Source organism: Vicia villosa, unplaced genomic scaffold (genome assembly GCF_029867415.1).
Source record: "Vicia villosa cultivar HV-30 ecotype Madison, WI unplaced genomic scaffold, Vvil1.0 ctg.003107F_1_1, whole genome shotgun sequence".
Taxonomy (NCBI): domain Eukaryota; kingdom Viridiplantae; phylum Streptophyta; class Magnoliopsida; order Fabales; family Fabaceae; genus Vicia; species Vicia villosa.
Genome location: NW_026706115.1, coordinates 137,853 through 209,941, shown reverse-complemented (window position 1 = coordinate 209,941; position 72,089 = coordinate 137,853). Strand labels below are relative to the sequence as shown.

The window sequence follows — 72,089 nt, the reverse complement described above, 5'->3', positions numbered from 1 at the left end:
AACTCCATGTAGTTGCCAGCCATATAGAATTAATCTTCATCTTCATATTTACATTCTTCACCTTCTCTTGAATAGATGCTAAGTCCAGTAACTCACCAAACGGGAGCTCAAAGTCTTCACCCAGCCACACAAAAATCCTCTCCCAAACTGCTCTTGAAACAAAACATTGGAAAAATAAATGGTCCAAGCTTTCCTGAGACAAATTGCAAAGCATACAGTTACTATTGTTCTGCAAATCAGGGACGCCTCTCAAGAGCAAAAGATCTTTCACTGGTATCCGATTTATGATAAGCCTCCAAGCAAAAATTCTTATTTTAGGGGGACACCTCATCTTCCACACTGCTTCCAACAACTTCACCTTTGGTGCAGACCAAGCAATTGGTTGATAAGAAGAAACCAACTCAGCCACACTGCTCACCGAGAAATCCCCGTTATCATTCAATCTCCACAAGAACTCATCTATACCATGCTGACTCGGTCTCGCCGTGACAAGCAACTCCTTCAACTCTCTCCACTGCTCACGGACCATAACCGTGTTCAGATCAGATTCTGCACTGAACTCGCCCCCAACAAGTGCTTCCAGATTCCAAAAATAAACTTTACAAAATAATTTACAGTTATAAACACAAAGAAAACTTTACAAAATTTTGATTTTTTTTTTGCTGTTATTTTTTATTTGTAAAAATAATTTCATATTACTTTACTACTCTCTCATTCACACATGTTATTATTTTATAATAAATTTAAATTATTGAAATTGTTTGTTATAGATGTGGCAGACTAAAAATACATCCATTGTTTACTTTTATATTTATAAAACACAAATTTACCTTTAAAAGAAAAACGTAAATTTGATTTTTCCAACAAACATAACAACGTAAATTTAAGCTTTAGAACAAAATAAAAATGTAAGTTTTAGATATTTATAAACCTTAAAATTAAAATTAAAATAATAATTGCTAATGATTTAATTATCTTAAAATATAATTATATTTTACGACACTGACCGTTGAATATATATTTTTATATTATTGAATATATTTTTTTCTATTATTGTTTTTACTAATCAAAATATTTTCATATTACTTTATTAATCTCTTATTCGCATTTGTTATTAATTAAAAATAATATTAAATTATTAGAATTATTTGTTATAGATGTGACAAACTTTTTTTTAATAGGCAATGATTCTATTAATGGGAGCAAAAGGGCGCTCCACCCAAATTCAAACGGAAAACTCCGACTACTCAAAACACTTGAGCGGAAGGATATTCCACATATAGAAATTACAATTTTCAACTAGCTTATAATAAGAAGCTATCCACCTCCAAGAGATAGAAATAATCTCCGTCATATATTCGGTAAAGCTAAAAGTCTCTCCTTTGAATATAACGGCATTACGCTTAAGCCAAATACTCCAAACCATTGCTAGCCAAATGACCGTAATAATATGCCTCAAAGATAAACGCTTCACCTTATCACAATGCTCGACAAACTCCTCAAACTCCTTCAAAGTAATCTCCTACAAGGTTCCCATCCACCGATAGACTTACCTCCAAACCTCCGTTATAACCCCGCATCTTGTAAGAATGTGACTAAGAGATTCTTCTTCCTCCGCACAAAACACACAAGATAAATCGTTTAGAATCGCCACTATACCCCTTTTAAGAATTTGATCCTTAGTTGCAATCCTATTGAGAATAACCCTCCATCCGAAAAATAGAATTTTAGACGGAACTTTTATCCTCCAAAGATGATTTAAGGCCATAACAGTATTTGAATATAATGGCGGCGACGAGAACTTCTCCTTGAACCTATCGTAACAAGACCTCACCGGAAAAATATTGTCCACTGTGAGCTTCCAATTGAAAGAATCTTGAACATTCTGCACAGGTGGGAAAGAGCGCAGCGCTTCCAGCAGCTGCAATACCAAAAAATTAGTCGCTGTTGTGCCTGGTAGAAAAATGTCATCGGTTTTCCACTGCCAGCCTGAAACAGTAAAGCTGCCAGCAGCTGCCACAAAAATGAGATGATCTTTAGACAACATAAATAGCTCCGGGTACGCCTCCGTTAACGTTTGATCGCCAACCCAACACGGAGACCAGAACGGGACACTCTCACCATCCCCTACATTACACGAAATAACCCTTGCATAGTGATTCCCCTCCAAATTTGCATAATTATCGGATATCAACAAATCCCTCCACCAAATTGAATCATGTTTGTCAATGACACTATTATCTCCAACAAAAATTTAAGAGCCGGATTTCCATACCGATGATTGATAATACTACACCATACCGCTTCCTTCTCCGAAAATATCCTCCACTTCCATTTACTCAACAAAGTCGCGTTCAATATTTCCACATTTTTCACACCTAGGCCTCCTTGCGCATGCGATTTGCACACGGTGTCCCAACCTAACCAATGAATCGATTTCTTCTCATCTCTTATATTCCAAAGAAAATTTCTTTGTATACTCCGAATTTCATTTAACACTTTTGAAGGTGCTTTGTAAAAAGATAATGAGTATATAGGTATCGCATTTAGAACCGCATTAATGAACACCACTTTTCCCGCTATGTTAAGGTGGATCCCCCTCCAAACGGCCAATCTTTTTCTCAAGTGGATGGTAAGGTCCTTCCACAAGGATACCTTCCTAGGACTACCTCCAACTTTAACACCTAGAAATTTGAAAGGGAAAGAACCTATCTTGCAAGAGAGAAATTCCGACGCCGCATTGTGAAACCAATCTCCAACATTAACGCCATAAATATTACTCTTATAGAAGTTAACTCTTAATCCGGACATCAATTCAAAGCCCTTAAGAATAGCCTCATGCTCCATAGGTTTTCGATGTCTCCCTCCGCCATAATAATGGTATCCAGTGTTTTAAAAACCGGACCGAACCAGCCGGTCGGACCGGACGAACCGGGAACCCGTCAGGTAACCGGTCTAGTTCAATTGTTGGATCGGATATGTCGTTAAACCGGTATGAACCGGTGTAAACCGGTAAAACCGGAAAAACCGGCGGATTTCCTGAACCGGTGTTTTAAATGCATTTTTTATTTTTTTATTTTTTTTTTATTTTCAAAAATTTAAAAGATGTAGTTTTGATTATTTTATTGAAAAGTAAAAATATAAAATAAAATAAAAAATAAAAGTAAAGATGTTTCAGATACGGTTGAATTTGTTGCAGATGATTTTGATTTTGAAGAAGGAAATTCCAACATTGAAAAAAATTTCTTCCTTAAAATTAAATTTAGTAGACAATTAAGTTATTTTATTATAAATTATTCAATTAGATTATGTTGCGATTAAATTTTGTTTGCAAATATACTTTGTAATTCTGTACTATGTATGATACCTATGTTAAAAATTTGAATTTAAATTATGAACTTGTGAATTTATTAATGAAATGATATTTTTTAAAATTTAAGTGTCAGTTATATTTTGTAGAGACTCAATCATTATGTTCGACATGTTTTATACCTAAATAATTTTGTTATAACGACTGGTCTATTCAACCGAGTTATCCGGTTTAGTCATGCGGTTCGACCAGTCACACAGTGGTTCGACCAGTAAACCAGTGACCCAGTACTCTTATCGGTTTGATGTTTGGTCCGGTTTTTAAAACACTGATGGTATCATCCGCAAACTGCAACATCTTGACCTCCTCGATATCGTTGATCTTGAAACCCCTGAACTCCCCGATTTCACAAGCCTTCCTCATAAGCATCTATTTCACAAGCCTTCCTCATAAGCATAGATGCGACAAACTAAGAACACTTTTATTTGTTTAACTTTAAATTTTCAAATTTTATCATCAATGTCGCCCATTTTGAATTTTTATAAACCTAATGATTAAAATAAGGGTTAATACCTATTTTCCCCCTGCCATATAGGCGACATTTGAAAAACCCCCCTGCAAAAAAAAAAGTTGCAAGAATTCCCCTAACATTTGAAGATTCTCTCATTTTAAACCTTCGTCAGATCCAGTCATCCAAAATGCTTACGTGGCATGTATTTTTTTGATTTTTTTAATTTTTTTCGTTGACTGGATAGCCCAGGTGGTTTTTTTATTTTATTTATTTATTAATCTTAATTCCATGTGGCAATTATTATTATTATTTTATTGTCAAGTTGTTAAAATGCTAAATATTAAAGCTAAAAAACATAGTCTCAATGGGAGTTGAACCCATGACACCAAACTTACTAGAAGCACAACGTTACCACTCAGCTGCAGCTTTGTTCTTGTCATTTAGTTGCCTTTGCTAATACTTAATAGATTCTGAAAACGTTATTATAAACCAAAGAATCATAGTTAATTGCTATTTAAAACGTTATTATAAACCAAAGAATCATAATTAATAATAGATACTTTTATATGGTTCAGTTAGTATAAACTAAATTATTAATTATTATATAAAACATAAAAATATTTTTATATGGTTTAGTTAGTATAAACTAAATTAATTATATTAATTAATTTAAAACTAGTTTAATTAATCTAGTTAAATTAAAACTAGTTAAAATATAAATGCAGTATGCTATTTAATTAGTTATAAATATAATAATGTTTTAAATATAATATAACTGCACTATGCTATATAATATAAATGCAGTATGCTATTTAATAACGTTATAAATATAATAACGTTTTAAATATAATAACTAAATTTAATTAAAACTAGTTATTTAATTATAATAACGTTTTAAATATTAATGTACTAAGATTAATATTTAAACTAATTATGTAATTAAAAATAAACCAAATTAAAACTAAACTAAATTAATTATATTAATATAGTTAAATTAAAACTAGTAAAACCTATTTAAATTAAAATGCAGTATGCTACTAATACCATTCAAAATATTCAATGAACAAAATAGACCAATGGCTTAGTGAACAAAACATTTTTATTTAATAATTAAAACGTATGTTTTTATTTAATATTTAAATACATTTTATTTAATTTAATACATTTTAATTGTATTTGTTTAATAACTTTAAATACTAAATAAAAAATATTTTAATACATTTTTATTTAATAATTAAAACGTGTGTTTTTATTTAATATTTAAATACATTTTATTTAATTTAATACGTTTTAATTATTTATTTACAAATTTAAACGAATACAATTTAAAACTATAATTAAAAAAATATTGTTGTAAATATTAAAATCAAATAATAAATATTAAAAAAATACATTTTTGTAATAATTAAAAATGAAAATAATAAATAATTGAAATAAAAATAAATATTTTAAAAAAATAAAAAAATTAAGTTAAATAGTAAAAAGATTACAGAAAAAATAAATAAAAAAACAGAAAAATGAAAAAATGAAAAAAAATTGTTAGAAAACATAACATGAATATTTAAATTACTGTAAGAGAATATTATAAGATTTATTCGAAGCATTAAAAAGACAAGTTAAATCAAGTGGCCTAGTGGTTTTAGCCTTGTGTTGATATATTGATGGTGTGGGTTCAACTCCCACCAAAGACAAAATTTTTGGACATTAATATGCTTTCTAATATAAACTAAGAATTTATATAATAAAAAATGCTTACTTGGCAATATAAATAATAAATAAATAATATAAAAAGCCACATGGGCTATCCAGTCAACAAAAAAAATTAAAAAAATCAAAAAAATACATGCCACGTAAGCATTTTGGATGACAGGGGGGTTTTTCAAATGTCGCCTATATGGCAGGGGGGAAAATAGGTATTAACCCTTAAAATAACAACAAATTGAAATAATACAAATTAGAAATTAATAATAAATAATATATATGAAAAACAAATAAAAATATATAATAATTAAAATAATATAAAAATAAAAATTCAATTAACAATAAAAAACAATATAAATAATATATATATATATATATATATATATATATATATATATATATATATATATATATATATATATATATATATATATATATATATATATATATATATATATATATATATAATATATATATATATATATATATATATATATATATATATATATATATATATATATATATAAATATATATATAATTTATTAAAATTGACACTATACTAACAATTATTATTATGTTTATAATTATTATAAAAATAATAATTTAAAAATAGAATTAAAGATTATGTGATATGATAGTTTAAAGTTTATAAGCATTTTATAATAATAATAATAAAAATAAACATAATAAAAATTAAAATAATACAAATATATAATTTGCACTTACTTGACAGTTATATTTTATTTATATATGTTATTTTCTACATGTATTATATTATTTTATAAATGTCAATTTAAATAAAGATTTTAAATTTTTTAAAATTTACACAATATTAAAGTATATAATAAAATCTATTTATTTCCTTTAAAAAATTGAAAATTTTGATAAATAATAATAAAATAACAACTCATAAATAACAATTTTTAGATTCTTAAAATTCAACATAATTTCAAATATTATACTAAACTAATATATAATAATTTTTCAAATAAATTCATCAGGAAAAAAAAACTAAAAATGTTATCATTGAGGCCATGAAAAATGATATTCAAATGAGCATATTAACTACTTTCTACAAAAATTATTAAAAAAAAGTTATGAATGACAGGTTGGAGAAGGTTCTGCACAGCATAGTTAGCCCCTGCCAGGCAGCTTTTGTACTTGGGCAAAATATTGTTGGCATAAGAACTTCTAACAATTGCAGCCTAAGAAAAATTCAAAATAAACCATTCATTCTACCCTTAATTCAACTTCAACTTTTCTCTATTGAAAATCAAATTTTATAGCTGCATATTTGTTTTATATCAAAGAAATCAAAATAAAGTTCAAATTTCAACCATTGATAAGACACATAAGTTGATGTTCCAATTCACTATGATTTAGTTGCATTCATGTGAATTTCACTAAATTGCATTGGCCTCTTCTCCTATACAAGGAATCCTATGTATAAAATTTGTTCCCTACAATAAAATACTATGTTGATTAGACAGATAGTTAGTGCAACAATACATATAATATCTTAGGTAAAATAATCCCTAATCAATGAAAATTCTAATAACACAATTTTATATAATTTAAAGACAAGTTAATCAATTGTCATACTATTTTTGTGATTACATAAATATCATAATATAGACCACATAAGAGCTGCAAATTTCAAGAATATCATGTGTTTTTAGAGTGTATTGCTATATTTGATCAAATGATTTTTCGGTAGAATAGAAAAAGAGCGAAAATTCTTGGAGTAAATTCTAAGACCCTTTGGAGGGCACTTTATTGCATCAATCACAACATTTTGAAGATCGTCAACATTCACATCTATCTCTTTAAACTTCAACCTAACAAGTTCCAAAGTTTTAAGAGATTTATTTTCAATCTTGATGCTATTGAATCCTTTTGAATGATACAAACCTAACTTCTCCAAGCCAAAGCAATTTTGAAGAATTCCATTGATTGTGCTATCCACCATGAAAACACACCATAGCTTCAAAATTTTCAACCTTTGGCAACTTTCAAATGCAGGTAAAATTGAATCTTCAAGATGGTAATTAGTCAACTCAAGTGAACTCAAATTTGAAAATAGGTTAGGCTGGAAATAATCCTTCTTATTTTTATTTCTATAAATACAAAATAAACTCAAAGAACTTAAATTTTTTCTCTCCACACAAAACTCTATCCAAGTGTTCAAATATCCAAAATGAAGACACCAAGAAAAATGTACGAAGGAACAACTAACTAAATCGCCTAGGTGTTTATGCAATGTATTGTTGACAATTTCAGCATATTCCCCAATATTTAGTCTAGTTGATCTTGTGTTACTACCAAAAACTAATTTTTGTTTCTCGGAGGTTTGCCATTTGATAACAATCAAATTCAAAGTGTGAAACATTTTTTCATAAATGTGGCCACGTTTTGATAAAATGCTTGTTCTAAATATTTCTTTATTGGAAAGATGCGATATTATAAAAAGCAAAATATGATCCGGCAGATTATTTATGATGTCTTGCACTTCAGGGTTGTTTCTTGATTTCTTCCACATAGCTTTTATTTTGCAGACAATCACAATTTACAAGATATCAACGTCACTCTAAAAAGCAAAATATGTATGCAATGAATATAATAATAACCATACAATGTAATTCGATTGATACGTCCGGCTACAATGGCTTTGGTGGAGCAAAAGTTAAATTTAAATAACAAAAACAATATGGAAGCACAAGTTAGGGCTGAATAATAGCAATTGAATAAATTCATTAAAACGCTTATGTTCAAAATTTAATTCTTCCTTTATTTTTGCAACATATCAACAACAATTTTCTTGACACGACAGATTAAAAATTAATTATCAATAAATATGATTTAAAATAAAAATATTTTTTTAATTTAAAAACTTACTCCAAATCTTGTCCCTCTATTCATTAATTATTTATATAAAATTTTCAAAAAAAATCAACAAATTTTATATATTAAGTAAAATAAACATCATAAAAAAATTATATATAAAGTATTTGAATATTAAATTCATATGCCAAATATAATAACCGGAAAAAATTGATAAATATATATATTATAGTGTGTACATATATTATTAGGTCCGTGTCGGCCAACCGAGCATGTTATCGGCTTAATCAATAATCCCCCTAGGTCCGCTTACCGGTTGCGGCCAGTTATCGGCTTAATCAATAATCCCCCTAGGTCCGCTTACCGGTTGCCCAAGAAATATAAGAAATATTGTTTTTGCCTCCCGCAGGAATCGAACCATGTACCTAGGGGATAAGTACATATTCATAGCAATTCCTGCTACCAATTGACCATATGGTCAAGTGGTAGCAGGAATTGCTATGAACATGTACTTATCCCCTAGGTACATGGTTCGATTCCTGCGGGAGGCAAAGCAAAAACAATATTTCCAAGCAAAAACAATATTTCCTGGGCAGCCGATAAGCGGACCTAGGAGCCAGTAACATGCTCAAAAATAGTTTTCTCTATTTTTGGTTTTTTTTAATTTTAAATGAATTTCTTTTTTATTTCATTTCTTTAATATTTTAATACGATTTTGTAATCTATGTAAAAATTTATAGATTTTCATAGTGTGCTTAAAGTGAATAAAATTTTGTTTTACTAAGAAAATAGTAAAATTTAATTTTTATTTTAGTTTTAACCACTTAAAAAAATATTATTTAATTTATTGTATAATATTGCATACTATTGTTTAAAAAGTATTAGTTGAATTTATATATAATTGAACTTGATTTAAAGAAAAACATGGATAAAATTTTGTTTTGTTTAGAAAATATTATTAAATATTAAAATTCACGTTTTTTTTTATTTCTTATCCATTTAAAAAAATCATTTTTAATTTTTATTATATAAAACAGTATTTACCCACTTAAAATACACAATGAAATTTATAAGTTTTAAAATAAATTTCAAAATTGTATTAATAGATGTTAAATAAAAAAAATAAAATAGTGAATATAATGTACATAATAATTATTTTGTAATCGAAAAAATTATCACTTACTATAAAAAATGTACATTATAAAATGTACAAAATCGTATTAAAAACATTAAAGAATTTAAATAAAAGATAAGTTTGTTTAAAATTAAGAATAATATTTTTTTATTAAAAATTATGATTTTTTAAGAAATATTTAAAATCATAATTTATTATTTACTTTAGTTGAATATAATAAAAATTAATATAAAGAAAATACAAATGTTGATTATTTTAAAAATAAGAAGAAACTATTTTTTATTAATAATCAATAATTTTTTTAAAAATATTTAAGAATTCTAATTTTTTTATTTATTAAATACTTAAAAAAATCATATTGTTATTTATTACCAAAAATAGAGGAACCTATCTTTAGAAAGAATCATGTGAATAATGAGTCAAATAGAAGTCATATAATAACCGTTAAATTTAAGTACAATCAATGGTTATAAAAGAGTGTAACACTTAGTGTAATTTGATCTCTCCTCATATATATATATATATATATATATATATATATATATATATATATATATATATATATATATATATATATATATATATATATATATATATATATATATATATATATATAGAGGAGGGATCAAATTACACCCGAAGAGTTACACCACGAATTACACTCGTTCAATAACTACATCTCGAAATAATATTTTTTAAATTCAACCGTTGGATTGAAACATAATATCATATAGATCATACCTATAAAGTTTGAGCTTAATCTATAATGATTTACTATGTCATCAAGATATCCAAAGATTAACGTCAAAATGAGCTTTCATATAACGTTAATTTTGATGTTATTCAATGACATAGTAAATCATTATAGATTAAGCTCAAACTTTATAGGAATGATCTATATGATATTATGTTTCAATCCAACGGTTGAATTTAAAAAATATTATTTCGAGATGTAGTTATTGAACGAGTGTAACTCGTGGTGTAACTCTTCGGGTGTAATTTGATCCCTCCTCATATATATATATATATATATATATATATATATATATATATATATATATATATATATATATATATATATATATATATATATATATATATATATATATATATATATATATATATATATATATATATATATATATATATATATATATATATATATATATATATATATATATATATATATATATATATATATATATATATATATATATATATATATATATATATATAATTTTTTTCTTAACAGTATTTCTCTTAAATTTTATTTTTAATTTCTTAAATATTATTTCGTAAAACTAAAAAAATGTTAAAAAAATAATAATAAAATTTTTTCGATGGTCACTGATTCCTACCATATTTTAATTTATAAATTTTTTCAATATATCGTTAATATTTTGATCATAGAAAAGTTTAAGTTTTAAACATGATCTGAATAAAAATAAAATGCACTCAGTAGTATAAATTCTTAATATTTTTATTTGATATAAGAATTTTATAAAGTAAAATAAATATATCAAAATTCTATAGTGGTAGAAGACTATATACTTATTACTGTAATTTTTTTAAAGTAATAAGGATAAAATTACTTTAAACTAAACTCACTGAATTCATAGATAGAAATTAAAGATTAAAATAAATGAATAACCTAAAAAAAAAAATTTATAATATTCGAATACGTGTTTCTTCAATTGTCTTTTTCTTGATGGTAGCATCTTCTCTATTAATGATGTTCTTCGTGGGAAGTGATGGTTCAACGGTAGCATTCAACTATAGTTGCAATAACCAAAAGGGGCCAGCAAATAAAATGTTTTTTTCTAGTTGGTAATTCTTCAGGGTTTTGGCAAATTCTCCTAAAGATTCATAAATAGAGCCCATGATCAGTTGACTTAAGCAAATCTTGCACACTGCATGAAGCTAGTTCGCTATAGTTAAGAACTTTTTCGCTACTTGAAGTGACTTCGAGCAGAAGATTCACTTTGACAACCAGAGCGCTAAGAAGACAATATACTTTTCTTAAGAAACTTTGTCGGTCGAGGTGTCATGGTGGCCAAAGATGAAATGAGCGAGGGTTGCTCATTTCATGCAGTGTTTTGGCAGGCGGTAGGATGCATTAACACAAAAGGTCGAGAATTTGGAAAATAAAAACATCCTTAATAACAAACTATAAAAATAAAAATGGAAAGAGAAACAATAACCCTGAAAATTAAACTTATTAAAAATTAACCTCAAAAATAATTGATCAACTCCAATCAATTAATTTCATAATAAATCAAAAGATGAAATAACCAAAATGATGGATTTTCATAGGGGTGAATAGATGGAGGAGGGAAAGTCAAACAGATGGACTCAACCAAACCATGAAAAAAAAAAAGAAATAGTAAAATAGAAGATCCTATAAGAAGATGAGTAGTCAACTCAACCAAATTGAACTAAATCAAACCATTTCAAATTGAATTAATCCAATCTAGTCCAATACAAACCAAGCAAAATAAAATCAAACCAAACGGAAGAAATAAAACAAAATCAAAGAGAATTGATTCAAATCAAACGAAATCAATTTAAAAATAATCAAATCTTACAAAATTATTTTAAACCAGATTAAGTCATACCGAATAATTCCTAAACTAACAGTGAGAGAATCACCAAAAATCATACATAATCAAGTCTTGTCTTCAAGCACAAAATGGAAGACGACATACCAAAACAGTGCCAAAAATAGCTTAACAGTTCAATGGAATTAATTTTTTCATCAATATAATCAATGATCAAAACAAAGTAGGGAAGAAGAAAGAGATTGGAGTTTCAACAATGTGAATATCATAACTTGTAAAAATAAAAAATTACAAAGAAAATATATATTAAAACATAAACAAATTAAACTATTCTTAGCCTAATTATAGTCAAATATTCATTACGTATTATTTAACCATACTCATTTGAATTTCACAAAATTACACTCGTATCTTTATGACGAAACAATTCATTCTTCTAAGGCAAAATATCATGCTAAACAACATATGAATAAAAAAAAATTCGCATTCTTTTGCAAAAGTTTTAAGAGTTAAGAAAATCAACAAAAGACGCCATAGGAACATTCTTGATTTCATAGTCTTCAAAAAAGACTATTCTTTTTTTCTTTCTTTCTTTAAAACAATGGAGAGATCCCTAGAAGCTTTTGATAATGATAGTAGATCTTTTGCTTCCTTCACAATTGTTGAATCACAAATTACATACATCTTTTCCATCATGTATGCTCTCGAAATCAAATATTTTGCAAATAACACTTCTTGCTCCTTGCCAGAAAATCCCTTCAATGTGACAAATTTTAACTTCTCAAAGAACTCATAATCTATTTCTCGTGTCTCCCAGAACATTGACTTTGGAAACAATAGAGCACAATCATCAAAAGTTGAAGTTTTTTTTATCTGGAAAACATAATTACATTTCAAACATTATAATACATATAAAAATGTCAATATTTAATATGTATATTCTTAAAAGTTAATAACACAATGAAGATTAAAATATAAAAGGTTTCTAAAGTTTATAATCACATACCTGTATAGTAATGTTTAGAGTATTGAGGTGATTGCAAGTCTTTAATACGTAGGAAAGAGCTAAAGCTTCTCTTATGTTATTCAAATCCAGATCAATTGACAATGTCAAAAGATTTTGAAAAATATTTATTGATTGAGATTCCTGCATAAAAGAGATGGTTAGTCAATGAACATAATATTTTAGCCATAAAAAAAGTAATATTTTTTTTTTGTATATATAAATATCATAACTGAAGCCACACAAAAAATTAAAACTGAAAAAAACTTACGAAAAGATCACTGCAATTTTCCAGAATATCTTGTGTTTTTAGAGTGTCTCGCGATTTTTTATCAATTAATAATTCGCAGATAAGCAACAAAGTCGGACGATTCTGAGGGTAAGTTGTGAGACTCTTTGGAGAGCCGAATTTGGGGATAGAACAGAAACTTCGAAGATTCTGAGAGTAAATTCGAAGACTCTTTGGAGGACAGACTATAGAATCAATCACCAGATTTTGAAGCTCCTCAACATTAACCTCTATCTCTTTAACATCCAGCCAAATAAGCTCCAAACTTTTAAGAGACTTATTTTCAATCTTGATACTATTGAATCCATGTGAGTTAATCAAACTAAACTTCTCCAATCCAAAACAAAATTTCAAAATTCCATTGATGATACTCTCTTCTTCCATGAATATATTATCCAACTTCAAAATTTTCAATTTCTTGCAACTTTCAAATGCTGGTAAAATTGTATGTTCGAGTCGGTAATTAGTCAACTCAAGTGAATTCAAATTTGAAAATAGGTTAGACTTGAAATAATCCTTCTTAACTTTATTTTCACAAACACAATATAAACTTAAAGAACTTAAGTTTTTTCTCTCCACACAAAACTCTATCCAAGTGTTCAAATATCCAAAATCAAGACACCGATGACAATGCTTGAAGGAACAACTAATCAAATCACCTTTGTGTTGTTCCAATGTTTTGTTAACAATTTGAGCATATTTCATAACATCATTTTTTGTCACTACTTTCTTCTTACGTGATGAATCTGCGTTTACCATGCGAGTTAATTCAAAATCAAAGTGCGAAACATTTTTCCATAAATGTGTCCAACGTTTTGACAAAATGCTTGTTCTAACAATTTCTTTAATGGAAAGATGAGATATTATAAAAAGCAAAATATGATCCGATAGATTACTTATAAGGTCGGGCACTTTACGGTTGTTTCTTGGTTTCTTCGACGGTAGATTACTTATGAGGTCGGGCACTTTAGGGTTGTTTCTTGGTTTCTTCGACATAGCTTTTTTCGGCAAACAATCACAATTTGCAAATTATCAATGTCACTCTAGGGTTTGATCACTCAATAATAAAACTCAGAGGCTAGATAGATGTGTACCTGGAATGAAGTTATGTTGATACCTTAAATAGCCATGGTGGAAATTCAAATTAAACCTAAAACTCGTGTAGCACAAATTAAATTCACATAAAAAATTTAATTCTTCCTTAATTTTCGCAACAAATCAAAAACAATATTTTTTTTAGAAAACAGATTTAAAATTTAATTCTTCCATAATTTTCGCAACAAATCAAAGGTAATTATTTTAGATTTATATCTATCAATAATACATTTTAGTGTCGATTATAAATTCCCTCGTGGGACATTCTAAAGTCCTCTACAAAATTATTTTCTAGTAAAATTAATCTCAAAACTTTAAATTCTCTAATAATTCATCAAATTAAAGACGTTAAATATGATATAATCTCATGAATAATTTAAATCTCTTAGCGAAATCATTTCAATAAGCGGATTTTAATTAAACGATTAATCAAAAATAAAATAAAAATTACATTTTCTATCCATTTAACAATATTTATAATAATTTTATTATTCAATTGTTTACCTTTAAACAATTAGTTTATCATTTTCTTTACTAATACCAGATCCAGATAAATTTTGAAATTTTAATTCATGCTAAATTTAATTATTTAATGGTTAATAAAAGTTAAAGACAATGAAAAATATTAAATTAGAATTGTCCTTCATCAATATTTAAATATATTAAATTATGAACATTTATATATGTTAAATTTCTAATCAATAGTGTATTCCCTTTTATTTTTCATTCATTTGCAGTTGTCCATATGAAGAGATGTTTTTATTAATAAGCAATGAAATTATAAGGGAGTATAAGGGATACTCTGTCCAAAAAAACAAACGAAAAATTCCTACAACTCAAAACAAGAGTGCGGTAGAATATTCCAACTATAAAAATTACAAAGATCCACCAGTTTGTAAAACGAACAAAGCTAACTCCAAGAGGTAAACACTATCTCTGACATACATTCGGTGAAACTAAAGATCTCATTTTTGAAAGTAACTGCATTTCGCTTTAGCCATAAACTCCAAACCGTAGCTAGCCAAATCACCACCCCAATAGTCCTCTTGGTCAAGCAACTTGAGAGAATAAATGAAAAATAGAAGAATGAAAAACTTGGGTTTAAAGGTATGAAAAATGGAGTTTTAAGAGAGATTTTGGTGATTTTCAGTGTGTTTGAGTTCTGAGCCTTCTTCTCTATTTATAGAGTTTGGAAATGAGCATTAGAAGTTAATGGAATTGACTTTGGTTGTGTTTCAGTGTTGGTTTTTCTTTCAAGTTGCAAAAGTGTTTCAAAAAGCATCATAGTTCCCATTAAAGATGGAGTGATTCACGAAACAATAGGGAGGCTTTTTATGATCTTAGGGTGTTACTTCTTGGCTTTTAAATGGAGTGTGATCAAAAGAAACACTTTGGTAGCTAAATTCAAGAATTGTTGGATCAAAGTGTTTTTTATCAAAATGGAAGCGAAGCCTTTGGTTCAAAAATGGTATGAAACTTGAACAATGCCTTAAACACTTAGGTAATGCATTAAGGATTTGTGTAAACCACTCATTATACTGAGATTTAGAAGGAACATAACTTGCAAAGAAAGATCACATGGTCTGAATTTGGTTTTAAACATGAAACTTAACATGAACTTGGACCTCAAAACAACTTGAACATGTCAAATTCACCTCTTCGAAACTTGGTGCTCAAGTAAGATATTAGACTATTTGGAAATATGAGATCACATACTACAACTTTCATGTTGAGAACTTGAAAAGATTCAACTTGTATCTTGGAGAAAAATAGCCATCAAGATTGAAGAAATAAGTTGTTTGACACTTAGAAAATTTTCTAAGTATTTGACATTTTAACAACTTTGAAACACCAACTTGATCACTTCATAACTTCAAATTCTTGTGAGCTTGATTCATTATTTCTATAACATTGAAGTATGAAATTCCATATTTAAGTACATCTCTTGGGTATGAAAAATGGTTGCTTGAGGAAGAAGTTACAAGCTTGTAAAGTGGGCAAAATGAACATGAGATTTTATAACTTTTAGAAAAATTTCAAAACCCTAATTTCACATCTTTGATTCTTTTTCTTGATTTTCTTGATTAAACTTAATAAAATGAAACTAACAACCATATTTTCATGATTCTTGACTTGAGAAGTCCATGATTGACCAAAAATCTCAAAAGTCAAACTTTGTCCTTGAGCAGTTGACTTTTCATCAAATGAATTCCAAAACTTCCAACATCAATGTATCAAGATTCTCTAGCCAATTGAGACATATGAGTGGGATATGAGGAAACATATAAGAACTTTGAATCATGTTTCAAACCATTAGATCATGCCCTGGTAAAAAAGTTAACATTCCAATAATCTCGGTAAAAACCCTAATTTGGTGCACCATATGAATTGGAGATTGATGATCTTGGATTGATGCACACTTGAACTTGAATATTGGTGAGAGGAATCACTTGATCATAGTAGAAGCTTGAATCATTTTGGAAGTCACAACACCCTGATTAAATCAATCACTTGTTCTCCTTGATCTAACATACCTGCTGTAACACCCCATATTTTCTAATTTTAATTTAATCGGTTTAAATTATTATTTAGAATTAATTGGTATTTTGTTGAATTACTTAGAGGATTTATGAGATAGTCTATTGGGCCAAGTATGGTGTTAGTAAAGAGGGGGTGCTAAGTGTAGGCCTTTTACTAAGGTTATGTTTTATTTTATTTTCATAAAAACAAGGAAATAAGAAAAAGAAGGAATTGGGAGAAAAGAGAAAAAGAACGTGAAAGAGCAGAGGAAGAGGAGAATGGAGAAAGAGGAAGATTCAAGATTTTGGCTAAGGTAAGGGGGACTCTTCCGGTTAACCTCTATTATCGGGTCGTGGGCGTTAGGATTGAAATAGTATATTATTGATTCGATAGAGAATATGTTCTAGGTTGGGGTTTTGGTATTTAGGTTCAATTTTGTGAACTTTGTGTGATTACTTGTTGGTAATGATTTTTGATGTTAAAAGTGTTATTTGACTGATGATATAACTCATATTGCATGTGAAATCCATCTGTTTTTCATGTACAATCGTATTGGTTCAATTGTGGGATGTTTGGGGGGATTTAAGATGCTGAAAACTGGTTCTTGGATTGCAGGTACGAGGTAATCGGTTACCGAAAGGGGTGTAACCGATTACCCATAGTAAAAACAACAAAATTTGGGGTTTTGAAATTCAGTAACCGATTACTAGTGTTTGGGTAATCGGTTACCACTGTACGTTTTTGAAAAATACTTGTTTTTATAAAACTCATATCTTTTGAACCGTAATTCCGTTTGGGTCCCCGTTCGAAGCGTTAGAAAGCTAACTGAATGCTCTTTATGATTAAAATAAAATAATTAGCACTAGATAATTTAATTATTATGTGTTTTTGAAAATGATATGTAATTGTATCTGTGTATGTCGTGGATTAATGTTATTTAAGAATAACATGTATGGGTTTTGTGTATTATGTGCTAATTTTGATACATGGAATTGATGAATGATAGTTTCTATGTATTATTGTGATTGTTACATGATGAATGTATGTTATACCAATGGTGGATAATTCAATATGTTGAATTGTGATGGATGTGTTAGACGTGGTATTATGATGATGTAAATCCCATGTTGTTGTTGTGAGGATTTGATGTACTTAGTACATAATTGTGGAGTATATTATTGTCGTATGCACTGTGTGATGATTCGAGATATGATAATGTTGTTCATATGATTGAAGTGGTTATGTTGTGATAACATAATTATAATGTTGATAATGTGATCATGTGGTGATTGTTTTGATTGTGTGATGATGATTGATTTTTATGAATAGTGCATGATACATGTACATACTTGTTGGTGATAACTATGTTGAGTTATGTGATACAATGTTGTTCATTGGATCGGTGGTGTTGTAGGTATGTGATATGTGTGCATCCATTCTAAATCATATGTTGTGGGTTGTATCCCTTATGGTGGTGGGACAGCGGTAGCTAATTCCCATTGTGTGGAATTAGTGAGAGAAGTAGCCGAATCTTTATGGTGGTGGATCGGTGAGATGAGTTATCTCATGTTTGGTATCACATGAATGTGGTTGCATTACATTAGGTGTTTAATATATTATAACATGAATGGAAGTTTTTCAATGTTATAATATTGTGTGTTTGGCCAATTGTTGTATTTGGTGTATGTGTATATAGCCTAAATATATACTGATGTTGGGTGAATATTATACTGTTGATATTTTATCGTTTATGAACTGATAACATTGTTTAATTGAGAATGAGACTCACCCTTATTGTTGATTATTTTTCAGATTGAGGATTAGCGGCTTGTGCTGGGTGAGGATAACTCGTAGAGTTACTTCGTTAGTACGGTTGTGTCGGTGTCATGCTCTAGTCTTGTAACACTAGGGGAACGTTTGTTTTAGGATTTGATTGATGAATTATTTCTTATGTGGAATAATGTTTTGTTGGTTTGGATCGGTGAATTTGGATGTGAATCTCGATGTTTTATATTTATTCAGTTTGAGATAAATTCCGCTGTGTTAACATAATTACTGAATGATATTTGTTGATGTTTCCCTGATGCATGACATTGTCATGGTTTAAAAATATTTCGGAGTTGTAATACCTTTCTTTTTATGTTTTACTCTGAATTTTAATTGATATTCCGCGGGGTTTTAGACGGGTGTTACACCTACCTTGTGATATAAGCAAACAAACAAACACATATCTTTTTTTACGAGGTTAGTGGTATGAAATGATGCATGATGATATATTAATGCTTTGATGAATAAGATGATAATGATGATACATTCATCCTGTAAGGAAAGTCTCTCCTAGATCATAAGAAATACATGATCATACTCTTTTGATTCCAATGTAAATGGAATGAGATCTTATGGTCAAAATTGGGGTATGACACTTGTTATCATGGATGTTGGCATGCCATATGATTGTTCTCGACTAGACATAAGCATTATGAAATTTATTGTGTAAGGCCTAAATTCACTTGCCATAGTCAGTCTAGGAGTCACAGGGTGACTTTATACTATTGATAGAGAAATGTTGCCACCTCTCGAGCCATGGACGATATGGTCGTCGTGCTGGCTATGAAGGTGATTGCTTCCGTCGACCTTGCAGCGATTGTGCCTTCTCCCGTGGTATTAGACAATTGTTCTTCATTGTTGTTGTTTCTTGAACTCGCCACTCTCCTAACATACCTTCTAGTTGGTCTTCTAACGCCGTTTTTGGTTATCCTACCACTCCTCAATCTCATGTACACTCAAAAATCTTGAGAAGTTTTACAAATGAAGAACACGCACATTTTTTAAAGAAAAAATGAAATTTTTTTGCACAAAAGGGTCCCAACGGGTGTGTCAATTTGCTTCCTTGGAAAGTTTTTAAACAAAGACAAGTTTGAATTTACTTAAGGGATTAAACTCGAAAATATCCCAGACATATTATGCAAAAAAATTGTAGGTTTGAATGCAATGACTTGTAAAATAAAGAATTTAATTCATAAAATGAAACGTAAATACATACATTTTTAGATCACTCATTTCTCTCAACACCAATACTTTGAGTTTCTAAAATTTGTGTGAAATTGCAAACCTTAAAACCATAAACAAACATTGCTTATATACTAATCCTAATGTAATTGTCTACAACGGTCGAGAACCTCAACTTTGATATGATAGTCCTAACTCGTGTTAGGAACCTCGTGCTATTTTGACATCAATATCTACAACTAAATTGCATTTTACTGTTCACCAATACTGCGAACAGTGAAATATTATAATAAGAAATAATTTTTAAAAAATATTTCTTATTATTTTATATTTTTAGATTAAAGAATATGGATATAAAATTATATGATTAACCAACTTCATATCTTCATTAACCAAGGTTTTAAATTTTATTAACCAACTTTATTTTACTACTAAAAATTAATTTTAATATTTGGGCGTTTATTAACCAACTTCCTAACTTCATTAACCAACTTTTTAGATTTCATCAACAAACTTTGTTTTACTAATAAAAATTATTTTTAATATCAGACGTTTATTAACTAATTTCATAACTTTATTAACCCACATTTTACTTTTTATTACCTAACCATTTTTATTACTAAATATTATTTTTAAAATATGGGCGTTTATTAACCAATTTCACTATTTCATTAACTAACTTTTTATATTTCATTAGTCAACTTATATTTACCACTAAAAGTTACTTTTCATAAGTACTGATACACTATTCACCAGGGCCGTCTTTGAGGGCGTGTAAGGCGGGCTAATGCACAGGACCTCAAATTTGCCAAGACTAAACTATAACTATATAGGGGTGCAGTTACCGTGCATAGATAAAAATCTATGCACCGTGCATAGATTATTATGGACCCTTGGATCATTAGATCAAATTCTAAAGATCAATTGTTATTACTCAATACTCAACACTCACTACTCAAAACTCAATACTCACCACTCAATACTCAATACTCAATACTCAATATTGGATTAAAAACATGATCCAATGGCTTAGATTGACTTATGCATGGTGCATAAGGAAAATCCTTATGCATATTAGCCAATGCCGCTATATAGGGCCTCATATAATATTTGTCAGGTTAAATTGTGATTCAATAGAACCTATATTTCTTTTGTCATGGTTAAATTATGACTAACCAACACAGGGCCTCCAAAAACTTGAGACGGCTCTGCTATTCACAATAAACAGTAGTCGAATGAAAGTATTTAAAGTCATTTTTGGTGTCAAGGTTCCATACTTCCATCGCTCTAAATGTAAATATTACCTAATAGTATTTTGAAATTTTTATGGAAATTAAAAAATCATTTCGGAACATTGCATTTGAAAGCTTCTTTTTAGGACAATTTCTCAATCCACCCAATACTCTTCTTACGCACCATTAAATTGACCAAAATACCCTCATGTTTTTGTAGATGCACTTTCGGAAATATCTTTTTTCAAAAAAAATTTTTTGGTAGATATATCTACAGAAGCGTTAATACATGAGATTTTCCTAATTAAATGAGAAAATCTCAATTTAACTTACAAATTAATTGAGATTTTCCCAAATTAATTAAGTTCATGGTATGAGATTTTACCATGATAAAAATTACAAATTAATTGAGAAAATCTTAAATTAATTTTTCAATTAATTGAGAAAATTTCAAATTAATTAAGTTACGGAACATTATGATTTTCTCATTAATTGGGAAAATTCTAAATTCCACTATGTTTTAGCGCTTTCGTGGATGCATCTATGTAAAAAAATCAATTTTTTTAAAAGGATGATTCTAAAGACATTTCTATAAAAACTGAGAGATTTTTGAAATTTCAAGCCGTGTATGAGATATGGGATTGAGAAATCATCTTTTTAGACGTGAGTTTTTATCATATTTTTAAAAAAATATTAAAATATACATGTGTCATATCGAGAACTCTCTTATAAAAATTGTATCAATTGAAGTATCCTATGCGATTCGATATCATATATTTCTTCTACAACATGTTATGTATTCATATTAAAACAGCTATGCTATTCTTACAATTTTTTCCTACACCTACGTATCTTACACCGTATATATCAGCAACTTTACATGGTTTTGCACAGAAATCAAGATAAATAAATTATTAATAAACAAATTTAGTATGTATTATGTATAGAAATAGGGTGTAGTTGTTAAAAGTGGTGTAAGTTTATCATTTCTCTATTAAAAATACATATAATTCATGAACATCATCAACAAAAAATAATAATAAAAAAAACGAAGTATATTTTCTATATGCTTCAAAGTTTTGGTGTAAATACTTTCTTTGGTTAGATTCTGAGTTTGAGTTTGGTTCTGTCATCACCGTAGAAAATGGGAAGTGAGGATCTGAGATGGTTCGAGTTGAACACAGGCGCTAAGATTCCTTCTGTTGGTTTAGGCACTTGGCTTGCTGCACCTGGCGTTGTTTACGATGCTATTTCCACTGCTGTCAATGTTGTGTTTTATGATTGTTTGCCTTATCAAGTTATTTAAATTGTTATGGTTTTGGATTAACATAACATCTATATTGTTATTGCAGGTTGGATATAGGCATATAGATTGTGCTCAAATTTATGGAAATGAAAAGGAGGTTAGGGTTTTTTATTGGGGAAATCATATTCTTTCATTTGCTGAACTTGTTTTTATTACTGCAACAATACTGTTATTGTGGATAAACAATTAGTTGTTTAAAATTTGAAAGTCATTAATTGCTCATCAGTTTAAAACGTTGTGTTGTTTAGTTTTGATCTAAAGATAAAAAATTCTTTTATGTAGAAATTAGTGTACGGGTTTTTGACCGGGATCGAGATAGAATGTGTCTTGACATATTATTTCTGCTTTGGTGGTTACTAGCATTGTTGATGGTGAGATTTCTGCACAAAAACACTTTGATGCTTAAATTAGTAATGAGGTATGAAGGTGAAAAGTGTGTAAGATTAGAACCTTAATAGGCATGGTGATCGCTGGTATATTATCGATACCATAAAGCGACCAAAGAAGCAGAATCAATATAAACTTATTAGAGTAAACTACTGTAGTGTTCCCTTCCCTTTTATGCAATTGAGGTCATGAATGTCTCTCTTAGTTAAGTCAGTAGGATGGTTTTAAATTGCAGTTGCGGATGTTGTGATTGTGGCCATTGCAGCGTGAATTTTGATAGAGATACTTGAAATACACATTCGAGAGACGGGTAAAGTTAAGATTTTCAATACATGAGATGTAAATTAGAGTTTGGGGTTCTAAAATTTTGATTTCTGATGACAATAACTGAACATACATGGGTGAAATTGTCTGATGTGGTTTCTAATATGGTCGTATTCTTGGTTTAAAATCACACTGTAATTGCGGTTTGATGTGGTTTGGAGACTACCATCAGCAATAATTGCGGTTGCGGACTGCAATTTAAAACCATGGTCAACAGTAAATTGCAATGAGATGATGGAAGTTGCTACTCTCAAGTGTAAGCTTGTAGTGTTTGTTTTGATTTGAGTTTAGGCCCCAATGAATTGTCGAAAAACAGAAAACCTTTTGACATGTGAGGATTATGAGTTTTACTAACTAATCACTTCTTGTATAAGTTGAAATCAGTTTCTACATCGGAACATTTTCAAATCCTCTCGCATCTTACATCTCCATTGCAACTCACAAGGACATTTTTTTGTTAGTTAAGAATCTCCTATAAGTCAAAGTCTAATCCAAACTGGGCTTTAATTCATCTACAAAAATACATTCAAGAGAATTGTTCTGTTACATTACACCCCAATTGGAATTTTTTTACTACTTTTGAGTCAACAGTTTTTAGGTTGATTATAAATGCAATACATCAAGTATTGTATTGTGTTTCTATCTATTAACTTTCTGTAAATTTTATGTGTAGATTGGTGATGCCTTGAAAAAGCTGTTTGCTAATGGAGTAGTTAAACGCGAAGAATTGTGGATCACATCCAAGCTATGGTTTGTCTTTTTATATGTTCTTATCAATATTTGTTTAACTATTTTGTTGGCAAGGTTAAGTATGCAATAACTCGCTCTGATTGATTCCTAGAGAGTTTTCATTATCGTTATCATTCTTAAATCATGATTACGTTAAATATTTTAGGTGTACCGATCACTTGCCAGAAGACGTCCCGAAGGCATTTGATAGAACCTTACGCGATTTGCAGCTCGACTATCTTGATCTCTACCTTGTGTGTAAATGACAATGTAATTACTTTCTTCCTACATCAGATCGTATTATGTTTGTAATGTGTCAATGTATTCTTCTAGATTCACTGGCCAGTCAGCATGAGAAACGGACGTCTTACCAAACCTGACATACCTAGCACCTGGAAAGCAATGGAGGCACTATACGATACGGGAAAGGCTCGAGCGATAGGAGTCAGCAACTTCTCCGTGAAGAAGCTTCAGGATCTTTTGGATGTTGCGCGTGTTCCTCCAGCTGTTAACCAAGTGGAATTGCATCCTTCGTTGCAGCAGCCAAGTTTACACGCTTTCTGTAAATCCAAGGGAGTGCACTTATCGGTGAGTATGCAAAACCATTTCAGAAAATAGTTCTTCTAATTCACGATATGAATCTCGATTTGATAACTTACTACTCGTCCCGATCAATGATCTTATTCAGGGTTATTCTCCACTTGGTAAAGGAGTTGAGAGTAATATTCTTAAAAATCCGGTTCTGCATACAACGGCCGAGAAGTTAGGGAAGACTCCGGCCCAAATAGCCCTTAGATGGGGACTACAGATGGGTCACAGTATACTTCCAAAGAGCACAAATACTGCACGGATCAAAGAAAACATCGATCTGTTCGACTGGTCTATACCAGAAGATTTGCTAGTCAACTTCAATGAATTTCAGCAGGCAAGTCATACAATCTTATGATTGCTTTATATTGTTGGATTCTGAAAAGTTTCTAAATTTTATCTGTCACATTTGAGGGACTAAAATTAACAAATTTTTAATGTATTAAAACGGAAATTGGTTGTACTATAGGGACTAACCAATTATTTAAGCTGTATTTTGGTTTCAACTTTTTTCTTTACGAATCGATGCAGGAAAGAGTAGTTCCCGGAGAACAATTTGTTAGCCAGGATTCTCCTGGGTACAAAACAATTGAAGAACTCTGGGATGGCAAGTAAGAGACAAGCATTTCCACATTTAAGCTTTTTTAGTGATCATTGTAATAATTAACATATATATATATTGAGGATTTAGTCAATTGATAGATTTGGATTTTAGTGTGTTTAAATAGATTTATTAAACCAATTACTTGACTCTAGTGGGGAAGGAGCTTCCACTGAGGACGAATCGTTCGAGTATTAGAGTTTGTTTGGTAAGACCAAAAAAAGAGCTTTTAGCTTTTAGCTTTTAGCTTTTCAGCTCGTATTAATAAAAAAGCTTTGTTTGGTAACTCTATTTTAGCTTTTAGCTTGTAGCTTTTTTACTAGCTTTTAGCTTTTTTTTCAAAAGCTAATTGAAGTAGCTTTTGAGCTTGTAGCTTTTAACTTGTGAGTTTTTCTTCCATTAATACCCTTATTATTTTAACTAAAATATATTATTACCCTCATTAATTAAAATGTCATTAATGTCATTTTGTATCTATCAGCTAATGAAACAACTAATTTACCAAACACTCACATTAGCTTATCAACTATCAGTTGCCAGCTACCAGCTACCAGCTATCAGCTACCAGCTACCAGCTACTAGCTAAAAGCTATCAGCTACCAGCTATCAGCTAGTTTTACCAAACAGAGCCTTAATATAAATTTGTCAAAGAGTTTGTAGAAACAGTTTATAACTTATACACTAAAATGTCTTTTTTTACCAAACATTTGAAGTCTCCTTTATCATACCAACAAATTAGAAATCTCGGATAAAATTTAAAATTTTGTTTGCATTTTTATCGGCAATTTCGAAATTGCCAATATACATATATGCATTTTACCGATAATTTCAAAAAAATTTGATAAAAACTCATATAAGTGTATCACATATTTCTAAATTGCCGAGCGAAATACAAACAAATTTTTGAATTTTATAGAATATTTTCAAATTGCCATATAGTAAGGATTTCAAAATTATTGGTATAAATTTAAGTTTTTTAAAAAATTCCAAAAAATAATAAAAAATGTAAATTTTTCACTACAAACATATTATAGTCAAATCTACTATCTACCCAATATTATAAAATTGACTAAACTCCCTAATTTAACCTTTTGCCTAAAAAAACTTTACCCTTCAAAAAGGTTACTTTAGTAATTAACAAATTGAATTTTTTCTACTGCCATGTGTTGTTTGCTAATTCGACAGCGGTACCAATTTTGTACTTCCTTCCACATTTCCCTCCAACACAACACTACTTTCCCCATCTTTTTCACTCATCATTTTCACTTTCCTCCCTCTCGCTTGCAGAGTATTCGTGAGCTTTACACCTCCATTGCTGTCAACTCAAGAAATCGGAACCCTCCTTATTTCCTCTCAAGCCGGTAACGAAACTACACTCAGGTATGCATCCCGCACGTTGTCATTCGTCTTTAACCATCAAGTTGTTCTTCTCTTCATTTGAGTTGTTTTCTTTAACAAATATATCTAAAAGAACGCCTATGCTTTATGTGGCTTTGGGTTTCGTTTTGATGTGTTGCTCAGATTTAGTATCAAGCTTTCCTGGTGTTTGTATTGCATCCGTTTTTCCTTGCCTATGCTTTTTGTGTCTTTTGGTTTCGTTTTTTCATCGCCTATGCATCGGTTTTTCCAGATGCCTGTGCTTTTTGTGTTGCTATTTTCATCTTCATTTGAGTTGAAATGCTTTGAAATCTTTCCTTTTGTAAAACCGATGTGAGAATTGTCCATTGCAGTGTTTGTTTTATTTGTTTCATTTGCGAATCAACTCAAAAGCCAAACCTGGAAAGAAGACGAAGCATTTGAAAAAGGAATAATTTGGTGTGTCAAGTTTAGCTGTGTGTCTCATTTTTTGATGTTGTTTCTAGCATATTAGACTTTGTAAGGATATAATCCAACAATTGATTCCTTATTTTGATGGCCACTTTCAATTTGACTTTTCAGTGCCAAATCTCCATGTTCTTTAAGAAGTAAATCGATCATGCTATATGTTTTGATGAAATACTGCAATTTTTATATCCTAATCCTTAATGCATTATATATATTTTGTTTGATTATTTATCACCTCAGGCCCAAACTTGTAACAGCACAGCATCCAACTATTACACAGTTACATACTCACAGTTTCAGTATGACAGTATTACATTCTTAGGATCATCAAATTATAGCATTCATCAAATGGTTAAATCAAATATATCACAGTTACTGATATGTCACCTATCTGAGACATGATGCACCACACTTTGAAAAGAAAATACAAGAAAACCAGTACCTTACTTGCTTGCCTTCAACTATCAAAACACATTTTTACAACTAAAATAAACAACTCTGCATTTAGGTTTTCATTGAAATAGATATAGAAGAAAACCAGTGCCTTACTATTTAACTAGATAACTTTATTATACAAATTATGATATGCTGGGGTAATTTGCAAGATTCTCATTGCTAAACAAATTTTAACATCAGTACTAAACTTTATTTTTTTTAAATAACCATTTATATTGAGTTATCCTGTTAATATTTTTGGTTTTACTTTTGGTTTTACACTGCTATGCTGTCCTTTGACCGAAGTTGTGTGTTTTAATTTTTATTTATGCATAGACATTAGCTTTGCTTCATGGGGAACTGCGTTAAAGCTCCAAAATTACCCTTTCCCGCGACAGAGGAAAAGCATGCTGGTACAGGTTCCATCATTTTGGTGAAATCTTGAGTGGAGTGTCATTTCATCCTTAAATGCTTAGTTTGCTATGACACGGTAAGCATCCAAAGTCCCAACTTTTTGCACTATTTTTCTCATTCATTTGATAAATAAAGTTGCTTTTTCCATTGCCTTATTAATGCAAAGTCAGTTTTGTACTATATTATGTTTAACTTTAAGCATGGTGGCAGTCCCTAGAGCAGGCCAAATCTGAGCAGCAGTCCCTTGAGCATCAGTCCCTAAGTAAGGTCAGCTTAGCACTCTATGTCCTCAAGTATTTATTTATTTGAACCAAATAGTTCACTTTCCAAACATAGTTCTTCTTTGGGCAAATTCCTAACTACCTTATCCAACTAGCTTTTGCATCTTGATCTACTTGCAAAGTAATGTCTAATAAAAGTTTTAAAATTTAAATCTCCTATATTAAATTGTAGATTAACTATGTTCTACATCTATGAAATACGTAAAGTAACATATTCAACAAAAAACAAAATATAGTGTACCTTAAACATGATCTGCAAATTAATATTTACTGGGATGCTTCTCTTGCTATAGGAAATACATATCAGCAGCATACTGGTGTACATATCAACAGCTGTGATCTTCACCATTGTTTTCAGATAAATTAGTTGTTTCCCAAACTGAACTATCATCAGGACTAAACATTACCATTGTTTAAGTTTCTTAAACTCTACACATGGTAATGTATTTTTCCAGCATTTCCATCAGTTATTTAGAGTGCATTATTTGGAACTCCAAATCTAATGATAGTATATGGAAAACTATGTGAAGCATGGCATAAGATGCATGATAGCCATAATATATAGATAACTATATTAACTCCAATCTAAACTATAATTGCAAAGGGATTAACTCTGAGTAGAAATGGTAGAGAAATATAATAGGGAAGTATAGAATCCTGAGACTGAATATTGGAATATCTAGGTTGAATATTAACTTGACATGGCTAAAGAATAGGATGAGGTTTTCATGAACATATCACTTTGTTCATGAAAATTTTGCAATTAAATGTGGTGTAGTTTTGCATAAGTTGCTGTTACAATATGGTGGGATACTAACCCGTTTTTTCAGTATAGTATTGCTCATGAAGTTGCTCATTTATGGAGTGTTGTTCCAATTGCTCATTAGGGTGCATTATATCTGCTAAAATAGTAGTTGATTTATAAATTCCAATTTTATACCATGGCAATTTCCATTAACACCAACTCTCCATCATTTTTTTGGAGGATATATTATATACACATGATATAGTAGAATGTCATGGCACTTTCCATATGCTGATTCTGTTTTGGTCTTATACATACACATCAACTACGATGGATGATAACCAGTGCATAAACAGAAAATATGATGGTGTGTTTAGTTTCGTCTCGATGTATCATTTGGTGATTTTTTTCATGGAATGCAGGCAAAGCTATGAGAGTTGCCATCTTTGGAGGGACATGTCCTTTTGAAAAGGCTAAGAGATGCATTAGAATCTTTGAAATGCCGTTTTACGGGAAGAAATAAAGAGGATGTGGAGAAGGTTATATCAATGGTTTGTTATTTTACACTACTCCATGCTTGAGTACATTACTTTGTTCAAAGTTTGAAATCATATTTCATTCTTTGCAATAGCTGAAAAAAGTCGAGTCTTCCAGATTGAGTTTCCGAGTTAGTGTTTAAATGGAAGAAAATGTGACTATTTGTTGGGATTTTTAGAACTTGGACAAGTTACAGCTTCCCTACAGGAAGATTTAAAACAAAAATGTTTGTATAGTCAAGAATAGCCTCTGTTATCTTCTATATCACTAAATCTTTGAATTTTATGTTACTTTATTTCAGTTTTGTACATGCACATAACCTGTAAAATAAAATGTTTGATATATTTGTTTTAGAGAATCACTGAAGTACATTATGGTTTCGATGATGTTCTTCTTGCGTAGTGAGTCGGTGGCATTCGAATCACATGTTTTTAAGGATACCACAGTTATTAATCACCTATTAACTATTGATGTTCAATGTTTTTTTTAGAAATTCAGTTTCATATTCGCGGCAGTTTCACAATGGTAATCATTGTTCAATGTATTAACTATTAATAATAAATATTCTGTTTTTGAAATAATAATCATTTTTAACAATGGTAATCATGAAAGGATATTAAAATATATTTTTGGAAGTAAGTTGATTGATATAATGATTATTGCATTGCAAATTTGCAATATACTATATTCAAATATAGTCTACAAGTGATAATAATGAACAAAATGGTTTGTAAGTTCACTAATTTGATTTGTTTTAACTAATTATTAAATTTAAAATTGGCTACATATTAACTGAATATATAATTAATAAAATATACATATAAAAATTATTATTTACGTACTTTATTTCTTATTTTAATTTTATTGTTTATTTTGAAATAAAGTTGTCACTAATTTAGAATAGATGTTTTTGCATTTTTTTTATATAGTCTAAATTTATATAAAATAAATTTATTTTATTCATTTAATTTTTATCAAACCATGTAATTTAGTGCTTCAATCTAACAAATAATTTATCATTTACACAAAAGTGCATTTAAGCTTAAATTTCAATAAAATTAATAATTTATTTATTTCACGGGTCACTATCAATACAATCCTTATTTTAATTTATATAAACATTAATAAATATTAATAAAATTAATATTTTTTTCATGTATAAATAATTTACATAATCATTTTTGAAAATTGCTTAGAGTGACATTTACGCATATTATTCATATTATTCAAAATAAACTGCATATTATTCATATTATTCAAAATAAACTACATTAAATATTCGAATACCCGTGCGGCAGCACGGGTCTCTTACTAGTTAAATATATATGATTCTACCATAATCGCATTGAAGAGAGAAAGAATAAAAAATAAGGAGAAGAAAATGATGGAGAGATCTCTATACGAAGCTCTATTTATTGTGAATTCTACTTCTCATTCAGCATTGGATGCCTCTGTGTGCATTGCTGGCTGGTTGTTGAAAATAGGGTACAAGCATGTCCTTGTTTGGCCAAAAGTTGCAAAATGAAAAAGCTACCAAAAAAGTAAAATTGGCTTTGCATTCAAATATGCCAAAGTAGAGTGTACTAATAAATTTTCCTTTTTAAAAAAAATAATTATTTTATGATTTTTAATGAAAATGTTAGGGATGGGCCAAACTAACGGGCTTTATAAACTTTTATTTGAGAATTCTACCTCCCATCCTTTTGCATGTACTCCCATCCCTCCAAATGGTATATGAAAAGACAAATATATTTTATGGCCGATAAGTAAGAGAATTAAAATATTTGTACTCATACGCATTAAAAAGTTTTTATATTAAACTTTTGCATCTTCCATCCTTTAAAAGCAAGAGTATTCAAATAAAAATTACAAATTAATTTTTAAAACAACAATAACACTAGCAAGTAGAAAGAGATTAGAGATAAAAATTAGGATTGGAGAGGGTTTTAGGGTGCGTTTGATTTGCAAAATATGACGTACTGGACAAAATAATACTAGATAGTACAGAACAGTACAAGACAACTTTTTGTATTGTACTGTGTTTGATGGTTACTGGACTGAACAATTGTTTTCTTGATTTTTCTTGATATGTCTATGCACCAGACAAAATAATATAATTTCTAATATAATATTATTTATTGATATATTAATATAATATTTATGAATCAAAATATTAAATAATAAGGAGGAAAAAAGATGAAGAAATAGTTTTTCTACTCTATTTTATTTAATATGTTTATGCAACAGACAAAATAATATAATTTCTTATATAATATTTTTGAATCAAAATATTAAATAATGAAAAGAGAAGAAAAATAATAAATTGAAATTTTTTCTTATAATAATTTCTTATATAATATTTATTTGATATGTCAATGAACCCAATAAAAATAGTATACTTTTTATTATAATATTTTTTTTGATATATAAAATATTAATATTATATTTATGAGCGCCACGTGGACCATGGTACGATCCGCATTCATGTTGTCTAATAGGTCGTGTAGAAGGTTCACGAGTCGGTAGTGCTCCCCTATTCCTGCGACGCCCCCTCTATTTGGTTCCTCTTGTGTTTGAGTCGACGACCCCTCAATGCAGTCCGGGTCTACAAAATTTGTGAGCCGTCCTTGACATCTAGTATTCCCGCTATAAGAAAGGCGGGTGCCCGCATGGCCGTCAAAGCTTTGTCTAGGTGGGTTGAAATTTCTCCTAGTGGGTGCGCCCTGGAAGTTTGGATTTTGGAAGTTGGTGGTGGATTCGGTTTGGTTAAAATAGATTGGTTGTGATGGTGTATTGAAGTTAGATGGCTGGCTGGGGTATTGTGATGATGGCTGGCTGGGGTATTGTGATGTTGGTTGGTCGAATGTGTTGTAAGGCGGGTATTCTTCTTGTATGCCCATGTCGGGGGTTAGTGGTGGTGATGTGGAAGAACCCCCCACATTGAGGTCTAGGAATTGTGATCTGGAAGAGCTACCGACATGGAATTGTTGTGATTGTTGTTGTTGTTGTTGGTAAAAAGGCGTTTGTTGGTGGATTGATTGGTGGTGGTAATTTTGTTGTTGTTGTTGTGGTTGTTGTTGTGGTAGGTAATGTTGTTGTTGGTAATTTGGTGGTGGTTGATGATGTTGGAAAGACGGTGGTGGTTGTTCTTGATGGAAATTTTGTTGTCGTTGTTGTTGTTGGTAAATAGGTGGTTGTTGTTGTTGGCCTCCAAAATATGGTTGTTGTTCTCGCGGGTCAGCCAAATAGAAAGGGGCAGACACAAACATTTCGGGATTTGTTACCGATCTGTACCAGTTTACATATTCAGGCGTTGGTTTCATTTCTTCCGGCGCCACAGGAAATTGTAAAACAGTGTTGGAACGTTTAGCCCATATTTTACGTTGATCTCTAGCAAACGTATGCCAATTTTCTACGTACCACTGTTCGCTAACCTTCGCCAGATGCCAACGTCCCAAAGAGTCCGGCTCAGGGGGGTCAGGGATACCTTGATGCATGCCGAATTGGAGCTTCACACGGTCACTTGGGTGCATCTCCACAGTGGTGAACCTTATGATGGGTGTTTTTGCCGTCCAAATAGCTGCCTCTTTACGGTCGGGTACGTGGTCCAAACCCAAGTAAGGTCTCCAAAGAAACTGCAAGAAAAAAAATATTAATTTCAAATTATATAAAATAGTTAATTTTACAAATATATTTAGAAGATGGAAATATTTAGTGGTGTTACATCTTGGGGTCTTAATCGATCCAATAGTTGGCGGTAAAAAATGATTTTGTTGACTGGCGTATTGGTGTAGTCCATCCCGAGGGCATTAAACCTAAACACATTCAAAAATAAAAATCAATATAGTTACAATTAATAATGGAAAAAAATGAAGTAATTAAAATAAGATCATTAAGTTACCTTGACGCATAAGGGAACACGTAAATGTGCGGATTTGCTGGGGCTAATACCGGCATTCTCCACCATCCCCATGTTTGTAGCAAGAATGCACATCCACTAAATGTACAACTATCCTTTTTTGCACATTTGCACAAAGAGCTATATAGGTATGCCAACACCGCTGAACCCCAACTAAACGTCTTAATTGTATCGATGTCCTCAAGTAGACACAAGTACATAAAATTAACACTATTCCCCGTGCCTTCGGGAAATAGAAACTTACCAAATAACAACATAATATACATTCTAGTTTTTTGTATTTTACTTTCCTCGCTAGAGTCCCGATTCAACACGAGGCCTTGATAAGCTAGTTGAAGGCCAGAAAGCTTTATACCTTGGCCCCTACCTCTTTGTCGCCCCTCACCCTCTATTAAATCAACACCCAATAATTCTACACATAGAGCGTTTGGTTGTTAGACATTTCCAAACACAACTTTTCCATTTGTGTTGAGACCCAATAACATGTACACGTCCTCTAGAGTGACGGTACATTCACCGATTGGAAGGTGAAAAGTATGGGTCTCAGGCCTCCAACGCTCACACAATGCTAATATAAATTCATATCGATTGAGGTGCTTATTAAATTAATTGCCTTCCCAAACCCCGCACGCTCAAGATAAGGCACAATCCAAGGGTCCGGAGGACTTATCGATCCCCCACGGATTCTAAATCTCGTGATATCCTATAAAAAAAACGATGAACCATAAGTTTTTGAACCTTTGAAATTAGTAAATATTATTAGAAAAATTAAGTGTTTAGAACATAAATAAGTTGAATTTACTCAAACTTACGTAATCGGCGATGTTTGGAATGGTTCCTCGATGCTCTTCACCCATTGTTAGGAGAGACATTTTTGTTGATGATGAAAAATAGTTGTTCTGATGAGAGTAAGTTTGATGATAGTTATTTGGTGATGAAGAAAATGAACAAGTATGGGGACCTATTTATAGCCAAATCAAAACACAAAATAATGTGTTTGGTGCAATAATAGTCTGCCACAATTAATTGTGAGAAGACAAGTGCATGCAACGGTTGAACACTTAACACGAAGCAAGTCGCCACCCCCCTTTGGCGACAACTATAAAAAATGAATGTTGTCGCCACCCCCGTTGGCGACAAGTATAAATAATTAATGTTGTCGCCACCCCCGTTGGCGACAACTATAAAAAATTAATGTTGTCGCCACCCCCCTCTGGCGACTGCCTGCATGCATTAGTCTTGTCACATTTAAATGTTTCAGACTTTGTATTCTTGCATGCATTATGGTGTAAAATGTGGGGACGAGATTCATTAAATTGCATAGGTGTGGAAGAGATTCCCTAGCCTGCATGCATTAGTCTTGTCACATTTAAATGTTGCAGACTTTGTATAACGTGTATTCTTGCATGCAGGCTTTGTAAGAGATTCCATTGTGGCATGCATGTATTCTTGTCACATTTTTTTTGTTTTTTTTAATTGTTTTTATTTTAACATATTTAAAAAATATATATATATATATATATATATATATATATATATATATATATATATATTAAAATAACGCAGATGTCATGGAAAACATTAAATCATTCCAAAACATCTAAGAAATTAATACGGTTAAAACAATGTCATTGGGTCCATGCATCATTTGAATGACATCAATGTCGTATTCCACCTTATCCCAGAAACTTATCGTTGCTCCAGTCACAACATCGGCCCTTGTTTTAAGCCTCTTGATGCTTCTTATCTGTTCGCCGGCTTCGTACTCCCCCTCTAAAAAAGACATGAGAGTCCTCTTGGGTTGCTCGACGGAAGAGATATTCCAAAACATAACCGGCATGGGAGGTTTGACGGGTGAGAATATGACATGTCCGTTCCTTCTGCAATACTCCAGTTCAGTCTCGGCACACCATGTTGATCTCCGGGGCGGCAGCTCTGTTGTCCTGTGACATCCGTCTGGCCTAATGGTTGTTCGGCGAGGCATGGTTGTGTTTGTGTGATTGTTTGGTATTTGGAGTTTCTGTATCTGTGTGTAAACTCAACCATAGGAGCCCCTATTTTATAATATTAGTGGGTATAAAAAATGTATTGTTGCGTACAGACTTAAAAAAAATTATTGCTGCGTACAACTCTTAAAAATCAATGTCGTCGCCACCCCCGTTGGCGACAACTCTTAAAAATCAATGTCGTCGCCACCCCCGTTGGCGACTGCCATAATTGTATAGGTGGGGACGAGATTCCCTAGCCTGCATGCATTAGTCTTATCACATTTAAATGTTTCAGACTTTCTCAATGCATTAGTCTTGTGTAAGATGTGTGTAAGAGATTCCATTTTGGCATGCTTTAGTCTTGTCATGTTGAATCTTGTGCAGAATTATTGCATGTATTCGTGCATGCATTAGTCTTGTGTAAGATGTGTGTAAGAGATTCCATTTTGGCATGCTTTAGTCTTGTCATGTTTGAATCTTGTGCAGAATTATTGCATGTATTCTTGCATGCATTAGTCTTGTGTAAGAGGTGGGGACGAGATTCCATTTTGGCATGCTTTAGTCTTGTCATGTTTGAATCTTGTGCAGAATTATTGCATGTATTCTTGCATGCATTAATATTGTGTAAGAGGTGGGGACGAGATTCCATTTTAGCAGGCTTTAGTCTTGTCATGTTTGAATCTTGTGCAGAATTATTGCATGTATTCTTGCATGCATTAGTATTGTGTAAGATGTGGTGCATCTATTATAAGAACTAAACTTCACATTTCTTCTTTCACACCTAAATTTCACAAACATTTCTTCTTTCTTCTTTCATACCTAAACTTCGCAAACATTCATCCCTCCTATTTCTCACAAACACATATCAAAATTATGGCATCCACCTCACAATACAAAGTTCGTGTTCATATGAACGGTGAGACTTACCAGTGCGACACAAACGGTTTTATTTTTAGAAACACCAACTTAACACGTTTTGCTCTAAATAGACAGGCGGACTTTTCTTATCTAAAAAGGAAAATCGAATCCAAAATAAGAGAACCAGTCTCGCAAATATTTTACCAACAACCCCTAGTTGAACCTAACAACTAGGTCAAGTTTTATCAATCACAGATAACAACTGACATAGAGGTTCAAAACATGTTCCTTACCCATGAGTATTTTGGTTACGATTATCTGGAACTGTACATAGTGGTCGAACAAAATGTTCCTTCACAAATGACTCAGTCACAGGTTATTGATCCTGTTGTTGATGACGAACAACAGCCCGAACATGCCATGGACGAAGAAACTGAAATAGAAGATGTTGTTGACGAGTTGGTGAATCGTGACTCCGAAGACGACGAACAAGTTCCAGTACCAGATACACATGCATACTCACCTCCAGCACATTTCACAACACTTAATTTGGGAGAGGACGAGCCATCGTCCGATATGTTCTACAATCCATATATGCGGTCAAACGAGGAGTTAAAAGAGGGTGACACGTTTCGTTCGAAGGATGATTGTATGTTGGCTATAAAAAATTGGCACTTGGCAAATTGTGTTGATTTTAAAGCTGATCGCTCAAATTCAGAGAGAGTGACTATTGTGTGTAAAAACCCGGAGTGTGGATACATGCTGAAGGCATCATTCAGAAAGAAATTTAATGCCTGGGTGATACGTTCGATATCTCAAGGCCACACCTGCGTCACCACTAATATGGCGCAAGATCACCGAAAACTCAGTCATGACATGATATGTCATACTATCATTCCTCTTGTCGAAACTGACCCATCACTGAAGGTGAAGACAATAATTTCTCATTGCGTTTCTGTGTTCAAATACAGACCTTCGTACAGAAAGGCTTGGTTAGCTAAGCAGAAAGCAATTGAAAAAGTCTACGGCAACTGGGAGGAATCATACCAACAACTTCCTCGCTACCTGGATGCACTGCAATTGTATTCACCTGGGACTATTACTATTTTGGAGACACTGCCGGCACAGTCCCAAGACGGAACCCCTCTCGAAGGTAATGGAATCTTCCATAGACTGTTCTGGGCGTTTCGACCATGCATCATCGGTTTTGGTTTTTGCAAGCCGATTATTCAAATTGATGGAACATGGTTGTATGGGAAATACAAGGGAACTTTGTTGATGGCGGTCGCGCAGGATGGAAACAGCAACATTTTTCCAATAGCCTTTGCTCTGGTAGAAGGAGAAACAGCTGCTGCTTGGAGTTTCTTTCTGAAGAATCTCCGAGCTAGAGTTGCTCCACAGCCTAACCTTTGTTTGATTTCAGACAGGCACGCTTCTATTGACAACGCATACAACAATCCGGCAAATGGTTGGCACAACCCCCCTCTAAGCATGTCTACTGTATTAGGCATATAGCACAAAATTTTATGAGAGAGATCAAAGATAAATTTTTGAAGAACCATTTGGTGAACGCGGGGTATGCCTTAAACCAACCTGGATTTCAATACTACCGCCGAGAAATAGCGTTGACAAATCCAGATGCAGGGAGGTGGATTGGCAACATTGATAGAGCGAGATGGACTAGGTCATACGACGATGGGGCTAGGTGGGGTCACATGACTACAAATCTTGTGGAATTAATGAACGGGGTTTTCAAAGGCATTCTAAACCTACCTGTAACTGCCTTGGTTAGTGCTACGTATTTTCGGATGGCAACTCTGTTCGCCACAAGAGGTAAGCGGTGGAATTCAGTGTTACAAACACAACAGGTCTACAACGATGTGTGTATGAAATATATACAACAAGAATCTGCCAAGGGTAACACTCACCGAGTGACCGAGTTCGACCGTCATGGCCACACCTTCAGTGTAAAGGAAACAATTGACCACAACCAGTGACTTCCACGACAACAGTATCGCGTCAATATCCCAGATCGTTGGGGCGACTGTGGCCAATTTCAAGCATATCGCATGCCTTGCTCCCATGTCCTTGCAACATGTTCACATACTCACTTTGATGCATTATCTTTGGTATCCGAAATTTACAAGGTATCAACGTTGCTCAACGTATACGACAATTACTTTCTGGTGGTAGCAATGGAAGCATATTGGCCCGTGTACGAGGGGGAAACAGTTTGGCATAACGATTTAATGCGTCGGAATAAAAGCGGTCGACCAAACAGCAGGCGTATTAGAACCGAGATGGATGTCACTGAAAAAATGCAGGGGAAGTGTGGTTTATGTCGTGAGGTAGGACATAATAGGAACAAATGTCCTAATCGTGGTGCTAGCTCCACAACATAGTATTTAGGTGTTATGTGTCTTTGTAATTTATTTTTTCAATGAAATGAAATCAAATTATTAGTTAAAAAAATACAGATGGAAAATAAATTAACAAAAAAAATTATATAAACAAATAATGTTGAAAAAATAGTATAAAAAAATTGGAAAAAAAAAAGAAGCAGAAAAAAATAATAAAAAAAAAATGAAAAAAAAAAATAGGGGGGGTGGCGACAACACCAAAACAACTCAAAGGAGGCGCCAGGCCCACTGGCGACAGCTCCTAGGCCCAAAACGTTGTCGCCACCCCCCCTGGCAACAACGTGTTAAAAGTAAAAAAAAAAAACATTTTTGTAATTATTTTGAAAAACTTGTTATTTTTGAATTTTTTTTAAAAAACTGGATATTTAAAAAAAAAAATCAAAATATTAAATAATAAAAAAGAGAGTAAAAAAATATTTTTTGATATTTTTTTTGATAATTAGTGTTTGGGACAAAAAGTTGTCCCATGGTTTAGTGGGGGATAAGAAATTATGATTTTGTCCCGTACCTTATCATATTTTTTGTCCAGTACCATGATTAGTTTCTGCATCAAACAGAGTACAAAAAAATTGTCCTGTCCAGTACCTCGTTTTTTAGCAAATCAAACGCACCCCTAATCTCTCTCTTTCTTCTTTCGATCTCTTTGTCAGTCTTAGTGTTCTTTAATATAACATTGCTACAAAATAAAAATAATTAATTGAAATAACATGAAATTTAAAATTGCAAATGAAATAAAAACTTATTTGCTGGATTGTCTCCGATTAAACACTTCTTTAAGGTCATAAACTTGACCTTTCGATTTTTTATTAGGGCGTCATATATGACAAAAAAAAAAACACATCATCCTTCTTCTTCTTTTGGTTTGGTAGGAATTTCATAATTTTGAGGAATTGAAGGTTTTGCTTCCATATTCTTTTCAACTTTGATAGAATCAAACAAGGCATAAATCTCATACAATATTTCATCTATTTCTTCTCTTTCATCATCCATCTTACAAAAATTAAGAATATTCTTTTATTGAAGATTTTCTCGTTGGATATTTTCGACTAAATGACTTATTGAATTTATAGCTTCATCCAAAATTAGATAATCTTCATATTGTATTCTTGCTATTTTCTCACCTCTGCATCTTCTATTCTTGATTCTATTTTCATGGTGTGCATTTTTCTTTAAGGAATCATACAATATAATAAAGCAAGATGAGTATTTTGGCAAGTTTGCCAAATGTCTAATTTTTAGATACTTTGCTATTTTAAAATATTCTATTAATAGTAATCTTACTATAATTATCTGTAATTATTTTTAAATATTTTTATTTATTAATTTTTAATAATTCAATAATTAATAATTCCTAAATAATTAATGATTTTTAATACACTTTTATGCTTTCAAATATTTGTATTCAATATTCAATATTTTTTATACATTTCTAGACTTTTCAATATCTATATTCAATATTCATAAATAACCAAACTAATAATGACTGAAACCTTCCTATGGAATTCCAAACGCTTATCAAATATTCCAATACTCACGATAACACCTTGAAACTCACCCTTTGAATTCAATTCTCTCTTCTCCCAATCCATGCTCTCTTACAAATTCCTTCTCTTTTCCCAATCTAATATCTCTTTTCCCGTCCCTATTCTTTTCATCATTAATTTCTTCCTCAATTCACATTGTACAATGGAATGGCCACTACAATTTTCCAGGTATAGGTATTCTGTATCAATTTCTATTGCTTTGACATTTATAAATAGGAACAATTTCATAGATTCTCAATCACACTCCGTCTGATACGTTCATCTTTGCATATTTTCCCCTTTCGATTTCTTGATTTTGTATCAAGGTTTTCCAAGTTTTATGTAAATAAGCTTTTTGTCTTCAATTTTATTTTCCCTGAACTGAGAAAGTACAGCTTCCAGATTCAAGTTTGGTGAATTGGGGAAATCTTAGGTTCATTAACATGTAAGAAGTGTCTTTAAAAATTATGTTATCCTGTTTTCGCTGAATAAAATATAGCACAGACAGGCACTAAGTCAGTACTGCATTACAATGTTTGGTTATTTTGTGAACATAACTATCAATTGATTCAATTCCCTATTGATATATTTTAATATGCTAGAAATAACGATCCAATGTGTTTTTTGAAGATATGAACTAATGTACTACAATCCTCGCAGGTAAAATGATTTTTTGAAAGCCTGGTAGAATGACATGATAATTAGAATATGCAGTTTCATAAATTTAGTGGTTCATCTCTTTGAGATTATTTGTGAATGGTAAATAGAGTTATTTATGGATGATTTTATCATTTAATTATATGGTGAAATAGGTACAATGCATGGAGGAAAGCGTATAATCTTGGAGAGAATGAAGTTTGAAAATTTAAAAGCGATATAGAAAATACATGTGTGTAGTTATTTGAATTATATCATCATTATGACATTATCAATCAAAATATCTCACAGCTAATCATTATATATATTAAATAGGAGTTTTGATTTCAAAGATATATGCTTTTTAAGACCTAACTGTTGCCACTTTTATACTTTTCAGGGAAGGACTTGGGAGGCATATGATGAAGATATTGCATTTGCAAGTGCCCTAGAAACTTTTCGTTGGGGTCATAACCCCATCAAAGTAAATTTTGGAGGTATATATTTAGTCAACATGATGCTTAAGATGAATGTTAAAAAGTTTTATGTTCCGACACATAGCCGAATCTTTTTGTTGTTACGCATAGTTGATAATGCTTATCAAGGAAGAGGAAAACAATTTTAATTCTTATGAAGACAATTCTTTTTGAGAGAATTTATTTGCAATTTTTCTCAATAATATAAATTGTCTATACTTACTATATGACTCTATGATTTGATTATAATGATGTTTACTATACTTACTATATGACTCTATGATTTGATTATAATGATGTTTACTTTTCTCTTAAAATTTCAACAAAAGTGAAACAATTTTTATTGAAACTCTAATTGCACTTCAGGCCCTGTTATCACCAAGTTTACTAAAGCCTTAATAGAAATCCGGACATACAAGGAAGTCCTTTGATCACAATGAAGTGTTTTGTTTCATATGCTTTTTAATCTTTTCATAGTTGCCAATGTCTCCAACGATGCATTGTAAAAGAGATGAAAGCAAAAAACAAGGATGTCTTTACCAGCAATCTCTTTTTATCTTCTTCTTTTTTACCAGCAATCTCTTTCTTATCTTCTTCATTTTTATCCTGGTTTTTTTTGTTGACTAAGATTGCTTTTTTTTTTTTCTTTCAGGTTGAGCATATGTTAAATGACATAAGATATCTCCAGTTTGTCAATATTAATCTATAAAAGATCAAGCTACTTGAAAAATATCTTATCGTGTCAGTAAGAGGCATTCAAAACTAAAGCATGTGCTGATAGGACTTCTTTAAAAATCATATAAGTTTGTATATCTCAAAAGTGATAGGATTCTAGAGTTTTTGATCTTATTGGACTTTTCTGTTTTTGTTTGGTTTTAAGATTTAGGATTAAGTAGAGATTTTTAGAATATATATTTTTAGAATATATATTTCCTTTATTGATTAGATTTTATAAAAATATTCAAAGTGTGATTCGTGGAAACATGTTAAGCTTTATAGTATTTTTTTGGGTGGTGATATAGACTTTTAAATATCACACCCAATAATGAGGGCAATATATTTAGTTTTCAACAATAAAATTTCTAAGTGCATTTGGTTTATGTTATAATAGATTTTTCTAAGTGTATGAATTAGAGATTTTTAGTTATTTAGAGATTTTCTACGCGTATAATTCTATTATATTAATTATTAAAATTCTATTTTATTATTTTTTTTTATGTTTCAAAACTTGAATTTCTTTTTAAAATATAATGCATTAATATTTCTAATATAACATAATTATTATTATTTTTTAAGTATTTACTTATTATAAATTTTATATCAGTTTAATCAATTTATAATAAATAATAAATTTAAATTATATTTAACCCGTGCCTCGCACGGGTTTAAGTACTAGTTATAATCTTAAAAGAATACCATAACTAGAGTCAAATATTAATGAATACAAGCAATCAAAACACAAATGTTCTCATTAATAATAATTAAAAAATAAATGAGAACCCAACTTTGGGGTTCAAAGACCACAAGACAACCTTATAATATTATAACCCACACTTTTCAAATTTTATCAAGATGAGAATTTATCCAAAAACACTTGTCAAGAGAAGACAAGTCTTAGAATGAGTCCAACTAATCCAAATAAAACTAGGAATGGCCTAATCCGTCTTCCTATTCATATATTATTATTATCATTTTGTTTTTAATTTATATCATATTAAAATTTAATTAATTGATTAGTAAAAAATATTTGTCCCGTGTGTGGATTGTACATTCAACCATTTTTTCAGTGAATTGTTTTCATTAAAAAAATTAAATAGTATAAATTCTAGTTTTTTTTTGACAGAAAATAAATTCTAGTTAGTTTAATATAATTTTAACAAATTATTTAATAACAAAAACATTTATGTCTTATATACTTTTGTATGCTCCAATGATTTTTTTAGTATATCATTTCCAATTATACATATAAAAGGGACCCATGTTTTTAAAATAAGAAATTATAAAATGTTGATTTTGTATTTATAGTAGTAGTTGATTCTCTTAAATTTATATAGTGATACAAGTTTTCTTTTATATATAATGTTGATTTTGTATTATTATTATTTTGTTTTTAATTTATAACATATTGAAAATTAATTAATTAATTAATTAGTAAAAAATATTTGTCCCGTGTGTGGATTGTACATTCAACCATTTCTTTAGTGAATTGGTTTCATAAAAAAAATTAAAATAGTATAAAACATTCTAATTAGTTTAATATGAATTTATATAAAAGAAGTAAACAAACTAAAAATAACATATAAAAAAAGGTATGATTTAATGAAAATACACAAACGGTGTAAAACAGTTTTACACCGTTAGTAAAATCTAAACTGTTAATTTATATAAACGTTTGACATTTTCTTTAAATCACATGTAAAATATTTTTTTTAAAGAATGTGATAATACACTACCTTTAATCTCAAATAAGGAAAGTAACTTTAAAGTTAAAGAAATTTAAAATTGCAAAATTTTTAATATTATAGAAAAATGGCACAAATATACAATATTTCATGCATAAATATTTGTGTGTACATATGTTCATATTTAACCTTAAAAAGGGACACGTGTTTTTAAAAGAAGTTTTTTTTTAACAAAAAAAGAAATTATAAAATGGTGATTTTGTATTTATAGTAGTAGTTATTCTCTTACCTTTATATATATTAACAACAATTTTTCTTTTATATATAATATTCTAAATTATTTATTAATTCATTTAACTTTTTTTCTATAATAAATAATTAACTAATTTTGACAAAATATAACTAAATACTGTACTATTTTAATTTTTGAAAACGACCATTAAAAAACAATTCATTCTTAAAAAGGAAATGAAAATTGAAAAACACTTATGATTAGGAACAAAAGCTGGATAAGGATTATGACTCAAATAAAACACAACACCAACCTTGTTCTTATCTTCTCCCTCTTCGGAAAACGATAACACATACTATATAACATGTTTTGTGACATAATAACAACAAACTATAACTGTTCAAATCCCTTTTTGTGATTGATTCAAGTTGAGTTCAATTTTAGGTTAACTAGTTTGTGTTTCAGAAAATTTATCATATCTTTGATTGGTTAGATTAGATATGTCAAGATGTGTGAAGAGATTGGGAAAATGGGTTTCTTTGGGGAAATCAGAAAGGGGTTTGTCTACTGCATCAAGTATTCAGAAAGATGGTGTTGTTGAGAATGGTGGAAAATCATTGAACCTTTATTCTGCTATTAATCAAGCTCTTCATATTGCATTGGATACTGATCCTCGGTGAGTCTCATCATTAAATTTGTAAACTTGTACTGTAATATCTAATCTAGAATCATTTCAAGATATTTTACTACTTTTTAATGTTTTTGTCAAAACCTGAGCTTTACTATAGATTAGGGCCTTCTAGTATAGGGATGTGGTTTTCTATGTTCTATATAGGATTGACTGATGAAGTTCACAGATTGTTGCTAGTAATGCCATTGTATCGACACCCTTTATGTATAACACTGTTATGAGATTATTGAATTGTAATGTAAACTGAAGTTATGTTTGGATATCATAAAATGAACGAAGCGGAATGAAAAGGAGCGGAGTGGAATGAAGTTTCCATTCCACTGTTTGGAAATTTTAGGACGGAATAAGACAAATTCTTTGTTCCGCCCAAATCAGAGGGGGAGATATGGAGGTAACTGTAAGTGATGGAATGAAATGGAATCCATAACACACTGTTCCGCTTCACTCCATCTGATTTTAAATGATTCAAATAATGAAATATCATTCCGTCCCATACCGTTCTGCCCTATCTGATTCCATCAATCCAAACAAAGCCTAAGGTTGCTAGTTTTATATTTGAGCTCATCAGTTGACAAACATGATTGATGTTTTCATATACTATGCATCACATATGAAAGAAACTTAAGCGTGTTTGACAACTTGTACGGGATTGTTTGTGTTAGTATCCATTCAGCTGGTGAATTGAGATTCATCTGAAGTGTCTGTGTTACATAGTTCTTTAAGTTGCATTACAAACTGTTTCCATTATATTCAAAATTTTCTTTGTGATGTGGCATGTTTGATTTTTTAATATTTTCCAGTATAAATACCCTCTTTACGTCCTTATATTCCCCTCCTGCATTTCATATCAGTGCTTATGTCTTCGGAGAAGATGTTGGCTTTGGTGGGGTGTTCCGTTGCACAACAGGATTAGCAGATCGATTCGGTAAAAATAGGGTTTTCAATACCCCTCTATGTGAGCAGGTATTTGATTATGCGTTTCATCTTTTCTTTGTGCTCGAACATTTTCTAGAACACGGTTTGATATTTTGAAATGCTTTCAACAGGGCATTGTTGGCTTTGGCATTGGTCTAGCAGCTATGGTTAGTCTAAGATGTTAAAATAATTACTTCTTGTTCTACCATCAAACCTCACTATAATCATATATAATCAAATTTTCTTTTATATTATCAGGGAAATCGAGCCATAGCAGAAATCCAGTTTGCAGATTATATATTTCCTGCGTTTGATCAGGCATGCTCTCTTTGTACGGCTTCGGTTAGTCATTGTCAATGTGTCTTTTGATTAGTAATTGACAAATTTTAGTTTCTAGATTGTCAATGAAGCTGCTAAATTCAGATATCGGAGTGGAAACCAATTTAATTGTGGCGGTAAAATTCTTTCCCTGGTATAGCTTTAAAGTTTTCGATTTTATTTTCATTTGTTGTGTTAAAAACTTTTTCACATTCTTATAGGTTTAACAATTAGAACCCCTTATGGAGCTGTCGGCCATGGCGGACATTATCACTCTCAATCTCCTGAGGCTTTCTTCTGTCATGTGCCGGGTATCAAAGTACGGTGTTTCCAATATGGATTTCAATCTGTTATTTAGAACCTTAAGGATCCATGAGAATCGAGAGATAGTGATCGATGAAGAATTAGGATCAGTAGAGAACAAGGAAGAGTGAAACTTCTTTTAGTAATTCGGCTTGTTTAACATGTTGATTTTTCTTATCTTCGTAATTGATTCATTTTTTAACAAATGCCTCAAGGGTGTTTTTGGTATAGGTGGTCATCCCTCGTAGTCCAAAGGAAGCGAAAGGGTTATTGTTATCTTGCATACGAGATCCGAATCCTATTGTATTCTTTGAACCAAAGGTTATATATTCTTATTCTACTAGAACAACCTTAATGAATTGTATGCACAAACATTTGCAGTTTCAATTAAGCTATTTGTTGTTTCAGTGGCTTTATCGTTTGGCCGTTGAAGACGTACCGGAGGATGATTACATGTTGCCATTATCCGAAGCCGAGGTACAGAAAAAGTCCTGAAGAAGAAGATAAAGAAGTTTTGTATAACATTATTGATTCATTGTTGTGTCAAATTTTTACTTAGGTGATTCGGCAAGGAAGCGATATTACACTTGTTGGATGGGGAGCTCAATTATCTATAATGGAACAAGCTTGTATTGATGCAGAAAAGGAGGGAATTTCTTGTGAATTGATAGATCTGAAGACACTAATTCCTTGGGATAAAGAAACAGTGGAGGCATCCGTAAAGAAGACAGGAAGACTTCTTGTGAGTAAAATAATTTATCGACTAATAACTGAAACCCGGATTTGTATTACCTTACATGACAACACATTGAATTCGAATTTACCGTGTAGATTAGTCATGAAGCTCCCGTGACTGGTGGTTTTGGCGCTGAAATCTCTGCTTCAATTCTTGAACGCTGCTTCTCAAGGGTATGTAATTATTCAACCTTTAGTTCATCAAAACATGTTTTGAAAATATCTCAAAACGCATTCTTCTGTATCGATGAAAACTTTCAGAAAATTTGTTATATCTATGCCTTTAAGATAAGCCAAACTCAACTGAGACCTGACTGAAGCTTTTCTTCCTCTTATGCGGTACAGTTAGAGGCCCCGGTAGCAAGAGTTTGTGGCCTAGACACTCCTTTCCCTCTGGTTTTTGAACCCTTCTACATGCCAACCAAGAATAAGGTAAATTCTCGATCTCTATTCAACTGCCACTGTTATACCAACTCGTGAATGCGGGATTGACGACCGCACGCATTCCAAATTCTTTATACTAAGGGACACAGAGGTAGTATCTATATGCAGCATAGTGAAGATGACTTTGACTGATGCAGGATTCACTTATTTGATCATGCAGATATTGGATGCAATTAAATCAACTGTCAACTACTAATGTGCTTGATCACTCTTTTCTTGCCACCAATATGATCTTGATGCCATCATGCTTGCATTCAGTGATCCATTGGTGTGATGCATAGATTTGGGAGGAAACTCATTCATGGTGGCTTTTTCTCCAAATAAGGTCAACAAAAGAATAATGACCATATAATGTAATAGTAATGTGAAATATCTCCATTGTGAATTCTCCTTCAACCAAAGAATGTTCTTACGCTGAATTATACGTTAAATGATGATGATGATGATATCTGTTTTTTTTCTTCATAATCACAAGAGCTTGCATTTTTGTTTTTTGGACCCAAAGATGACATGACAAACTCACACAATAGAAGATCTTGAGTTCGAACTCGAAACACCACATAAAATATCTAGCCTAATGATTTTGATATTTTCTGTTGAGTTTGATTACAAGAGCTTGTATTCTATAGCCTTAACTTGTGATTTATATATTTGCTAAATTTACCTAATCATTTAAATGTTGACATAAAAAGGTCTAGTAAGGAACCAGATATTGAACCATCTGGATGTCATTGGAAAAATTGAAATGCTCACATAAACCCTTTGGCGTTGAAATTCTCATTCTAGCGCCCTCCCTTACTCCTAGAAGAAGTCGATGGCGGTTTTCTTTGAGAAGGAGACCGGGTCTCGTTAGCAATGACTGACTTCACAATCGTAATAAGAATAGTTGAAATTATCTGAGTTTCTTCCATGTGTTTCCTCTTCTTTGATCCTCGATTTATCAAATCAGAAGGGTCACTCTTAAGTTGGTGGATCACACATTACCTCATTTGACTTTTTTCTTAACAATTGACATGGGAGCCATCTGCACTGTAAAAGAATCAAAAGGTTAATACAAAGGGGGCATTTACTTAAGTAATCGTCAAGAATTTTGTCTTCTTTCTCACAACCCATCGTCTCTCTTGCATTTATGATATAAAACTCTTCTAAGAAATTGATGACCTCCTTCCCTCTCTTACTCAACTTGTCAAGATTAAAATCAATTATAGGAGCGGGTTCACTCGCGTAATACAAAGGAAACCAATACTAACCAGTCTATTAAAAAAATTATTGAGTGCTCTCTTTTTTTCCGTACCATATAAACTAATCCTTCTAATTATTGCAATTAAGGCGCTAATAGAAATCTATCCTCCCTAGTAAACACCTCTTAAAAGTTAGTTCCCAAGAATCATTAACATTACCCTTTTCTAACTTCATCCAAATAGTTTGTCCTTCATTCTAGAGTGAAATGTCCTATCTTAACCACTCCTCCGTTACATAGGAACTGTCAATTGGAAATGTCTTATTTTAATCACTTCGTTCTTACAAACCTTCTGTTTGAGGGAGTGGAATGTCATATCTTAACCACTACGCCTTTCCGAACCTTTTGTTTGAGGGAACATGGACTCAAAAGACATATCTTAACAACTTTTTCCTATAACATTATGTTTGAAGGACATTGGATTGGAATAACTTTGGTTAAGCTCAAAGAACTCTACCCTATAATATCCAACTTGTAAATAATATGAAAGATACTTTGGCGCGAAAAGGAGAAATCATATGGTAAAACTCGGCCCAACCCGTTCCAATATTCTTTCGTTGTGACTCATGAGAGAGCGTGTCAAACCACATGCTGTGTGAATAACCGAAAAATTACAAGTCTCATAGATTAACTAACTGCTCCTCCGATTCTTAATGATGACCCACTCATTTAGACTCACTCCTAAGCCAAAGCCATAAGACACTCCTCCTACTTATAATTTAAATAAAAGTAATTTTGTAATTTCACTTATACTAATAAAAAAATAGAGACAAAATGAGCAGCAATTCATCCGAATCTACCTTAATTTTATAGAATAACACAAAAAATTATCTGTGGATCATGCGTCTATATTTTATTAATCAATAATTAAAGTAAAAGGTGCTCCTCCTTCTCCTAATATTTTATATTCAACTACTGCAAAATTCAACAACGACACATTGATATTTAAATTAAAAGGACAAAAATGATGATGATTCTCATCAACAACTCATAATCATCAACAAGAACATAAAGTATTGACCAGAAACAATGCTTGCAAAGATGAACATGTTGATTCTTTCATGTCATAGTTTTCAGATTCTATTTGCTCTTGGTGTGCTTTTCATGTTAACTCATATTGAAGCTTCTTCTAGCTCAAAGGTTGACCACCTTCCTGGTTTTCAAGGACCACTTCCATTTGAACTTGAAACCGGGTAATCATTCCTAACCATTGCATTTTCTACTTTAATTTTAGGTATTGTTGACTTTTACAAATTTTGTAATCCGGTAAATATTGAATAACTGATTCATTGAATAATTGATGTATTTGACGTATGTTTTGTTGTGTTGTGTTTGAAAAAATATCAAATTAAACGTAATCACAATTGTTGGTGTTGACACTAATCCAGAGGTACTATTGTGTGTTGTGACTTGTGTGGCAAGTAAAGTAATGTAGTTGTGTTAAATTTGATAGGTATGTGGGGTTAGGGGAAACTGATGATGACATGCAAGTGTTCTATTATTTCATCAAGTCAGAGAATAATCCTAAAAAAGATCCTCTTATGCTTTGGTTAACTGGTGGCCCTGGTTGTTCTTCTTTTTCCGGTCTTGTCGATCAAATAGGTAATTTTCGAAACACAACTTTATTTTTAATTCGGTGAATTCATGTTATGTCACAAGTCATAGTTTCTTGTGTTTGATTTAGCTTATCAGTAGAATTTATCCTGCTAAAAATGATCCACTCAACAATATTCAATTGAATATTAATAGGTCCGTTTGCATTTGAAAAAAAGGAGTACGACGGGAGCGTGCCTAGTTTGGTTTCGAGGCCACAATCTTGGACTAAGGTGTTGAGAATCACTGTTTATATAATTTGTTTATGTTAAAAGGTGATTTACTGGTAGTAATGTTAATCATCTTTTGGTCAGCTAAGCAGCATTATTTTTGTTGATTTGCCCTTTGGAACTGGTTTCTCGTATGCTAAAAATGTCACTGCTCATCGAAGCGATTGGAAACTAGTTCATCATGTTCATCAATTTCTTAGGAAGGTATTTCATTACGCTAACTAGCGTGCAGACAAACACGTTTGTGTATGTTTGTCCGCTTTTTTTGAATGAAGACTACATTCGGCCTTTGATTATTTGTATTTGTAGTGGCTGATCGATCACTCTGAATTTCTTTCAAATGAATTCTACATGGGAGCTGATTCATACTCTGGCATTCCTGTACCAGCCATTGTTCAAGAAATTTCAAATGGTTAGAAATTCTAAATGGCTCAATTTTTATTATGAATTAGTTATTCAAGTAATGGTGAGCCGGGACACTTCCCCTGAGAACCGAATCGGGATTAACACAAAAAAAACTGACAAATTTTTTTTTTGAGTAACAGGAAATGAAAAAGGTCTCAAACCGTTGATAAACCTTCAGGTTTCCAACCATAATTTATGTCCATCTCTTTTATTACAGACAAAAATATGATTGAAAGAGTGATTTCTAAAATCCCAAATACGTTTGTTAGTTTGCTACCACATCCCTTGTTATATACACTAAGAATCCTAAACTATTTTTCTAAAATTTTCAGGGATATCTACTAGGAAATCCCATGACAACTTTCGAAGAAATCAATTATCACATTCCATATGCTCATGGAATGGGACTCATTTCTAATGAACTCTATGCGGTAATATTATTAGGCTTAGATTTACTTTTGAACCTATTTTATTTGAAATTAGGTTATAGTCTCCTTTTCAAATTTGGGGTTTTGTCCCCCAAATTTCCACATTGTAGTAATTTTGTAACTACTCATATTTTTTGCTCCAAGGTGATTATTTTGGCTCCATAAGAGATATATATTTTTTCTATTTTCTCTCCGTATTTAAAATTGGGCAGAAAGCTCACCAATTTTAGGACCAAAATTCATAATGTTTAAGGCTAAAAACCACGGTTTCGGCTGAAGCGAATATGTGAAATCGAAGGTAAAATCCCAAACTTCGAATCAAGAGACTAAATTAATGTTTCATAAAAAATTCGAGGGCCAAAAATACATTTAAGTCTTATTTAATAAAGCTACATACATTGTATTTATCACATGACTACAATGATAATGTGTTTGTATTTGAGTTTAAAGGACGATTTAATGTTTAATTGTTTATCCCTATCTTTTGACAACAGTCACTGGAGAGAAATTGTAAAGGAGAATATATTGATGTAGATTCTGAAAACGAGTTATGTTTAAGAGATCTCGAATCCTTTGACGAGGTAAGTAATTTATCCTTCATTAAAACTATTTATTTTATGGGGTATGAGGTAACTTAACGATTATGTGCTAGTTGAATTAAAATGATGTAAATTGCAGGTTTAGAGTTCAATCATATGACGGAAACATTTATTCATGTTTATGTATTAATGGAAAGAAGTTGATATTTATAAAGTAACAACTTTAGAATATAAAAAATTATTTATTTTACAATTTATTTATTAAATCAAATACTTGGAGTTAGGTAGAGGGAACCCCTTCAACCGAATTCGTTTACCATATTTATAAACTATCTTCAGTGTCTTTCGGGAATTAATGCGTTCTACATTTTGGATCGCTATTGCAAAGATGACTCGCGTCTATGGAGGAGATCTTTGACTCAAGAGTTGAAGAAACCTCTTAGTTCTCATCTCAAAGTGCCCGAATTAAGTTGCCAAGTAATTATTTGCATAACTTGTCTATTCACACTATTATGTTCACAATGTTTCAAATTTGATGTTAGTTTGCATTTTTGTAGATTTATAGTTTTTACCTAGCAACTAAATGGGCCAATGATCATAATGTTCGTAAGGCACTTCATATTCGAGAGGTTTGATCTGATAACTCTATAATCTCATTAAGTTGAATGCATTGAAGAAGACTCATCAAACTAGTGGTTGTTATCAATATCATATTAATGACCATAACTTTGAGCTTTGCAGGGAACCATAGGGAAATGGGAACGCTGTTACACTACGGATTTTGAGGAAGATATCCATGGTAGCTTTGAGTTTCATGTAAACCTAAGCAAGAAAGGATACCGCTCTTTGATATACAAGTAAAGATTTTCTCTTTAGTTGAAGTAAATAATCTCGATTGTTGATAAAAAGGCTAATGATTGATATTTCAACACAGTCATGATTTATTATGAATATGTTTATAACATCAACATTTGTTTTGACAATCGATGTATTGTTGGCAGCGGGGATCATGATTTAGTTGTTCCTTTTACATCTACTCAAGCTTGGATAAGAAATCTAAACTACTCCATTGTGGATGATTGGAGGCCATGGTTTGTAAATGACCAAGTTGGAGGGTAAGCATGAAACTTCATATCAATGTTTTAAAAGACTGATTAAATTTGCCGATTCAACTGGTCGAACTAAAAAGCGACCAATTTATTGGTTAGCTTGATTCCAATTGTATCATAATGCCATCAAACTAATTCATTTGATCTTAATCAATTATTTTTCTGTCTAACAGATACACAAGGACTTATTCAAATCGAATGACATTTGCAACCGTGAAGGTAAAAAATTACAAATTAAATAACAAATACTTGAAACACTTAATTTGGTTAAATAGTTAAGTGTAACTGATTGGAATGCGTAAATTTCTTATATCAATTTTGGTTTAATTAATTACAGGGTTCAGGTCATACAGCACCTGAGTACACTCCTGAGCAATGCTTTGTCATGTTTAGTAGATGGATATCTAATTTACCTTTGTAAATTAAGAACCAATTCAAGATGGCATAAATATGAGATATACTCATTTGTCAAGATTTTCATTTTCTAAGAAAAAATTGTCAATATTTAATCATTGTGTATCTAGGAAGAAGTGCAAATATGTATTGCAAATAATCATATGTATTGAATGTTTGATGTATCCTCCTTATTCTTATTGGAATCTCATGAAAACAAATCTTGAAAAACTCCCCCATGCTAAGAAAGACCTCTCCATGCTCTTTTTAAAAGTTGTGACGAAATGTGAAAGCTTGCAGAAGCACAAACACGTTCATATTATCCCTCCATCCGAACTATCAACCACCAACATTAACGCACATATAAATGGGGCACTTTAGGATAATGCCTTGCCTAATAAACTCATTCTCTAATTAATTTTTTTCTATTGAAATTAGATATGTTTAAGAATTCCTTTATAAAAGGAATATCTTTTGCTTAATGAGGCTACCCAACACGATTGTTTCCATGATCATTTTTATTGAACTATTAAGTGTTATTGTAGGTTGATTGTTGTGATAGAATCCAAGTTAGTCACTTGGTTAGTTAGTCATGAAACCCTAGAAGTGTAAATGATCTTTAGTCTTTGCGTAACAGTTTTAAGTTGTCTCGCTCTGAGGTTAGTAGAATGTCGAGGAACTAGCGTATCGTTGTGCTCGGAATGAACTTGCAAAGAGGAAGCATCATTTTAGTTTGAAGTGTCAGTATGTTAGCTTGAAAATGGTGGAACACGAGTTAGGCTCTCGGCATTTATGCTCCTAGTCGTACTTGTAAATATTTTATATCGAACGAGTTAGACGCAAATATGCATTAATCATGTTCACATGGATAAGGTATCAATCTGGTTAGTTGCGGTGGTGTTTCGATTTATACTTATTGATTAAGGGCATGAAGCTGACTAGATGCGGCCATACTTTGAACCGCGCTCCACGCACATAGGATCTTACCCGATCAGAGGTAGAGGATCCCCACCACTGCCCCCGAGGCTATAAGTCAGATCGAGGTTGATGTATCCAGGCTTCACCACGCTCTCTCTCAGATTGTCTAGATCCACAGGGAGGGGTTGTGCCATCTACACGTGAAAGCATGTATTTCTTTGACATGTGGTGTTTGAATGTTGTATTCGGACATGCAAAACGTCTCCGATAGCACCCCTATGAGAACTAGTTGTTGTAGTCGTCCGTGCAAAGCATCTTTGACAGCTCCTCTGGATTTAGAAAGCGCACGAGGCTTTGTGGGTAATTGATTGCGTATTTGGGCGCTCGAAGAGTTTCCTGCAAAAACCCTGACTCTTGAGGGCGCACGAGGCAGTGTAGGGAATTGATTATTGTAGTCGGGCGCTCAAAGCGTATCTAACAGAACTCTTGGCTTCTTGTATGCCAAGTGTCGAGGGGGTTTGATTGTTGTATTTGGAACACCCTCGAATTCTAGGGACAAGCATCAACTATATCGGTTGTTCCCTGGTTCACTACAACGTGCATTTGAATTTTGGTTCCCTAAAAAAGGGACAATGCAGAAAGAAAAACAACAATAGTATGATAGCAATGTATATATTTATATATTTCATTTAACTATTGTATAATTAATTTATAAGCTAAGTTATTGTTTACAGTGATTTCCGGTAAACAACCGCTAGTCCTCCAAACTATAAAATATACTTTGGTTACTTGCAGGATCGACTAGATTGATCCTAGGACATAGTCAAACAAATGTCTTTTGAAAGGATTCGATTCATGTTTGCCTGTTCTGACTTCGAGAAGACTTATTTTGTGATTCGGTCTTATGAATGTTCACTTGGAATAGTACTGGTTATACAAGTTAATATAACTTTCGAAGAAACATAAATAAAAGCATGTAAATTGCAGAAAAGTAAAGTACAGGAATATAACATGCAGTAATGTAAATTGCAGGAATGTAAAGTGTTTCGAAATGAAAGTTTGAACACAATGAAAGAAATGCAAGAGTATAAATAACGGAAAGTAAATGAAAGCGGTAATAGTGAAAAGATACTTGAATAAAGGAAACTTGCAAATGTATTTAAATTGATGTTGGTGTCATACGTACATTTCTCAGCGAACTCGTTCTTTAAACACTTGATACTTGAGTGATTTGTGAGTGATTTGTACAAAATGAACACACGGAGTCCTAACATTAAGACCCTTATTTATACTAGTTTTCGACCCTAACGGTCCTACACTAATCTAATGCCACGTTGCCCACAAGAATCCCTAGGATGCCACCTGTCTTTGTGCGGTTACACAAACTACTTCGAAATTCAAATCATCCCGCCTGAATCTTCTTTCGACACGTGACAACGCAACCAGAATCGAGAATGCCACGAAGACACGTTCAGCTTCAGTACTTTATGTATTTCGCAAAAACGTTTAAGTCTTTTAAAGATATTCCTCTTCGAATTAGCTCAAAGTCTAACCATCTTTATTCCAACTCAAACAACATTCTCGAAAACATGGCCATCAGTAGCCACTTTAATCTAAAAAATGGTCATCAGTAACCATCTTCCTTCGAACTCTTCCTCTCCAGAGAATATTCTTCTTGAACGAAATCTTCAGCCAACAAATTGTCCCAAATAAATGCCTATTTCGAAAAACAAGAGAAATATGCGTTTCTTGTCATAATGAGATTTCGTTTTGCTCACTTCTTAGAGTTCCAAGACAACTGAGTAACGTCATAATCATTTATGGCTCCTCTTTCAAAATGTCTTGTCATTTTCCAACACCCTACGCTGATAAAGAATCAAGAACACATGCCAGATCCAAATGACGTAGAGGCGCGCGCTATCTACGCTTCTCAGGTAATCATACCCTTTGAACTTTCTGGAAAAAATCATGCTTTCATGGGTCCGTTACCAGGAGGAAACAACCCCTCTTTGAATAAATTCTTCCCTGCATATTATAAAACTAGAGCCTTAGTTAGCAAGAATAAGATAGATGATGAAGGTCACCCAGTCTCAGCTAATCCTGATAACACAAAAGAAACCTCAACTGAAACTCCTTTGGTCTTAGCGAAAATTAGGTTAAACTATGTAACCAATTTTGTGAAAGTCTTTAGGCCAATCCCTTTAGCAAAAGATCCTGAACTGTATTACGCTTGGCTAACAAAGGTAGAAAAACAAAATGCGTCTTTCTGGAAACAACTAGGGATTTATGACTTAATCCAGTTATCCAAAACAGGTTTAGAATATAACCAAACCATGTTAGTAGCGTCAGTTTACTTCTGGGATGCTTCTCACAATACCTTCCACCTTCCATGCGGGATGGTTACCCCTACCCTCTTCGATGTAGCTGCTATCACAGGGCTTCGACCAACTGGAGAAACCTTCGACCCAAATTTCATGGACATTGACACCATTCAATTTAACGAAGCCACAATCACTTATACTGCCTTCATTCAACAATACCACAACGAAGCAGACCCAGACGTTTCTGACGAAGAACACATAGCATTTCTAGCACTTTGGCTCTCGAGATGCGTCTTTTGCTCTAGGTCCATACAAGTAGCAAAAAGATATCTTTGCTTGGCCAACCAGTTAAATGCTGGGAAGAAATTAAACTTAGACCAGTTAATTCTAGGATTTCTTTGCGAGAATCTTGGTGAAGCAACGAACCTTGTTAAGAACTACAAAACGGGATCTCTTCTTTTCGCTGGTCCTTTCTGGTTGTTGCAACTATGGCTTAATGCCACTTTTGAGGCTCACCTCCCATATAAAAGTGTTGTGGATGAAGAAAGTGCGACTATAAAGAATCGAATAGTGGAAGGAACCAGATTAGCTTACCTAACTCCAAAGGAAGAAACTGGCAAACTTCGTAAAACCTTCCTGGCATTCATAATGATGTTCGCCAAACGTTATCAGTTCACCCCCTCGATGGCTCCATTCGTAAAATGTAAGGTGGGTCCCGAATGGTTTACTCGAGAATTTCCAGCAACTTCTCCTGATCAACAAGCTGAATCTATGACTATTTGGGAAGCTTTCCTCACCCCAAAGTTGTTATATCACCGACTTCAATCTTCAAAAAGTCACTGTTGTCTCCTTTGTTATCAACCAAATTTGGTCTCGAGATAATTTGGGTTGGTTCAACTCAAACCAAAGTGTTTGTATGACAAAAGGAATCACATGTGTCTACACACTTTGCATATGGCAGAAGATGAATATGAATAAAAAATCTCCCGATATGTTGGCATCGCCAATTTGTTTCCCGTTTCTTTTGAGCCTACTTTTTATTCTACCATAGATTTTCATCAATGGTGGACAGAGTATTATTCCATACAAATCTTTGATGCTGAAAGCCTTACTCGGGAACTAACTGAAGCTTTTGCTGATGTGCAGGAGAATTTCCATAAAGGTACTTCGACTCATATTAAAGAAATCCAAGCATTTCAAAAATTCTTTGAAACTATCTATAGGCCTGATGATCTTAGTCGGACCGTTCGTGAAGCCGCGGTCACTTTAAGTGAAAAGTTTTCTGCTAAACTGGATAAGTTGAAATTGCCCACGTCTGTTCGACCTGAACTACGTTATAAAGTGGCTTTCGAACTTCATCCTCCAAAATTTCCTCCACTACCTAGTGCTGATTTTGGTGTGGCTTTAAGCCCTCCTTTTCCAGACTGGTTTATGTGTGGGAATCCCATGAAAATTCTTTAAGAACAAACCAAAAAACGCGCTGAACGAGTGGTCCCGACTAAGCACACCTTGGACACTTTCAAAGGACATCTTCATATAGATCTAGAGCATGTTCGCGTTTTGACTCCAATACCTGAAGGTTGGAGTTTAGATGATCCTTCAACTAAATTTTCCTTTTTCCATTGAAATATTGATTCATATTTCGTTCGCAGCTGTTACTCGAAAGAGACAAATCAAGGAAGCTCCTGTACAAAAGGGTTCTGGAACTTCGAGGAACACCAAGGCGAGTGAGAGTGATTCTGTCACCACTGGCAAAAAACCCACGGTACATACATACTCTCATATCCTAACATGTGAAACTTTATGAATATTACTCACTTGGTTTTAAACATGTATTCTAGAGTTCGAAACCTCCAACATCTTCGAAACGAAAAGTTCCTCAAACAGCCGATTCGGATGATGAAGATAAATCTCCTCCTCGCACCAGACAAGCGACAAAGAAAAGACAAAGAGCTGCTACCCCTTCAGCCAAAGAAAAAGGATCTGGGGGTTCGAAGATTACTTCGTCGAGTGATAAAGTATCCTCTGATGGATCACCCTTGAAAGCTGCTAGTACTATCCCCATCATGGAGTCATAACTCAAGTCCAGACAACATTCCAACCAAGGTATTTGGGTTTCATAATTTAATCATTTCTTTACATTCTAATTCCAATGATCAAGTTCACATTTTACCTTGTAAATGTGGAATCATGCTGGTACCGCTACTTCTGGTCTCAAAGCCTCAAGTTTACATATTGGCCTTGACAACCTTCGAGGTACATGTTCGTTCTTTCAAATGACAGATGAAATTTCTGCCTTTTTTCGTTTTAATCGATTCTGACTGTCCATCGCAGGTGTTTCTCAACACGAATCTCATGTGCTCTCTCCCGTCCTCGAGGACACTCAACCTCTTGCAACTATCATTCCGACTGCGTCTGCTGAAGAAAGCCATTCAAATGATGAGTCTCCACCCATTCACCCGGATGAAAATATGGAGGAGAACCTGCAATGTTTGAATAGTGGTAACGCAGCTGGACAACCAACTGGCAGCGAACACACTATATCTGAACAAGATGCTGCAGAAGAAACTTCCAAACTACCTACACCTGGTTCTCATGAAACTTTGAACCTTGGGACTACAGTCACTCCTACGACTACTTCGAAGCAAGCCCCTGCGACGCTTACTCCCTCAGAACTAGAGCAACTCAAGAAAACTGATCCTGTGAGTTTCCTCAAAGCCATGATGAGCGTTGATAGTGTTTCGCCCCTTGTGCTTGGAGCCCCTTCTAATGTTTTGGAAGGCACTGGTGACAAGGATGACATTCCTAAACTCCTTCGTCAGATAAGGGAGAGGTTCTTTGAAACCAACCTCGTCGAAGCTCTCAGCAAGGATTCCACCAAATATTATGGTCTAAACAACCTTCTGAAAAAAGTGGACTTACTTCTTGTTCCAGAGAAAGTCTCAGAAGTAATTGTTTTACTGAGTTCTCTGATTGAACAACTCCAATCTAATCTCCTTCGAAAACGGGATATTGACGGACAACTCACAGAAAAATTTACTTCTTACAGTTCCTCATGGGAAGCTGCTAACAATGCAACAAAGAAGGCTGACACCCTGAAGCTTGAGCGTTCGAAGAACCAGCGAGAATATGAAGATTGTGAGGCGAATATCAAAACTTGGAAACAAGAAATTGAGCAACTCCAAGGGAAGATAAAGGATGCCCAGTCTCGTCAGGTAAAAATCCAAAAAGCCAATCAAGATGAATTAACTAAAGCGGCGTAGTCGGGGATTCGACACTTCGAAACGACGCAGAAGCTAGTGCCAAAGATCGAAGAACTGAAAAGACAGCGGGCACTGATCAAACGTCATATGTCCTTGTGGGAGATTCAGTATTCGAAGATAAAAGATAATCTTCCCAAAGATTTTAATTCACCACTTTGGTCCTTAGACTATTATTCTTGTATTCCGTACTTAGTTTATCTTGTAATCAAACTTCCTCCGGAACATACATGCAATTTTATCTTTCGCACATCTAATTTCGCAGTTGTCATAAGCAACGTTTTAACAATTCCTAACAATTGCCAAAAATCACTTTATTATCAAAATGATTTTAATAATGCACCCACGTGACATGATTGCTCTTCGCATCCTCTAAAACCTAGACTTGACGTTTCTACTTCCCTTAGCCGTAACCATCATTAAATGATGACATCACCTTTTTCAAAACGTCTATTTGAGACGTACGTGCATCAGTTTTTAACCATGATTACTTTTCAACTTTCAAGGCGGGAAACGGCGGAGGCCATAACTTCTCTTGGGGATACCAATCGCAATCCAATCAATAATCAAGAAATAAACTGTTCCTTTTGGCTAACGTGTTCTATATAAAGGGTTAGCATTCCACTTCTTTCTTCACACTTTCCCCAAACTCTTATCAACTTCCTTCCTCCCCTCACACTCTTTAAAATACAGAGTTTACTAAACCTCTTTGTATTCTTTCTCTCCCAAATGGCGCAACCCTTAACCTTCAACACCATCAAAGCCTGTATCAAAAAAGAGTTCAAACTTTCTGAGGAAGAACTTGAAGGAAATCACATCAACTTCAACGCACTCTTTGCTAACCAACATCTTCAGTTCTATCCTGAAATCTTGGAGGGATCTGTTTATCCCAACATGTTAGTAGATTTCTGGATGTTTGCGTCTCTGCGCATAGATCCGGAAGGGAGAACCACTATCGTATCTGAGGTTCGAAGGGCTCACATTACCATCACTCCCTCCACCATCTCTGACTTGCGGAGATGTGAAAACTATGGAGAAGCTTTTGATGATAACACCATCAACATGACCACCTACCGTATGTTGAGAACCCTCATGGAAAAGGACCCCTTTAGTGCTAAAGTCATCAAGATTTGGCACCAGCTTTTGGTGGGTAACTTCCGGCCACGAAGTCATGATCTAGATAGCATCATGATGGAGGATCTGGAGTTTATACTCTGCGCCCTCCGGGGAAAGAAGATAAACTTTCCATTGCTAATCTTCAAAGGGCTTGTCGAAGTTGTTTCCATGGCTGCTTCTCGCCAAGGTGTAGTCACGTGCCTTCCTTATGGAAGATTCTTGTCCTATATGTTCCTTAAAAAGGGCATAGTGAGAAGAATGCGCAACTCGGGGGCTCTAGACATGTTCGAAGCGGAAAGCTTGCCCCTGCTATCCTTGGAGGGTTTAGAGCAAAGGATTAAGTAGGGGGTACTTTGTTCGAGGCTTTGATGAAGGCGTTATAGGCCTTAGTTTTTTATTATCCAAAATCTTCTGAATGCCTCCTTTTGTTTACCTCTAGCATATTTCTTTTCATTTGTAGTCTTTTTGTTAATGGAAATGTAATGTACTCCTCCCATCTTAATGAAATGCATTTTGATATTGCTTTGTTTGTGTTTACTTTACTTACCACATAACACTCTTGAACATAAAGCCATTTTGGTGCTTGTTCAACCATTTTGGCTTACGTAGCATCCTTTGAATATCTACGTTTTTGCAATTTTAACTTCGTGCATGCTTGGTTTGTATCTTTTCAGATACTTCCCGTTTACCCTTAAAATCCTACGATCTTCTGCCAATTCTTCTATCTCATAAGCGTTATTTGAGAACACTTTCAAGATTCGAAAAGGGCCTTCCCAATGTGGGGACCATTTACCTAACGTCTGATTCTTTCGATCTATAGGTAAAATAGCTTTCCAAACTAAGTCATTACTGGTAAACGTTTTACCTTTCATCTTTTTATTGTATGCTCTGGACGCTCTTTCTTTTTGTCTTTTTATCATCTCCAATGCTCGAAGTCTGTCTTCGTCCAAATCTACTAACTCATTCATCATCAATTCCCAGTAATTATTTGGAGGAATTTCTGCTTGTCTTTGGATCCTGACTGATTGCAAGTATATTTCGACTGGAAGCACTGCGTCATGTCCAAACGTCAATTGGAAAGGAGTTGTGTTTGTAGCCTTTTTTGGTGATGTTCGACAAGCCCAAAGCGCTTGGTCCAAAGTTTTATGCCAGTTCTTGGGTTTTTTCCCTACATGTTTCTTTATAGGACCAATTATTATCTTATTTGCTGCTTCGACTTGTCCATTTGCCTGAGCATAGTAAGGTGTAGAGGTAAATAACTTGAACCCCATATCTCTGGCGAAATCTTGCATCTTTCGCCCAGTGAACACTGATCCTTGATCTGTGGTTATACTTTCTGGGATTCCGAATCTGTATAAGATGTGTTTCTGAATAAACTCAATCACATCTTCCTGATCCATATTCGCAAGTGGTATCGCTTCGACCCATTTTGTGAAGTAGTCTATTCCTACCAAAATATACCTTTGACCTCTAGAAGACTTGGGGTGAATTTCTCCAATTAAGTCTAATGCCCAATCTCTGAAAGGTCATGGTTTTATTATTGAACTTAATTCATTTGCAGGAGCATGTTGAATACCTGCATGCTCTTGACATTCTTGACAACCCTTTGCAAATTCTATGCAATCTTTCAACATAGAGGGCCAATACATTCCGTATCGAAACAAAAGCCATTTCATTTTGTGCCCTGCTTGGTGCGCACCACATGCTCCGCTATGTACATTTGAGAGGGCCAAATACGCTTCCGCTTCGCCCAGACACTTTAATAAAACTCCTTCGGGAGTTTTCTTAAACAATTCATTTCCCATTAAAAAGTATGATAAAACTCGATATTTTACCTTTCTATCTGTGTCCGTCGAAGGATCTTTTAAATAGTTCACAATTGGACTTCTCCAGTCTGTGTCTGCTAAAGAGTCTATATTCAAAATTTCAAACTCTTGTTTGTTGGCAAAACCCAATTGTGAGTTCTCCAAATCACTTGGGGAGAGCTTGGTAGCCATTGCTTTGCCTCTTACTTCGATCAATTATTCTAGTTTTTCTTTTTATACCCTATATCCTGAAGCTAATTGTGCCAAATCATTCGCTTCTTGATTTTTCAACCTTGAAACGTGATTTAAATCCACGTACTCGAATTTTTTAAGCAGCCTATTTGCTATGACAAAATACATGATCAAATTTTCTTTGATACACTTGTATTCTTTCGTCAGCTGCTTAATCACTAGCTCAGAGTCTCCTTTGATTTCGACTCTAGTTGCCCCTAATTCTAACAAAGCCTCAAGTCCAGCAATCAGTGCTTCGTATTCAGCTTCGTTGTTGGAGCATAAGGGACCTTCAATCTTGTACTTGAGCTTTGTTGGAATTCCATCTGGAGAAATTATTAGTATTCCAACGCCAATTCCTTCTTTATGGGTTGAACCATCGAAGTATAGCTTCCAAGGCTTCAATTCTACGTATTGTTGAGGGTTTTCAACCACTGCATGGTCAACAATGAAATCTGATACGATCTGACCTTTCATTGTTTTAAGGGGTTGAAATATCAAAGAGTACTCAGTAAGGGCCAACGCCCACTAGCCAATTCGACTTTGCAATATAGGCTTTGATAGCATGTGTTTAATCACATCACAATGAGACGAAACATAAACCGGCTTTATATAATACTTTAGTTTGATACAAGAGAAATATAGACAAAGGCAGAGTTTTTCTATTGCGCTATACCTAGTCTCTGCATCATTGAGTACTCTACTTAAGTAATAAATGGCTCTTTCGATGCCATTATTGTCTTCTTGAGCCAACATGCTACCTATTGTATTATCTGACGCTGAAATATACAAGCGCATGTGTTTCTTTCCATTTGGGGGAGATAATATTGGTGGATGCATCAAGTATTGCTTGATCTTCTCGAAAGCTTATTGATGTTCAGCACGCCATTCGAACTTTCCTTGCTTTATTCGAAGTAAGGGAGAAAATGCTTGCGTGCGTCCACTCAAGTTGGAAATGAATCTTCTCAAGAAGTTTATCTTTCCCAATAAAGACTGTAATTCTTTCTTCGTGGATGGAGGCTTCGTTTCCATAATAGTCTTTGTTTTATTTTGATTAATTTCTATTCCCTTTTTGTGGACCACAAAGCCCAGGAAATCTCCAGCCTGCACAAAGAAAGCACATTTAAGGGGGTTCATCTTCAAGCCATGTTTTCTCATTCTTTCGAACGATTGGCTCAGATGGTCCAAATGGCTGTTATTCGAAACAGATTTCACCATAATGTCATCTATGTATACTTGCATGAAAGATTCTATAAAATCATGAAATATAGAATTCATTGCTCTTTGATAAGTTGCCCCAGCATTTTTTAGACCAAAAGGCATTACAACCCATTCGTAGGTTCCTATGGCCCCTGGGCAGCGAAAAGCTGTTTTAGACACATCTTCTTCTGCAATGAAGATTTGGTAATACCCAGAATATCCATCCAACATGCTTAGATATTCGAAGCCTGCGGCTGAATCTACTAACATTTCTGTCACAGGCATGGGATATTCATCCATAGGCGTTGCTGCATTAAGATCACGAAAATCTATGCATACTCTTAATGAACCGTTCTTTTTAATAACCGGCACAATATTAGCAATCCATTCTACATACCTCGTAGTTCTGATGAACTTGCATCGTAGAAGTCTTTCGACCTCTGCTTTGATCTTCGAATGAATTTCTGGTGCGAACCTTCTAGGAGTTTGCTTGGTGGACTTTTTTCCTTCCTTTATGGGCAGTTTTAATTCGACCAAATCTCGCCCTAAACCAGGCATCTCGTCGTAATCCCATGCAAAGCAATCTTTGTTCCCTTTCAACAACGCGATGACTTTTGACTTCAAGGTTGGCTCCAGTTTTGCACTGATGTATGTTACCCTCTTCTGGTCTCCATCTCCAAGATTTACTTCTTCGAGTGGATCTTGGGCTAACATTTTAATATTTTCCCCCATTGGATCCTTCTCGAATCCCAGAGGTTCTTCGTCATAGATGGCATCCAGCCTTTGACTCGTCTCCTCTCTTGAGATTTCTTTGGCTTGAATTGGATCTTCGAGGAATTGGGGGGTAGGATGTATTTCAAAATCCCTCGTTTCTGCTTCTCTCTGAACCGTACTGATTGTCATGTGTGATAACTCGGCTTCGAGAGCCGTGTTTCTTTCATTCTCGGCTATGTAAGCCGAAATCTTTTTGAAAAAAGATGCTTCAGACATGACCAACGTCGTCATCCCAGCCTGTTGGCCGTATTGTAGGTAAATGTTCCACTGGTGGGGTATCTTCTGGACCGTCCATTATTTCTCTATTCCATTGGAATCCATTAGGATGTAAAGACAAATAGTATAAAGCATTTCTGTTTGGAGTGTATATATCTTCAGCAGCATGGCAAGGTCCAATGTTCGCCAAATTCCTATCGAAACTATTTTTATTGACCTGATTGACTTCAGTCATGTAGTAACTTTGATCTCCTTCAATGTTTTCTACTATGCCATCTTCTCTCCAAATGGTTAGTCTTTAATGCATCGTCGAAGGCACGGTCGCTACTCCATGGATCCACTCTCTTCCAAGCAAAAGGTTGTAATTAGCCTTTGCTGGTATCACCATGAACATCGTTGACCTGGTGACGGAACCCACAGTTAAATTCACTTGAATTACTCCTAAAGTTTGCCCTATCTTGCCTTCATAATTGGACAGAACCATGTTATGTGGTCTTATATCAGTATCGAACATACCAATTCTCTTCAACATATATTGGGGCATTAGGTTCACCGCTGCTCCTCCATCTACTAAGACTTTGTTAATGCCAACATTCTCAATCTTTGCTCTTATGTAGAGTGGTTTCAAATGATTCCTCATACCTTCATCGGGCCTTTCGAAGAAAGCGTTCTGCTCTTTGACTGCCCCATTGTTCAGCACGTAGTAACACACAGGTCTGTGTCTTGCCATTTCTTCCTCATCAGTTTCCTCACAATCTTCAACTTCTGTTTCTAGGTTGAACTCATGAGGGAGTACTGACACAACATTGCAATTGAGGTTTATAGACGACACCCCGTCTGAGTCGAAATCATTTGTCATCCAATCGTCTTCCTTCCAAGGACTGGAATGCATTTTTTCTTTTTCTTTCTCATTTTCAGAATCGAACAACTTACGCTCCACTGGAGGCTTACTTGTCCTTGCCCCCTGCATTAGGATTTTATTGCTACTTGATTCTCCAGTCTCCCTTGGTTTGTATTCCCTTTGGGCCTTCTTCATCCTCTGGTGCCTCCGCCATTGGGATCTAAACATAGGATTTTTGCCTTTGTAGTTCTCCAATCTGTAAATCTCTCGATTGGAAGTCTGGAATTGCTTCCTATATGCCATTGCAGTTCTTCCTCCTTGGTCTCAACTTCGCCATTTGTTGGTTCTGGCAACAGCTTGTATCCATCTATCCTTGGGTATGTCTGCAGGGACTCTGAATGTGACCATTCGAGCTCTAGGGTGTGGGTTGTCAGGTCTCTTCGCCGGGGTCCAGTTGTCGAACCCATACAAGTTAGGACGAAGTCCCTGAGTCTCCCGACCCATGTAGAGATACACCCTTTCGAATGATCTTGCTAGCAGTTCGTCATAGACTGCACCACATCTAGGGCACAGTGGAACCTCAGAGTTGTCGTTGTGACATCTGACCAAGAAACCAACCAAGCTTTCTTCAGACCTTGGGTATACTTTTAGCAGCAAGTTTCCTCCTCTCCAAGGCCGTTCCATTATTTCTTGCAGGGCCCTCTCGAAATTGGCTTGAACCCTTCGATTTAACATAACTGAACATCTTGGGCACATCAGCCTTTTTCCACCATTTTTCACATGACAATCCCAGAGATAATCCTTCAGACTGTTCCCTCTTGGTGGGATTTCAATGTTTCCTTTCTCCCTTATCAGCCATTTTTCTAATTCTTCTATTTCAGATAAAGGTCGTCTAACATTGACCATGTTAACAACTGCCGGAGGAGCCTCGGAAATTCGTATCTGCTGAAGCTTCACTGTGAGGTCTTCAGTGGCCTCACTTGTTTTTCCATTCAGATCTTCAGTCATCTCAGCATCAAAGGATCCTTCAACATCAGTATTTAAGATCGAATTGGCATTTAGGCTTTCAGTAGCCTGCTTTCCACCTGAAATTATCCCCGACTCAGTAGTATCTATTTTAGATACTTCCACCATGTTGACGTCAAGTGGTTCACATAGGTTAGTGTCAGCCACACTCAAAGGGTCTGCGTCAACCTTCATATGGTTCTTGGTTTTGTCAGCGAATTTCAGACGTCCATCCTTGATAGCATTCTGAATTAGATCCCTGAAAAGAAAACATTGTGAAGTTTTATGGCCTAAAAAACCGTGATATTTGCAAAAACCTCGCTTCTTCCGTTGTTTTAACAGAGGAATTTTCTAATTGGGAGGTACTATCATCTGGCCATCTTTTACTAATAAGTCAAATATTTCGTCACATTTAGTGACATCAAATGTATAAGTTTTCTTAGGAAATCTATCGCTTTTATCATTCTCTACTGGATTTTTTCCATTAGAAGGGGTGAGTAATTTGCAAGAATAAGGTGGCGCCTCTTTTAATTCAGCAAGACCTATTTCGACCTCTTCCATGCTGTATGAATCTTCGAAAGGTTCGCCATCAACGTCGTCTGCTTCGACGTATGCTACTCTCTCCTTCTTATAACTTTTACTTGCTCTGGCCTTTTTTGCTTTTAATCGTTCGACTTGTCGAACCCTGTCTGCCAATTGAGCCATATCTCTTAGGTATTGAGTATCCAGTTTCTTTCGAATTGAATAATCTAGGCCACCTGCAGCCATTTCAACTAGCTCATGCTCTGGGACAGTCGTGAAGCATCTTGATTTCAACAAACGGAACCTGTTTAAGTAATCATCTATAGAATCTGTGAACTTCCTCTTAATGCTAGCCAATTCTTTCAGACTTATCTTGGTTTGACCCATGTAAAATTGTTCATGGAATAATCTCTCCAAGTGTGCCCATGCATCTATGGAATTTGGGGGCAACGTAGTGAACCAAACAAAAGCATTTTTTGTTAGCGAACTAGGGAAGTATTTAATCCTTAAGTCTTCGTTCCCTGCTAGATCCCCTGCTTCCGTCAGATATCAGGCTATGTTCTCCACGGTAGACTCATTGGTGTCCCCTGAAAATTTAGTAAATTTTGGTACTTTGGTATTCCTTGGCAATTCTGTTTGCATGATATATTCTGCTATTGGGGATGTATAATTTGTGCGTCGGAGCCCGGTATTAAGGCCATTGTTAGCCATTATTCTCTCTATCATGGCAGTGAGATTGTTCTCTGTTGCCAAATTGTCTCTCCTAACCCTATGCACCACTTCATCAGGATGTTCGTTTCTTCTTACCACCACTACATTAGGTTGTGGCTGGGCAACTGCTTGTTGGCCAACGTTAGTCGTTTGACTTCGAGCTTCTAAGTCTACCACTCGGTTTTGTTCGACTGGTGTTGGCCTAGGTGGCGGTACTGTGGCTCTAACTGGTTCTAGAATGGGTCCCCCTTCTTGATAAGTTGATTGGTTGTTCCTTCGTCTATTTTGTGGAACTCCTAAAAAATCTGCCATTCGATTTATTTGAGATGATATTTTTTGGAAAGTTTCCACATTATCCTGGTTAGTCCTAGCAATGTTTGTTGCTAACGGATTCAAGATGGACCCCAATTCTTTAGCAAGAGTTCCTAACATATCATGGTTACTTGCATCCATTTCTTGTCAAAATGCTGCTTGACTATTTGTGGTAAAAGGGGGTACTTGGGCAGAGAAGCCAGTATTCTGTCCGCTTCGACCTATCGAACCAACATTAGGCGAAAACGCTGTTGGGTTTGTAGTGTATGTAGGCCCCACTCCTCCTAATCCTATCATGTATGAATGTGGCATTCCGTATTGGAAATTGGGTCTCCACATATCTAAGGCAGATGATGGTCTTGGGGTAAACATCTGACTTGCGGCATTAGTTGCGAAATGTGGTATCTCGCCTGCGCCTGTTAATGAAGGGATAGCAGTCGAACTCGAGACTGGGAGCGTTCCTGTCATCCCTGTGGTATTTTCAGGTATCGCCTGGGAATTACCTATAGGTTCAGATTCTGTCGAAACCGGTATAGCCTGGGCCTCTTGAGTGGAAGTCGAAACATGTGTAGAATTTGCAGCCACCGCTCCTGACCCTTGTGGGGGATCTTGATCTCCCCCTGTACTGGCCACATTGACCATTTTCTTGTTGTACCTTCGTTTAGGAATCGATTGTACACTTTTGGTTAATTTACCGTTCCTAAGGTTCATACAAGGTCTTGATATTTTCTAGACAAAACAAAACAATCTGTTTGACACAGTCCCACTGGGCGTGCCAATTTGTTTACGGTGATTTCCGGTAAACAACAGCTAGTCCTTTAAACTATAAAATATACTTTGGTTACTTGCAGGATCGACTAGATTGATCCTAGGGCATAGTCAAACAAATGTCTTTTGAAAGGATTCGATTCATGTTTGCATGTTCTGACTTCGAGAAGACTTATTTTGTGATTCGGTCTTATGAATGTTCACTTGGGATAGTACTGGTTATACAAGTTAATATAACTTTCGAAGAAACATAAATAAAAGCATGTAAATTGCAGAAAAGTAAAGTACAGGAATATAACATGCAGTAATGTAAATTGCAGGAATATAAAGTGTTTCGAAATGAAAGTTTGAACACAATGAAAGAAATGCAAGAGTATAAATAACGGAAAGTAAATGAAAGCGGTAATAGTGAAAAGATACTTGAATAAAGGAAAATTGCAAATGTATTTAAATTGATGTTGGTGTCATACATACATTTCTAAACGAACTCGTTCTCTAAACACTTGATACTTAAGTGATTTGTGTTTGATTTGTACAAAATGAACACACGAAATCCTAACATTAAGACCCTTATTTATACTAGTTTTCGACCCTAACGTTCCTACACTAATCTAATGCCACGTTGCCCACAAGAATCCCTGGGATGCCACCTGTCTTTGTGCGGTTACACAAACTACTTCGAAATTCAATCATCCCACCTGAATCTTCTTTCAACACGTGGCAACGCAACCAGAATCGAGAATGCCACGAAGACACGTTCAGCTTCAGTACTTTACGTATTTCGCAAAAACGTTTAAGTCTTTTAAAGATATTCCTCTTCGAATTAGCTCCAAGTCTAACCATCTTTATTCCAACTCAAACTACATTCTCGAAAACATGGCCATCAGTAGCCACTTTAATCTCAAAAATGGTCAACAGTAACCATCTTCCTTCGAACTCTTCCTCTCCAGAGAATATTCTTCTTGAACGAAATCTTCAGCCAACACTTATGCCAGCAAAACTTAATAGCCTAGAGCTGCAATGCTTAATTCTAGTAACTTTCTTATCAATCAGCACCATGCATTGATTGATAGTCTACTTTTTACAATTTATAGGGATGCCAAGGTATCTAAAAGACAGGGGCCCAACAGCAAAGTTAATCAAATTTTGGATTAGCTGTTGATCACTAATCTCTACATTTCTAAAAAAGAGTTTACACGTGTAAGGGTTTACATCCAAACTAGTTGATTGAGAAATTTCTTTAAAAGTTTACATTACCAACTCTATGAATGTAGGATCTCCCCTGATGAAAATAAGTAAACCATCAGCAAAACTTAGATTAATCACATTCGATTTCTCTCATTTGGAGTGGAAATCGAAGCCATGACTATGTTTTAGCTTTTGCATGATTCTATGAAGATACTCCATCACAATAACAAATAACAAGGGGTCCCCTTTTCTAAGGCCTCTCGTATCTTTGATGATACTAGTGTGGACACCATTGACCTTGTACTTGTATGAAACAGAAGAAACAAAAAACATTACCCATCTGATGAACTGAGGAGGAAAGCTCAATTAGCTCATAATAGCTTTAATAGCACTCCACTTTACAATGGCATAAGATTTTTGGAGGTCCATTTGTAACATACATTTAGGAGGGCCAATTTTACAGTTATAACCTTTGACTAGCTTATAGACTAGGATGATATGATCTTGTATGTGAAGCCATAGCACAAAGCCAGTTTGACAGTCATCAGTAATGCTTCTAAGAACTTTCCTTAACTTATTTGTCATGATTTTTTATATGATCTTGTATATAGTAGTACATCAGATATAGGTCTAAAACCCTTTACTATAGTAGCATTTAGAGTTTTAGAAATAAGGGTGATAAGGTATTGTTGATTGCTTCATACAACTTCTCATTCATAAAAAACTCCTTGATAATTTTTACAAAATCAAGTTTCATAACATCCCAAGTAGCTTTAAATTTTTTGGCTCTAGAGCCATCCACACATGGGGCTGTGATGTCACTAATCCCTTTAAGGGCACTCTTGACTTCATCTTCTGTAATAGGAGCAACCAGAAAATGGCCCTTGTTAGCAGCGATTTGTCTGCCATCCCTCATGGCCATTGTCGCGGCACGAAAAAAATTAACAGAGTCGCCATCGATATTTATTTGTTCCTAAAAACGGGTAAAACGTCGAATAAAACCTATAAAGAAAAGGGAATGGTCATCGCAACCATATCGGGTTCGGGAGTCGGTTACGCGAGGGGAAGGTGTTAGCACCCCTCACGTCCGTTGTACTCAACGGGACCCATTTAATTAGTTATGTGTTTGAGTGTTATCGTGAATCATTTGCTATCTTCTACTTAGTGAGCGAGAAAAAAAATAAAAGACGGGTTTTTGTTTTTAGTTTATTGGGCTCGCCAAGACATTGTGCCTTGTGCCTACGTATTCTCTCGTGCAATGGGAAAGTCAGAGCTCCGTAGTTCGGGGTAGAAGAACCAAGGATTTGTTGGTTGATTTTAGAAGAATGACGCGTTAGACATTTGAAACGATTGAACTTTGACTTGTGTGCTCGTCTGAGAGGCTAAGTCTTTGTGTTTGTTTCGTGTTGAAATGGCTAAGGCACATTCATTTTGAAAAGGTTTTCAAAAAATCGCACAAGGGCGAAAAGGTAGTTTGATGGGTTGAAGTTGTATTTTTATGTGGGTGACAAGTATTGGATCACAAGTCTAGAACAACAAATGATCCAATTACGAGGAATTAGAGGAACAAAATGTGCTCAACCAATCGTTTTTCATCCCAAAAGGCTCTTTATGAAAATGGTGAGGTGAAGCAAAGTTCACTTGTTAGAGTTTATTATGCATGGAGGATAAGTCTTTAGACAATAGGTCTAACAACCTATGATCTAAATACTCGGAGTTGGAGGAACA

At 33.4% G+C, this 72,089-nt stretch overlaps 4 protein-coding genes and 1 long non-coding RNA gene across 11 annotated transcripts; 4 read left to right on the top strand and 1 right to left on the bottom strand.

Annotated features, from left to right (window-relative positions):
- Positions 1–12,627: 12,627 nt before the first annotated feature.
- On the bottom strand, positions 12,628–14,345 carry LOC131640417 (F-box/LRR-repeat protein At3g26922-like). The gene is made up of 4 exons (XM_058910812.1): positions 13,997–14,345; positions 13,332–13,783; positions 13,064–13,204; positions 12,628–12,930 (listed from the first exon to the last, which is right to left on the bottom strand). The coding sequence occupies exons 1-4, from the start codon at positions 14,343–14,345 to the stop codon at positions 12,628–12,630; spliced, it is 1,245 nt and encodes a 414-aa protein (XP_058766795.1).
- Positions 14,346–22,226: 7,881 nt separating this feature from the next.
- On the top strand, positions 22,227–29,661 carry LOC131640420 (aldo-keto reductase family 4 member C10-like). 6 transcript variants are annotated; one of them, XM_058910819.1, is made up of 13 exons: positions 22,229–22,472; positions 22,558–22,608; positions 23,896–23,972; positions 24,118–24,205; positions 24,285–24,539; positions 24,640–24,876; positions 25,071–25,150; positions 25,296–25,348; positions 26,428–26,520; positions 27,736–27,889; positions 28,024–28,080; positions 28,388–28,532; positions 29,262–29,661. In XM_058910819.1, the coding sequence occupies exons 1-8, from the start codon at positions 22,350–22,352 to the stop codon at positions 25,336–25,338; spliced, it is 954 nt and encodes a 317-aa protein (XP_058766802.1). In that variant the 5' UTR covers positions 22,229–22,349; the 3' UTR covers positions 25,339–25,348; positions 26,428–26,520; positions 27,736–27,889; positions 28,024–28,080; positions 28,388–28,532; positions 29,262–29,661. The 6 variants fall into 6 exon arrangements, with proteins under 6 accessions (XP_058766797.1, XP_058766799.1, XP_058766801.1 ...); XM_058910814.1 differs by lacking the exon at positions 25,296–25,348 and having other exon boundaries at positions 22,227–22,472; XM_058910816.1 differs by lacking the exon at positions 25,296–25,348 and having other exon boundaries at positions 22,227–22,472; positions 28,013–28,080.
- A 10,365-nt stretch (positions 29,662–40,026) lies between these two features.
- On the top strand, positions 40,027–42,088 carry LOC131640419 (uncharacterized). Its single transcript, XR_009295250.1, has 3 exons — positions 40,027–40,273; positions 41,121–41,217; positions 41,849–42,088. It is a non-coding gene; the product is annotated as an uncharacterized LOC131640419 (long non-coding RNA).
- A 2,028-nt stretch (positions 42,089–44,116) lies between these two features.
- Positions 44,117–47,704, top strand: LOC131640412 (2-oxoisovalerate dehydrogenase subunit beta 1, mitochondrial). The gene is made up of 12 exons (XM_058910809.1): positions 44,117–44,506; positions 45,373–45,484; positions 45,568–45,603; positions 45,695–45,754; positions 45,834–45,891; positions 45,976–46,073; positions 46,289–46,378; positions 46,466–46,534; positions 46,617–46,799; positions 46,889–46,966; positions 47,138–47,224; positions 47,397–47,704. Exons 1-12 carry the CDS (start codon positions 44,331–44,333, stop codon positions 47,430–47,432), a joined length of 1,083 nt encoding a protein of 360 aa, XP_058766792.1. The 5' UTR covers positions 44,117–44,330; the 3' UTR covers positions 47,433–47,704.
- A 1,695-nt stretch (positions 47,705–49,399) lies between these two features.
- On the top strand, positions 49,400–53,404 carry LOC131640411 (serine carboxypeptidase-like 12). 2 transcript variants are annotated; one of them, XM_058910807.1, is made up of 14 exons: positions 49,400–49,669; positions 49,930–50,078; positions 50,226–50,302; positions 50,384–50,503; positions 50,609–50,711; positions 50,845–50,882; positions 51,037–51,135; positions 51,627–51,713; positions 52,011–52,148; positions 52,229–52,300; positions 52,413–52,528; positions 52,673–52,786; positions 52,954–52,999; positions 53,118–53,404. In XM_058910807.1, the coding sequence occupies exons 1-14, from the start codon at positions 49,506–49,508 to the stop codon at positions 53,199–53,201; spliced, it is 1,407 nt and encodes a 468-aa protein (XP_058766790.1). In that variant the 5' UTR covers positions 49,400–49,505; the 3' UTR covers positions 53,202–53,404. The 2 variants fall into 2 exon arrangements, with proteins under 2 accessions (XP_058766790.1, XP_058766791.1); XM_058910808.1 differs by lacking the exon at positions 52,011–52,148.
- The last annotated feature ends 18,685 nt before the right edge of the window (positions 53,405–72,089 follow it).

What these genes read in the sequence shown, in the direction of transcription:
- LOC131640417 (XM_058910812.1), bottom strand. Translation starts at nt 14,345, where the DNA reads ATGTCGAAGAAACCAAGAAACAACCCTAAAGTGCCCGACCTCATAAGT. An exon ending in AAAATTGCAGTGATCTTTTC is followed by an intron (nt 13,205 to 13,331) that starts GTAAGTTTTTTT and finishes TCTTTTATGCAG; the next exon opens with GAATCTCAATCAATAAATAT. An exon ending in CTCTAAACATTACTATACAG is followed by an intron (nt 12,931 to 13,063) that starts GTATGTGATTAT and finishes TATGTTTTCCAG; the next exon opens with ATAAAAAAAACTTCAACTTT.
- LOC131640411 (XM_058910807.1), top strand. Translation starts at nt 49,506, where the DNA reads ATGCTTGCAAAGATGAACATGTTGATTCTTTCATGTCATAGTTTTCAG. An exon ending in TACCGCTCTTTGATATACAA is followed by an intron (nt 52,529 to 52,672) that starts GTAAAGATTTTC and finishes TATTGTTGGCAG; the next exon opens with CGGGGATCATGATTTAGTTG. An exon ending in GTAAATGACCAAGTTGGAGG is followed by an intron (nt 52,787 to 52,953) that starts GTAAGCATGAAA and finishes TCTGTCTAACAG; the next exon opens with ATACACAAGGACTTATTCAA.
- LOC131640420 (XM_058910818.1), top strand. Translation starts at nt 22,350, where the DNA reads ATGGGAAGTGAGGATCTGAGATGGTTCGAGTTGAACACAGGCGCTAAG. An exon ending in TGGATCACATCCAAGCTATG is followed by an intron (nt 23,973 to 24,117) that starts GTTTGTCTTTTT and finishes TAAATATTTTAG; the next exon opens with GTGTACCGATCACTTGCCAG. An exon ending in CCAAGGGAGTGCACTTATCG is followed by an intron (nt 24,540 to 24,639) that starts GTGAGTATGCAA and finishes GATCTTATTCAG; the next exon opens with GGTTATTCTCCACTTGGTAA.
- LOC131640412 (XM_058910809.1), top strand. Translation starts at nt 44,331, where the DNA reads ATGTCAAGATGTGTGAAGAGATTGGGAAAATGGGTTTCTTTGGGGAAA. An exon ending in GCATTGGTCTAGCAGCTATG is followed by an intron (nt 45,604 to 45,694) that starts GTTAGTCTAAGA and finishes TTATATTATCAG; the next exon opens with GGAAATCGAGCCATAGCAGA. An exon ending in GTCATGTGCCGGGTATCAAA is followed by an intron (nt 46,074 to 46,288) that starts GTACGGTGTTTC and finishes TTTTTGGTATAG; the next exon opens with GTGGTCATCCCTCGTAGTCC.